Genomic DNA, 64236 nt, shown 5'->3' with positions numbered 1-64236 from the left:
TAGAATTAAAAATTGAGTTCTTCCAGAGCTCCCAGCTGGCTTGGTTGGTAGAGCATATGACTCTCGATCTTGGGGTTGTGAGTTCAAGCCCCTTTTTGGGTGTAGAGATTACTTTAAAAAAAAATTTTTTTTTGAGTTCTTCCATTGCCCTAGTTACATTTCAAGTGCTCACTGGCCACATGTGTCTAGTGGCTACCGTACGAGGCAATGAAGACAGATCAATTTCATCATCAGAGAAAGATCTACTGGGCAACACTGCTCTGGAAATATTTACAGAAGTGGACAAAGATATTCAATGCAGCATTGTTTATAAAGCAAAAAACGCAATACAGTAAAAAGAACAGTTAATATCACCTTTATAAGTCAAGTAGAATAAAAAAATGTGAGGCAGATCTATATGAACAAACAGAAAGAAGACTGCGACATGTCAAATTTAAACATGTATAGCAGGGCACCTGGCTGGCTCAGCTGGTTGGAGCATGTGACTCTTGATCTCAGGGTTGTAAGTTCAAGCCCCATGTTGGGTATAGAAGTGACTTAAAAATCTTTAAAAAAATAAAATAAAAATAAAAGTATATTGCATCCCACTGAATCTGATGGACCCTCCTTGATGACCTGAATGACAGAAGCAAAAAAAAAGTATATTGCAAAACAAGATGCGATTTTCACATTTTATAAAGATATTTATGTAATCTCTAAAGACACTGAAAAATATTTGCAAGGATATACATCAAACTGCTAGAGATAGTAGGAAGAGGGACTGGAGAAAGGAATGGGAATTTTCACTCTTTTTGTGTCTGAATTTGTTGCAACCAGCATATATTGTTCTTAGAAAAACATTTCAAAAAGAGTTCTATTTTTAAAAAGGAAGATATTTACCAGTAAGCCCTGAAGGTATTACAGCCTACTCATTTCTTTTCTAAGCCGAGATCTCCATTCTTTGGTTATCATTTCTCTAAATCCAGTACTGGAAAGCACTTTCCTGAGGCCCTGAGGGGAGCCACAGATGGGCCTCCTCCAGCGCTGGCCTCCTCCTACCAATCTCTTCCCCACAGCATTTCCCCAACCGTACTCTTCCATTCCCCTCCCCCCCCACTCTTTCCCAGCCACTCACACAACTACCAGTATGATCCTGCTCTACCACAGTGCAATAGGAAGCAAGCACCCCAAAAGATGCACCTCTGCCCAGTGGGACACAACTCAGGGTTTCACTCCTCGACCTGAGTGCAGAAGAGCAGTCAGAGTGATAAACAAGAGTGGAAGGGACAAGCAAGAGCACAGGTATGTCAGACATACCACTTCAGATACAAATCCCGCCCACCACTGAGGAGAGTATTTTTCAAAACAAAACCAATCACACCAAATATAAGAAAACCACCACTAGCAAGTCAGATGAACGATTATGTTCCAAATGTGATGGGTTTATTTTATTTTACTCGGATGCAAAACCAAAGATTCCACTACAGCACAGAGACCAATATATTAAAAGGTCATGAAAAAGTGGTGTGGGACATGCAGGACGTGATGTACAAACTGGAGGATCGGGTCATTTCCTTTGTAACGTGACACTACATTGTCGCTGAGGAACACATTTAAAATAACACTGCGGAACTCAACTGAAATGTGGCACAAACATGACAACTTCCAGGCATGCCTTCAAGTACCTCCCTTAGGATGGACTTGCAATCTCTAGACTTCAGTGTGGGGAGGATTACAATTCTTTGGAAGAATAAAAAGTTCACACTTTTGAAATTTCACAGAATTTTAAGGCCAAAACATAGTGGGTTCTCTTCACCTCCAGGGACAAATCGGATGCTTTACTCAAAACCACATTAAGCTTCTAGTTCAAATCCCAACCCAACCTTGTGACCTCCTGCATTGAAGTTCTTTCCGTCGATTAAAGCTGATAGGGTCAGTTTGACACCTAGGAAGAAGAAAACACCACAATCACTCATAACAAGTATTATAATCAGATCGTCATTTTATAGAAACAATGGATGGAGTCAAGGGCACAGATTACAGCTGGGTGTAAGAGTTACAAGTATTCAGGTACGACTAAGTCAACACAGGGTTATCTATAATCATCTGATCTGCAATGAGCAAAGCATAATCACAGCAAACTTCATCTGGAGTTCAGGGTTAAGAATAATAAGTGATCAACCAAACTCACAAGCCAGAGTGACCAAATTCTAGTAAGAAATATATAAATACTTTTTAAGCAAAAGCACTTGATCTGTTTTACTTTGTATGAACAACTGTGACAAAATGGTCTGAATTGACCTGCAGTTGGTTGTAGGTTTTTTGTTTATTTTTTTTTTTAAAGATTTTGTTTATTTATTTGACAGAGACACAGCGAGAGAGGGAACACAAGCAGAGGGAGTGGGAACACAAGCAGAGGGAGTGGGAGAGGGAGAAGCAGGCTTCCCGCGGAGCAGGGACCCCGATGTGGGGCTCGATCCCAGGACCCTGGGATCATGACCTGAGCCGAAGGCAGACGTTCAACAACTGAGCCACCCAGGCGCCACCTGGTTGTAGGTTTTTTTTTTTTTTTTTTTTTTTTTAAGATTTTATTTATTTGCGAGAGAGACAATGAGAGACAGAGAGAGCATGAGAGGGAGGAGGGTCAGAGGGAGAAGCAGACTCCCTGCCGAGCAGGGAGCCCGATGCGGGACCCGATCCCAGGACTCCAGGATCATGACCTGAGCCGAAGGCAGTCGCTTAACCAACTGAGCCACCCAGGTGCCCTGGTTGTAGGTTTTATAGGTTATTTTCATTATTCCTCCATTACCTCCTACCCACGCCCATTGTTATTAATTCCTTTACTCACCAGGTCGAAGGGTCTGAGTATAACCCAGTCCAATCAGGCTGGCATTATTTACTTTAGCCTAAGGTTAGGAGATGAAACAGAAACAGTTAGAAAACAATCAACTTCATAATATGTAAGTCCAGTACAACCACAATTTCATGCATCAGATTTCCAAAACTAAAGCAACTTCAGGCCAATCTAGAACTACAAAAACTGAAAATTTAATTGGTATGGATAGGAGGGTCCTCGAGAATGCATGCTTAAAGGGCTCAAGCAAAATTTTTAAAACACTGTGCATCCAAATACCCCTGGTGTACTGAATTTTTTGAGATGTCAGTTTACAACCTCTGACAGTGGTTAAAACATGAACTCTGGTGAGAGAAAATCTGGATTCCAAGACTTTGGGCAAGTTACCTGACCTCTCCAAGTCTCAGTTCCCTCATCTATAAAATGGGCATGAGGATACTACTCACCACATGGAGTAGTTGGGAGGATTAAATGAGATACTACACATTAAGCCCTTAGCACAGTACCTGAAATTTAAGAGCTCAATTAGTGTCATTATTAATAAGAATTATTAATAGCAACAGGAATAGTTATCAAATCCCATGAATTTACAGATAAGAAAATTTTGAGGCCAAAGAGATAAAATGACTCCAGAAGGTCAGACAACAGCCTATATTTAAATATAGGAGGAACTCGGACTAGAATCCATGTTCCAGGACTTGAAGTACAATACTCTTTTCACTACACAATGACCACCTCACTAAAGTTAATAAAGAACATGCACACAACCAAATCACAACATTCATTTACAACTTAGTTGAAACCCAATCTTGTAGCACATTCTTACAGATAGAGAAGTTCTACAATCCAGCTTGTATTTAGCAGCAATGCCAAAACGGGTATTGTTACTGCCAGCCGTCCAAGCAAGGTTTATTGACGTTTCAATCTTCTCGTTAACCTTCTGGTAGATAGACCCTCCAAATTCAGTGCCATCATTCCTATTTTCATGGTACAAGAAAAGTCATAAATACCTAGTTTGTACCACTCTTATGGAAACAAATTAAATACCTAGTTTGTACCACTCATGGAAACAAATTCTAAGACTGTTTAAACAAGGATCTCATTTTGCAACTATCTATTTCAGCAAACTTCTAGTATAAATGACTACCAAACAAAACAAGGAACTAAATCCAGTTATGTAATTTATAACTGGCTAATTAAAATGTAATTAACATTTGATTCATTTACTCAGCTCCCCACAATGTAAATTTCTTAGACATAATTCAGTTATGCACAAAGGCAGATACCTCAGGTAAATATGAACTATGTCTTTGAGATGTTCAAAGAATTTAGAACCCTAAAAGTAGAGTTCAATAAAGATTTCTGCAAAACAAAAAATATAGCAGTACAAGAAAAAAGCCAATCCTGGACTTCATTTGAAACGACCCTAGAGTCAGAAAGCACCACCCCCACAATACCTAGGGTGTACTGCTCTAGAGAAGTGCCTAAATTATTGCTTCAAAGCATCCCAGAACTTAAGAGTCCCTGAGTTTTCATGGTTTTCCTGATCATACTGTTTCATCGATTTTAATGCCACTGTCTAGGCCACTGCTTGACTTTATTTCAGGCATTACATTGAACTGGAATGTCTAGTGGAGAGCAATCTACAACACTTCGAAAACACAGAGTTCTTCCTTTGCCTTTTTTTTTTCCGGTATACTAACAGTGCCCAGTAGGCCAAGACATAAACTATAATTTAAAAGTTCAAATTCATTTAACCAATAAGATGCAGCCTACAGAACTGAATCCAGGATTGCTTTGAGGACTTCTGCTTCTTCTGAATGCAATAAGGGTGGCTGGGTTGTGACCAAGGGTACCCGAAAACCTCCGCAGAATCACTGGGGATGGTCCAGGATGCTCAGATCAATTAGGTGGTTGCTCTTCATGATCCAGACTGGCTTCCAGATACTGCTAAGCTGAGTAAGGCACCAGAGGAAGCAGAAATATTTCCAAAGAATTCCTTTTATCAGGAGGTAACCTATGCCCGGGCTCTCTCCATCCCAATGGTTCTTGTACAGATTCTAGACCTTCCTAAAGTTTGGGGTACAGACTGAGAGGCCAGTAACTACCAGTAGCCCAGCACAATGCACCAAGTGCATTTACCTCTGGCAATGTTTTGCTGACTCAGAAAATAGTACAGTGAGGCTGGATGTCCACCAAAGCATATTAAATGCAAGTACGATCATTTCTAACCTTCTCAACATGCTAATGGCTACCATCTTTTTGGGCGACTGCACCAGTGCTAAAGGCGGAATAAATTATAAACACTCACACATGAGTGTGCAGCTGGAAGTCTGCAGCCTTATAACCCAGGGCAAAATTATTCTGTGACAGTTTGGATTTGGCTGTGTCAAAACTCATCTGATAGCCAGCAAGCCAACCCTCAAAGGCTAACACAGCCCAGCCATAGATGGTTGGTCCAGAAAAATCTATATCAACATTACTGCCAAGACTGAAACAATCCCGTTTATAAGAGGCCTTCAATTTTCCACTCTTCTTTCTGTTAGAAATAAAAACAACACAATGAAAACAACATGAGTTTCTACTACTGTCCAGAAATCTTTAGAGTAAGATACCCTCTCTCCCCCAATGTAAATACAATTTTGGTAGATGGCATACATATAGTAAAGTTTCAAATGACTTAACTCTACAAATATAGTTTTGTTAGGATTAGAAATGCATATACTGGGGTGCCTGGGTGGCTCAGTCAGTAAAGTGTTTGCCTTCGGCTCAGGTCATGATCCTGGGGTCCTGGGATCAAGTGCCGCATCAGGCTCCCTGCTCAGCGGGGAGTCTGCTTTCCCTGCCACTGTACTCTCTCTCGTGCACTCTCTCTCTCAAATAAATAAAATCTTTAAAAAAAAAAAAGAAAAAAAGAAATGCATATACTATTTTTACCTTTTCTTCACTGTAAGTTCAAATGACAGGATATTTCATGATTAATATCATGCAGGGATGAACAAAAGTATAAAAAGGAATAAGCTATTTCAGTACCAAATTAATAACCTGAATATGTATTTATTCATGAGAACCCAAATTTCTTTAAATGTTTTTATAAATGCCCAAATGCTACAAAATGTAACACCCGACACACTTCACTTCTAAGTTATTAACCTATCATGAAGAGAAGTGTGTTTTGTTTTTTTTTTTTTAAAGGATACAGTCCTTTGGTAAACATATTTATTTTCCTTAGGGTCACTATTTTCTCCCTGGACAACATTAGATGGATGGAAGAGAAGTGTACACTTTTGAAAGACAGTACTGAAAACATGAAATTGGTCTTAATCATCCTTGTCCTATTTAATCAGGCTTCTGAGAATATTTGTCTGGAAGATAACTAAGTGTGTGGCAGGAATGACACACGTTGTTACAGCTAAGGAAAAATGACACTTTGACTTTTTCTAGCACCGACCCATGTGAGGCGGAATAGGAAACAACATGATCCCCATTTTTTAGACAAAGAAACTGAAGCGGAGAGGTTAGGAGATTTCTAAAGGCTAAGAAAGCACATCAGTAGCAGAACTACTGCTTATAGTGTTCCCCAGCCAGATTACACTGTTTTCTTAAGAAATTAACTTCTCAGGGGCACCTGGGTGGCTCAGAGTTGAGCGTCCGACTCTTGATTTCAGCTCAGGTCAGGATTCAGAGTCCTGGGATAAAGCCCCACTCCTGGCTCCGCACTTAGAGGGGAGTCTGCTTCTCCCTCTCCCTCTGTCCCTCCCCCTGCTCTCTCTCTCTCTCAAATATATCTTTAAAAAAAAAAAAAAAGAAAAGAAATTAACTTTTCAGCAAAATACCACATCCATGAATCTTTAGAATAGCTTAAGAATTATCTAGTCTTGGAATGCCTGGCTGGCTCAGTTGATAGAGCGTGCAATTCTTGGTCACTGGGTTGTGAGTCTGAGCCCTACACTGGGTGTGGAGATTACTTAAAAATAAAATCTTTAAAAAAAAAAAAAAGAAATATCTAGTCTCAAACCCTTCTAGCTCCTGAACTTTTCCTACACATGCCTCTTTGGACTAGCTTTGTATTTTTGTTCATCTGTTCAATTTTCAAATCAAAACTTTACCCTGCTTCAAAGGAATCCTCCTTTCTCTTTACTAGACATACAAGGTCTCTCTGGTGTTCCTAACAGCAACCTCCTAAGTTCTCCCTGCATCTAAACTTTTCATTGCAATTCCCTAGTCTAAAGCGCTCTCTCCCTACAGTCTACAAAAACATTTCAGAAAATAGGGTTTGGATAATTACCCTGTGTTCGGTACAAATATGGTATCAAGAGTCAGTTTCAACCCTTCAGCCAACTGAAAAACAAAGATTTAAAACAAACAATTAGTAATTTTCTATTTTTTCGACCCAAGAAACCAATTTAAAGTTTTCTCTAACTTCCTAACAACAACAACAAAAAGGAGTCATTAAAGTAAGCCAAATATTAAGTTACTTACTAAATTACATCTTTATCCTTCCCCTCCCTCCTTACCCCAGGTTTCATCAGATTCTCTCACCAAAAACCAGGTTTAAATGTGTGGGCCAAATTCTATCACAGCCAATAACATTAATTACAGTAAAAAAACAACAAAATTCCAATACAACCAGGTAATCTTGATACTCTCTTGAAATTACTGTAATGAGATAACCTGACATTTAACAAACCAACCTAAGGAATTTATTCAGCTACACATATATGTTAACTATCTATGGTAGTATGCATGTAGACAGACCTCAAAAAACAGTGCCCTGTACATAGCAAATACTTAACAAATATCTGCTGATAAATTTTTCTCTTTGAAGACATTACAGAATTTAAAAACATTTTTCTATGGAGCAATTTTGCAATGATTACAAAATAAAATCAAACTACCTCACTGTGAATAGTTTGGTTTACCCAGAGGAGGCTCAGTTACAATCAGAACTGGTCAGAACAAAGATGTAATGTGATAATTATGGACTCACAGTTTTACTTTCTAGAAATCTAAGACATATCAAAGAAGGTCACATGCACAGAAAAAATATGGCTACTATCTAGGTTATGGATAATAACATTTTATCTACAAGATAAATTTAACCTACAAATAACTTCTAATGCCTTCTCTTACCTTATTCTCTAAAGAGATTTCTGTTCCGAGAGTATTGTCTGTGTTCCATTTCTGGGTGAAGGTAAGTCCATAGTTACAGACCTTATATTTGGTCTCTAGGTTGCCTGACGCTTTCCCTGTATCAGTGTAAGCATGACCAGAAGTAGAAAATTCCTGATAACCAAGAAAAATAATTACTTTAAAATCAACTCATCAAACAGAAAATACTCATCTCAGAAAGTAGTGTTCAATGCATCAGAAACCAATAGTTTGTTACAATGTATTTCCTGCTTTCTCATTTCTAAAGTTTAACCAGTTTCAGACCTTTCCATTATTCCACCTCTCTTACTAATACTTCTTGTTCCATATACTCTCTTACTAAAATGGGAATCTTAAATTCTCTCCTTTAAAAGAGAAATATCTTTACTGAAAATAAATGCCTTTACTAAAAAGACAAAAATATTGAATCATAAACATTTTACTTTCATGACCTGAAAAAAGATTATTCATTCTCTATCATATCTTTCAAGCTATTAATTAATTTTAAAATCCTTAAAAATCCCCAAACACTAGAAAGGACTACCCTACCCTCTTTTTTGTTGTTGTTTTTTTTTTTTTAAAGATTTTATTTATTTATTTGAAAGGGGAGAGAGTACATGAGCATGCAAGAGCAGGGGGAGGGAGAAGCAGACTCCCCACTGAGCAGGGAGCCCCACATGGGGCTCAATCCAAGGACCCGGGGATCATGACCTGAGGCGAAGGCAGACGCTTACTTAACCAACTGAGCCACCCAGATGCCCCAGCCCTACCCTCTTTTAATAGAACTTCAGTGCATTAAAAAAATTTTTTTTTAATTTTTATTATGGTAAAATACACCTAACATAAAATTTACCATTTTTAAGTGTGCAGTTCAGTGGCATTAAGTACAGTACACGATCACGAAAACTTTATTGCTTTGGTCCACAAAACTATCGGTAAAATTTTTGATATAAACAATCTCAATATTTGAAAGTATGTACCCATTTTTCAAAACAAAATGGAAGGGTATAAATTATCTCTCTTTCTCCCTTCTCCCCATCTACCTTTTAAAGTGCTTTCTATCAAATAGTTACTATGAACACCTTAAAATATATCCTCCTCCCTAGGTAGGTGTCCTTTCAGTCACATTACAATGAGCAACAGGAAACAGATCTCCCTCTAAAAGGAAGCAAACAGTCAACACCTGTCACTGACAATCTATGAACTGTCAAGAAAAAAAACCCTTCTGATTGGCCCTGTTTTTAGAGAACATTTCTGAACTACTGCCAACAGTCATGAAATGCTGCCAGCCCTGAGCAGTTCTGTTTCCCTGCCCACAGTATGAATCCTCCCTTTACCAAACAGCCTGCTCCTTACCTCTAGCTCTACATGCTGATGAAACTGGGAAACTATGATCTGTTTATCAACACCATGCAGGAAGTTTTCAAGAGAGTATCATGCTGCACATTTTAGGGTAAGGCCTCAGTACAAAATGACAAACGCTAGTCATGTTTAATAGTCCACACAATTATTTAATGCGAGCACTGCTTTCTTTTAGTAGATCCAACTATCCAGTGTTTTACTTTTTACATATACCTCTCATAAACTTGAAAGTATAGCACAGATAAACCTCATTTTTAGTGTTAGGAATACTTCACACACAAAACTAAAGTAAAAGTGTATTTATTCTACATTTTTTCCTTGTTACCATCATTTCTTACTTTGAAGCTCTCTCAAAAGTCTAAAATATCAGAAGTACAAATCTTAAAGGCCAGAATTTTTCTAAGTTAAAAAGTTTAACTGGCTCACAATTGCTTTAGTTGTTCTCTAACTTCTTCATTAGATCAAACAGTGCAAAATACATTTATGACATGCATATAACATCTGTAGCTCTACAGTAAAGGCTAGTAAGCAACAAAACCACCATAAAAATGTTACTGTTAAACAGATGGCATATGATAAAAATATTAAGTGCAATCTAAGAACTGACTGGAGCAATGGATGAAATTTATCTTAAATCAATACCAGAGACCAAAAGCAGCCATAAAAACAAGCACACAAATATGCTCTATTTTTCTTACCATCTGAATGAATAGTCAGTCCCACACCACAGCAGCATGGAAGGGAGATAAAATTTTAGCCGATGATTTTTATAACATAAACCTAATTTGACCAAATTCTGAAACCCTATTCAAAGTTAGTATAATTTTCTATTTTAACAGAACCATATAACAATATGCCCAACCCAGTAGTAGCTGCATATATATTTATTTACCACTAGAAAAACCTAGGGAAAAAATGATAATGACAAACCAGGAGTATGAGACAAAGTATCATACAAATTCCACATTCTTTTAGCTCCTCTAATTAAATTATTATATCTGGAAATAAAATTAGCACTGGTTTAAATAGGTAAGTACCAAAAAGGTATGCTATCAATGAGCAGAAATCAGAGAATGAGGTGAATGTAAAGTTAATCTATTTACCAGATTTACTGAATAAAAGTTCCGGTTAATGACACTTTGAAAATATGTCTATAGCCTTTACTATATTCTTAACTTCCAGCAAAAAAGACTTCATGAACATCCAATAAAAACTGTAGATTAATCCTTTACATGCATTTTTAGTTCTACATTTGTTTTGATCAATCAGGAAGGGATAGACTAAAATTAATTTGTTTTTGTAAGAAGGCAATAAAACTTACATGAACCCAGTATAATGGAAGTAAAGTTTTTAGGACCCATATACATACTCATGAAAGTATAAACATATGATATGGGTCACAAAAATACAGATATTTTATATCTCCTGAGAGTAAGACTAAGCATATTCTTATTATGAGGGGGGAGAATTCTTATTCTTCTTCTTCTTATGAGAACCTTTGTTCTCCCCCAAAATTCAACCTGATTGTCTAGGGCTAAGGGGAAGATACTCACTGAAATCTGAGAGTATGACAAAACTGTAAGGAAGACAGCACAGTGCCAAATGTACAGACTCATGGAACTAGACTAAACAACTTTTTAATAGGTTCCTTTAAGTTAATTATGCTACATCTATTAAAATTATATTGGGTACTCACCACTCCACTACAGGACTTGGTTCTCAGATCTATTTTAACCATGCCAAATCCTAGACAAACAGAAAAACACAGTAATGTACAAAATGTGTTTTCACTCCACTTTTTACAACTTAGAGATTATGAAAACAGTCCATGTACCTTCCATATGGAAAATACACAGTATCCTCGTTAGGTGAGAGTTCCATTAAAAACTGACTTATAATGAAATAAGTATAATTTTTAAGCTCTCAAAAAACAAAAATTAGCAGAAAATATTATGCTTATGTAAGTATAAACTTAAATAATTACACTAGTTAATAAGAAAAATCAAATGTAGGGGCGCCTGGGTGGCTCAGTTGTTAAGCATCTGCCTTCGGCTCAGGTCATGATCCCAGGGTCCTGGGATAGAGCCCCGCATCGGGCTCCCTGCTCCGTGGGAAGCATGCTACTCCCTCTCCCACTCCCCCTGCTTGTGTTCCCTCCCTCTCTTTGTGTCTCTGTCAAATAAAATCTTAAAAAAAAAAAAAAAAAGAAAAATCAAATGTATATAGCACAAAAATTAAAAGATTAAGTTTTAAAAATCAAAAATAAATATCCATTGGGGATCAAGAATATGTTACTCCAAAGAAGTCAAAAGTTGTGTCTTCACGCATTGCCATTATTTGGAGGAGGAAAAGTGCACCCCCCACTTTAACTGTCGCTAGGGCTAGCCAGAGGAGACAGACGTATTACAGATTCCTATTACTTCATCTTACAGATAACATTAAATATGCAAATGTATATGCATGCATATATGTATATAATTGCTTTTAATGCTTGTAAGGCAGGCACTCTACCTCTAAAGAGTCAAGTCTAATAATCTGTTGACAGTTATCCCCTTAAATCTTGTGAAGTAGATTAATGTTAACCTCATTTTACTAGCACTGCATCTTGCATATAGTAATAAGCATTCAACACTAACCCTTACCCCAAATTGGAAATGTACAGTAGCATACTTACCATATCCTTTATTGAAGACATCCTTGGCGGCCTTTCCTAGGTCACAGTAAGTCGGTGTGTTACACATATCTTATAAAGAAAAATAAGGACAAAGGAATAAAAACAGCCATTTAGTATTTATTCACCCACAGTCCTCGTATTTTGTCCTGTGAGAAGAGGTATACAGTTTTCTCTTCCTTTGCATCATTAATGCTTATACCCTAATGCAAGCAAAGTTAGGAGAAGGCATTCTGCTTCTTTACAAAGAACTTTCCAGAATACTGGATAATAAAAGGGTTGTTTTCATGAGATTCACAGAGATCATCTTTCTGACTGCATTTCAAAGAAAAGAAATTTCTCACAGGCTGAAGGAGATGCTTTGTTAAATTGGGACTTTTTACTTAAAAAAAAAAAAATATATATATATATATATATATATGCAAACTTTACATTGGAAAAACATTTCTTGGGCTGTTATAAAGCCAAGGGCTACTAAAGTGATAAGGTAAAACTGTTTTTGAAGAACTGTAAGAATAGATGCATTAAAAATCTTCAGGGTTAACATTTTTGCCACTGTGAAATTCAGCTCTTAAAATAAGAATTACCATACTAATTGGAATGCATTCATCCAGAATATGTCCTCTCTCAAAGCTCTTTTAAAAATAAAATTATATAATCTTACCCATTAGCCACAAACAGGATAAATTCTACCTGCAGTAATTCTGTTTATCAAAAATTGGTGTATACTCTGAAGTTAAAGCCTTCAAAAACCAAAGGTGCCTTCACTTTTCACCTTACCTACTTGGTATTCACACAGCTTTTCTACTGCCGATATGGCTCTCACATTAAAGTTCTCAGAAGCTCTATCTACACAGATAAACATACCACCCTTCTGCCCTCTTTGTATAATGGGAAATCTCTTCCTGCAGCAGCCTCAACAGCCATGGCTAACCAATTGTAGAACCATCTCAAGCAGTCCCATTCGCCCAATACCAGAAAAATCCAGAGCACCAGCTATCCCATGCAATTACTATGCCTGAACTATCTACACAATCAAACTAATATTTACTTATATTTAGCCTGGCTCTTAATCTGCCCTTCTGCTAAGTTTCTGCCTATACCATCACACCTGAACACAACACACCTTACGATGCACTTTTTAATTGTGAATTCATTTAAAATTTGTTCCTTAACCTAAACCTGTCAAATATGACAGACATTATATATATATATATAGACAATATATATATATATTAAAAGAGCAGGGTATAACATAAAATACATATCTAAAGAGGAAAGAGTATAGTAAAGGTGAAAGAGTGAGTATAAATGTACTGACTCATACGATAATAAAACTTTGTCCTAAGCCAGGGTTTCAGAGTTCACTTCCAGGGCAATTCTTTTACAATTCAATTCCCTGCATTCAAATGATCCATTCTAGAATTGCCAACTGCAATTTGATATTACTCTTTATTATTTCAACCGATGCTGGTATCTGATGAAATTTGCCAGAAGTCTAAATTTGAGGAGGTCGGTACAGAAAGGCAGGCACTATATATTCAAATAAAAGTGTTAAGCCTTTACAGTCTGGATTTTCATCTACTGACAGGAGAAAAGATACACTTAACTGTTTAGAAACATCCATCTAATGACAGTCTTTTAGCATTTTGCTTTATTTTTTCAAAACCACTGCTAGACACTATGCAAAAGTGTAGCCCGTTTAGTTTACTAACTGATCTCAATTCTGCCTACTTCAAGCTTAGTTTTTTAGGCCCATGATTCTGATGGGTAATGCACTGCTGGTATGATCAAGCAAAAAACAGAGAAGACACACAGACTTCATGTCACTCGGGAGTAAAGCTATCATCACATATTTCTATCAGCTCTACAAAATGCACTTGTTCATTGGCATGCACAACGTACGAGGTTGCTTTAGATGCAGAGGGGGAAGGGTTAATTAGGTAATACTGCTTTACACAATTACTAACTTGTCCGTAAAGAGCCCCTTTTGTTCCTCGTCTCGCCTTTTTCAGTTGCACGTACAGCATCCTCCCCTTGGCGATAAGGAGTGCTACAGAGCTCCCCTGATACTGGACAATTCCAGAGAGGAAGCTGGGGGCGGAGGGGTGGGGGTGGGTTTGGGGTTCGAGGATCCAACTTCCCTAGAAACCAACCTCCTTTCTGGCCTGACGCCTAGAAAGAAAGTCCTGTGGGCCCACCAGGAAGGGAGAGGGTCAGGCTCGGCGCTCCGAGCGCCGCTCCCCACGCCGGCGTTGCGGCTCCATCACCTGAGGCGGCCAGGGGAGCAAGGTCCCTTCGGCCCTCTGCGGCCCGGCCGGGCCCGCGCCCCGTTAGGCTCCTCTCTCCCTTCCAAGCCCTACGTTAGGCCGGCCTCCCGTTGGGTCCCCTGCTCGGTGGCGTACCGCCACCCACTCCAGCCCGCCCGGGCCGCCAGCCGCCCGGCTCACGGTCTCGGGCCCCCTCACCTCCAACCAGAGGGCCTATCTCCGTTCCGCCAGGGCAATGCTGAAGGTCTTCTTCAAACCAACGCCGTCCGCGCCTGCGCGGCCTCACTCTCCCCGCGGCGCCTGCGCGCCCCTACCCGCCCCCCTGGGCACGGCGTTTGCGCCGTAGTGTCGCGCCGGAGTCGCGCGCCGCGGATCTGAGTGGCGAGAGGAACAGCTGGAGCGAACCCAACTGTCTGGCTCCGTGTGCGCGCGTGCGCGAGAGGGCCCGGCGAGCAGGTGTCAGGAGCGGGAGTTAATGTAGGCAAAGAGGCCTGAGGGATCACACCTCTGTCCCTGAAGGGGCTCGCTCTCGCGAGAACGCCCGGAGGTTACTAGTTACTGTTGCTATGGGAGGGGCTGTGGGCGAGGCGGGCGAGGCGGGCGGAGAGGATCTGGGACGCAGCTGATGTATGCTGTGGACTGGCACGTTTCGTTCAGATGCCGAGCAGATCTTTATGGGAATTTCGTCTCCGACTGACTAAAATTCAAGAATGTGACCCTTAGGTTATCTCATCTTAAGGATGAGTAAACGGGGCCCCCGGGGGTAAGTGACGTGACTTATTCAAGATCACACAGGTAGCGATTGATTATAATTCAAAGGAGAGAGGAGATGGAGGAGAGAAAGCTCTTCTTTAGAGAATACCAACTAATAAATATAGAAGAAATTATAGAAAAAGGAAATCACCACTCTGGATCCACCAGTTTCAGGCAAAAATTATCAATAGATGCTAGACATTTGAAGATAGTCATACAGTTCCAAAGTATCAGCCTACAGATTAGTTACTAAAGAGAAAAAGAGTACCTTCACATCAAAGAAGTCACCCTTAACCAAGTAATCAAACTTAACATCACCAGGGATGGTACAGAGGACACAAAGGTATTATTCTTGCTAAAGGTGTGTCTGTCTTCATGAGAAAACAATCAGACAAATCCAAATTGAGGGACATTCTGCAAAACAACCGCTGGGTCTCTTCTAAAATGTAAATTTCATGAAAGATTAAGAAAAAGGCTAATGAACTGTTCCAGATTAAAGGAGACAAAAGAAAGGTACGGCACTGCAAGCAATGTGATCCTAAATTGAAACCTGGATCAAAAAAACAAGAAACAGCTATTGAGAAACATATTGGCATAATTGAGAAAATTTGACTTTATTATGTTAGTATTGCAACAATGTATGGTTTTCTGATGTTTATATTCGTATCTTGGTTATGCAGAAATGGCCTTTTTTTTGAGATGTATGCTAAAATATTTAGGAGTGAGATAGCATGTATCTGCAACTAACTCAAATGGTTAAAAAAAAAAAGACAAAAACATAATGTATAAAACATTAACAATTGGTGATTCTAGGTGGAGGATATATGGGTGTTCACTGCATTATTCTTGAAACTTTCCTGTAAGTTTTATAGTTCTCAAAATAAAAAGTTGGGGAGAAAAACCCCACAAAGTTATTGATGTTCAGTCTGCAAGTTGCTGCTTGAGTCAGTAGGCAGATACCATGATTTGCCTGGTGTGTGTAAGGCATTTCAAGCTAATAGACAAGTAAGATAAATGCTTCCAAAGGACTCATAATGTAGGACTTGGACAGGCAGAATATGATCAATATAATAAGCAAAGCAGTATAACTTAGTAGGCTAAATAAAATGAGCTGTGGAGTCCAAAGAGGCTGAATTTGTATCCTAGATGGGCCAAGTCTTTGGTCTTAGGCAAGCAACTTAACTTCTCTATGCCTCAGTCTCTACCTCTGTGAAATAGAAATAAATAATATTTACTTCAAAGGATTGAGTGGATAGTAAATAAAGTATCTATAGCATGTAACAATCTACCTGGCATATGGAAAATGTTCATTAGTTAATAACAGATGAAAATGAATATGCTGTAAGAGTTTAAAAGTTATACAGAATTTTATGCACACACACACACACACATATACACATATATGCACACATACATATATTAGAGCCACACTTCAGCCTGTACTTTGGCACAGACCTGGCCTTTGTCAGATACAGCAGGCCATTCAAGGCTATTATAAAGAGCACTTGAATGAGAATTTGGCAACATTCCTTCCCTCAGCTTCTGTTATCCAAAGATCTCTCTTCTGAAAGGACCTGACAACACCAGTCCTAGGCCACGTGGAGAGACTTCCTCAGGAAGGTGATGAAAGAAAGTGTTAAGGAAAACACCTGCCACCGAGGAGATCCTTCCTTTGCTTCATATCCCTCTGGCCCTGTCAACTTAGCCGGATCCAGGTTCATGCTCGATGTCCATAGCAAGACCCTGGCCTTGACCACCTTGAAACTACAGCCAGTTCTCATTACCCCACTCATACTGGGATCTAAACCCTTGGGACCTCCCCAGTCCAAATCCTAGTAACATGGCATTCTTCTCCTATAAAGTCTCTAGAACCAGGATTTTAGAGCAGGGAAGGGATTTTAGACTCCTTCATGGGTGCGACATTTGTTAAGTACTTTCTATGGGTAGGGCACCATGCTCGGAGCTGATGTAGGAGGAAAGAGCACTACGTGTCAGTGCTGTCTGGGTCCAGAGGCCCATGTCACCTTGAGGGTGAGCAGTTTCCCAGTACAAGTCACCTGCTATAGTCAAGACAGCCTGCTGATCTGCCTCCATTACCTTTTTGAGAGAAAAATCTCAGAAGGTTAATACAGTTTTACCCTCAGAAATGAAAAACAACTGAAGAGCAGAGGCCCCACTATGAAGATTTGGTAGTTCAATTACACTAACTATAAAAAATAAGATTCTGAAGCCAGGGTATTATTTAATTCCATTTCTTTTCATTAAAGCAAAAGGGCTCACTTGTTTGTTTTCAAGGACTCCAAAATTCTGATGAGGGGTGAGGATCCCCTAGTTACTGAGCAGCTGAAGGCATCTTTGAAGAGGAGGAGGTGCAAACCGTGTCTTTTGGCCATCTACAGGGAGGCTGCAGGGCACAGAGGGACCCAGTGGTGAAAGCCCATCTGTGTACTGGGGGAAGGGACTGAAGGCTGCTCCCGAGGAAGTGATGTCTCAGAATGACTCAGGTGGACAACAGGGGAACAGCTTCCAGTGCAGGGGGGCAGAGTGATCAAAGATGTCAATACACCATACCCCGAAATTCCATCTCTAGGGGCTTGTCTCAAGGAAACAGTCATGGATGTGTGCAAAGATTTCTCTTAAATAGCTTGAATGATTTAGAATGGCAAAATTTTAAAAACAATCTAAATGGACAACATTTACAAGATTCACTAAATAAACTATAACATACCCATATTCGGGGTTATAGTACAGCCAAATGTTCTGATTAATATTTGATGATCTGAGGGAAGGTTCAGTGAAAAACAAAGAGGAGGAAGCAAAAGTAAATACGGTGTAACCTCAAGTTGTGTGTGTGTGTGTGTGTTGTAATTTTACTTTAAGAAGAAGCAGTGGAGGGGCACCTGGATAACAGTTAAGCGTCTGCTTTCGGCTCAGGTCATGATCCTGGGATGGAGCCCCACATCTGGCTCCCTGCTCAGCAGGGGAGTCTGCCTCTCCCTCTCTCTCTCTGCCCCTCCCCCTGTCAAATAAATATTTTTTATTTTTGTTTTTTTTTAAGATTGTATTTATTTATTTGTCAAAGAGAGCACAAGCAGAGGGAGCGGCAGTCTCCCCGCTGAGCAAGGAGCCCAATGCGGGACTCGATCCTAGGACCCAGTAAATAAAATCTTTAAAAGAAGAAACAACGGAATGATAACCCAAAACATCAGTGCTGGAGAGACAGACAGGGCAACGGGTTAGAGGAGGTTCACATGGGGAGGTGTAGGCATTAGTAATGGCTAGCTCTGGAGCTGGTGAAAGATTAATTATATTGTACATTAAATAAATAAATGCTATATGTATATGTGTATATGTACCTGCATAGAAAGAAATTGGGAGAATTTACCAAAATTTGACAGTGACTGTCTCCGCTGAGTCAGAGTATATGTGACTTTTATTTTCTTCTTTACACTTTTCTGTACTTCACAGAATTTTTAAATTTGGAGATACGTTTTTCAGTTATAACTAGAAAAGTTAAGGTCACTCTCATAAGGTGGGGAAGTACTGAGGTTTATGAGAAGGGAAGTACCGTTCCATGGGGAATTTCCACCAAAAATTGGGAACTGCCCCTGGAATGGAGTACCTGGAATTTCCATTGGGCCTTCTGAGTGCCCACTTCACTTGACCACAAGAGGGCGCAAGGAATCAAAGTAAAAGCAAAGCTAAACCTGTTAGCGCGCACTGGGCTTGGGTTTGTGCGTCAGGGTGAGGAGCCCTGCCCTCCTCTTGCTCCCCGGGGGCTTCATCCAAATTCTTCACAAGGTTTGAACACAGTTATGAATCCTACAAGATTGGATGGTGTGTCTAGGGGCTGCCCTACCAGAGTCAGGGTCTATGTTGAATGTCAAAAGGGCACCCTTAAATCTTTGCAAGTTGTCTTTATGAGGAAACCAGTTTCGTCAATGTACCACATATAGATTAGGGGACAGCCTGGTTGACACAACCTTCAAGTTATTTAATCTTAACCACTATAATCACATTTCCAGAAAGGATAATTTAGGGGAAAGATGACATAGTCCTACGGTTGTATGTAACCCAAATATGGCAACAGGCAGTGTTCCCTGTGATTTTATTTCTCAGTGGATATATAGCTATGTTTCAAGTGATTTGACGTTTGGGGACTTCAGGTAGCAAGCAGTGTAGTGTGGCGTAGAGGAAAAAATAAACTTTGGAACCAGAAAACTGATGTTCAAATTCTACATCTACCTGCAACTCACTAGCTGTGTGCCTGGGGCAAATTACTTGACCTCTCTGAACCTCGGTGTCTCCATTTTTAAAATGGGGACCTCCAGAAGTAAACTCCTGGTCAAATGGGGCCCACCCAGAGGGCTCCAGGCACAGATAGCTGTCTTTGATGGAAGTTGTGAGGAGGCTTGGACCACCTCCAGGGTACATCCAGGGTAGGAGCCTGGCCAGAGGAGGCTAGATCACGCCCTGTGAGTCAGATACATCACAACACCTGGGGACATGGAGTAACCACATGAAGACTTTCCCTGGAAGGGTGACTCTCATGGGGAGGGATACTAGAACTAGGCGGGCCCCCTGGAGAACACCCCAGGGAAATTCAAAGCAAGCAACTTCCCCCCTCCACAAGGGGATTCCAGAGCGCATGTATGCAGAGCTCATGGGGGGGCATTCTTTTTTTTTTCCTAGTGTCACTAAGATATAATTGACATATGACACTGTGTAGGTTTAAGGAGTACAATGTGATGATTTGATACACGTATATATGGCAAATGTTTACCACAGTCAGGTTAGTTAACACATCCTTTATCTCACAGATTACCATCTTGCTGTTGTTACGGTGAGGACATTAAAGCTCTCCAAGTACACAGCACAGTATTGTCAGCTACAGTCACGACAGCCACCCATTTTTAAAAATGTGCTTCTTCGGAATTGGGACTCCAGGCAGGTTTGGGGTCTCCTATTGCCGCGGGAGTCACCCCCTACTTTTGAGGGAGAAGAATCCGACCCAGTTTGGTCTGCATCTTAGGGTCTCAAGCAAAAGACGGCGGAACCTGGTTTGTCCAGGAAGAGGCCGCAGGCAACCAAAAGGCTGAAAGGGCCTCAAGCAGTCAGTTGTAAACTCCTCTAGAAACGTAAATATCAAAAATGTTTACGCATGCTCAGTAGACTGCCGCTGGGGAATACGGGGGCATGGATGGAAGGACACGCACCACAGGGCGGGAGCAGCCCTGCCACAGGTGGCCCAAGTACGCACACGTCCTCTTAGCTCACTGACTCCTTCACTGACCCAGGAAGGGCGCCGTTACCTTTTCCGACTAATATGTATTGAGACATGGTCAGCTTTTTCATTTTTCCTTGCCTTTTCATAGTAGCGTCTGCAGTCACACTCCCCTGCCCCCTCCCCCACCCCCATTTTGTGCAACATGATATGTCAGCGATGACAGGGCACAGAGGAAGAAGAGTATTGCTATGGTCTGACTGTGTCCTCTCCAAATTCCTCCGTAGAAATCCTAATGCCTGATGGGGTAGGTTTAGGAGGTGGGGCCTTGGGGAGGTGCTGGGTCGTGCGGGTGAAGCCCTCATGAATGGGATTTGTGTCCTCTCTTTTGAGACCCCAGAGAGCTTTCTCTCTCCTTCTACCTCATGAGACAGCCACTTAGGAGCCAGGAACCAGGCCTGAACCTGCCCATTTGGGCACCCTGATTTTGGACCTCCAGCCTCCAGGCCTGTGAGAAATCAATTTCTGTTGCTTATCAGCCCCCCTAGTCTGTGGTGTTTTTGTTGTAGCAGCCCGAACAGACTAAGACAAGTATGGAAAGTGCCTGGGGAACAAGGTAGGGTGGAGAGGCATTTGGCTTTATGAAGTCACACACAACCTCATCTAATTTTTTTAAGTAAAGGGAAGGCAGAGCCTATCCTTGAAGAGGGAAGCTTGTGGACGCCTGGAGCTGCTCCTGGCTAGATGCCTGGAGCCGAGTCAGAGCTCTGAGGCTGTTGCCCTCTAGAAAAAGGGAGGTCCCCAGCACCATGTGTGGGGCGGCTCCAAAGGGGGCAATTCACAGAGACTAGCGTCTGGACGGTGTCTCCTGGGGCTGAGCCACATGGTGGCCAGGGACCCCCCCTACACTCCCACGACACTGGCCTACAAGAGGCCCTCGAGAAGATGAGGACCTAAGCTGAGCGGCCACACTGTCAGGGACGAGGCCAGAACCGTCTCCCCGGCCTCTACCCCGTGGCCTCCGGGTGCTGCCCCCCACGCTTAGTTGCAAGACATCTGCCAGACTCCTCCTCGGCGGTTGCAAGCGGTTTGCTTTACCTCCTGACCTCACCTCACTAAACCCTAACGTTGACAGCCACTCTGTGATTATATCCTGCGATCTTTGTCTCCTCTCGACATGCCCCTCTCATCTTTTATTTTATCGAGCATTTCCTGTGAGATTCTGCCAAAGGCCTGCTTGTTTCAGCCACTTTGATTTTCTTTTAAGGAAAGCAAAATTTATGGAAATCAAACTGGTTTTGACACAGGAGCCCTAACAAATAGAAATTTCCATTCCTAAGTGCATATAAATCATGGGTTCTGACACTCTGCCTTCGACTTGACCCAGAGCACTGTCCCTCGGGAGGATGCAGGTGTTGGCTCTCACATAGCAGCCTGCGGGTGCTGCAGGGGTACTCGCAGGAGGGGGGGGGGGGCAGCAGACCCACAGAGCTGAGGCGGGGGCCCGCCGGAATCGCGCTGGGAATTTTCACTTCTTCTGAGCTCAGTCCATATTGCTCCATCGGAATGGTCCTTTGGCCCGGATGCTCAGTGTGGAACTAAGAGGATCAGCCTGAGACTTTCAGTTAACCCCTAATCCCTGCCAGGGGGCGTCCAGATGGCAGCATCTGGGCCAAAACTACAGGGGAGGGTTGCTTTGTTCTGCGGCGGACAGAGCTCCTAGGGTCTCCTGGAGAGGCAACCACGCGACCCGGGAGGCCCCGGGGGGCGCACGGAGTGCCCTCTGCAAGAACTCTGCGACGCAGTCTGCCTTTGTGAGCTTTGGTGCCCTGATGTAGAAGCAGAGGGAACGCCTTTGAAACAGACACGTTTGTAAAGCTGTCCCCTCCCTGCCATCCTCTTCTACTGCCCCATGATCTCTAATCCCCAAATAATTGAGAGGCAGCTTCACGGTAAATGCTGCCAAAGGGGCATCTCAGTTCTCATTTCGGTTGCTGGCATCCCAGCTGAGGAACGCCATGATTATTAATGAGCCAGCAGCCTTGGCAGATTTGAAAATGTACCAAAAGCCATTTTCCAAGGAGACCTCACATTCTTTTTTTTTTAAATTTATTTTATTTAAATTCAATTAACATGTAGTGTATTCATCAGGTCAGTGATTCATCAGTTGCATATAACACCCGGTGCTCATCACATCACCTGCCCTCCTTAATGCCCATCCCCCAGTGACCCCTTCCCCCACCCCCCGCCCCTCCAACAGCCCTGTTTGTTTCCTAGAGTTAAGAGTCTCTTTTGGGGGGCGCCTGGGTGGCTCAATCAGTTAAGCGTCTGCCTTCGGCTCAGGTCATGGTCTCAGGGTCCTGGGATCAAGTCCCACATCGGGCTCCCTGATCAGCAGGAAGCCTGCTTCTGCCTCTCCCACTCCCCCTGCTTGTGTTCCCTCTCTCGCTGTGTGTCTCGCTGTGTGTCTCGCTGTGTGTCTCGCTGTCAAATAAATAAATAAAATCTAAAAAAAAAAAAAAGAGTCTCTCGTGGTTTGTCTCCCTCTCCGATTTCATCTTATTTTATTTTTCCCTCCCCTCCCCTATGATCTTCTGTTTTGTTTCTTAAAATTCCACATAAGAATTCACATTCTTACTTTCCTCAAAACTGCTCCGGCTTTTTAGGAGACCTAGAAATAGTGGCCCTGTTGCCAAATAAGGCCTCAGGTTAGGGGAGAGTTATCCTTGGTGAGTTGGCTCGAACAAAGACCTGTGGAGAGCCTGCCATGGAAGGGCCATGTGTTATGCTGGTACTGAAGTTTATGTGACAATGGAAAGTTCTGGCCTAGAAAAGAGGTTAAAGACACTTGTTTAGAGTGTTACCAATGCCAGCCACTGTACCAGGTCCTACACATGTATTCCCACGTTGAACCCTCAAAATGTGGTCATTATGGAGGAGGTAGTGCCAGCTTCTGGTTGGGGGGGTTGCAGCTCCAAAAGCTGAAGTAACTTGCCCAACGCCCCGAAGTTACTATACATTTATTTGTGTATCCATCTATCACATAAAAATTGTATGGAGCTTCTACTGAGCCAGGCACTCGACGCATGAGGTTATCAAGATGAATCAGCTATGGCCCTGCCCTCACAGAGTTTATCATCTAGCTGGAGAGACAAATAAGCAGACAATCACAATAGAGCTTTGCAAGTACCGTGACTGGTAGGCGGACGGAATGCATGGGGGCGGTGGGTGTTGTGGGGACATAGGAGAAGTCAGTCTTGTGATCAAACCAGGCCAGCCCGACCCCAAATCCTATACTCTCCCAGCACAGAGAGAGACAGAGACAGAGACGTCTGCTTTTCCGTCTCATTCCGTGCCCTATTTGTGACCCCCTGGGGTCTAATGTCTGCATCCTCTCGTCCCCTCTGTCTGCGGGAGGCAAGATGGAGAGTGTCGCTCACGGAAAATATCTCAGTATTAGAGATCCAGCCCAAACTTGATGATCTGGACAGCTTTCCTCATGGCCACCTGTCACCCAGCCTCCCCTAACCTGCTCTTCATCCTGAATTCTCAGCTTTTGCGCCACGACAGTCTACCCAGGGTGTGAAATTAGAAACGACCACGTTCCCTCAGCCCCTCCGCCCCACTCACTCCCCACCTCCCACATCAACTGATTGGGGTTCCACTTCGAAATCCCACCCTTTGGTGGGTTCTCGTGGCCATTGCACCCCTGCCTGAAGTTGGACCTCCTCCTCCTCATCTGGGCAGTTACGTCTGAGTGACGGCCCAGCATCCACTTTCATCCACCACAACCCCAGTTCCACACTGCCACTGGCACCGCTTTCTGAAGAAGCAGTCTAGATCATGCCATTTTCAAGCTTCAATGTCCCTGATGACTTTATGCTGCACGTAGAATAAAATCTGGTTTTCTTGGCATGGTGTATCCGGTTCTTCATCGTCTAGCCTCATCTCATCTCTCCACCACCTGCCCCAGCCACACAGAATCTCTCCCTAGAGCTGAAGTGCATCTCTCTGCCCCTCCACATGCTTCACCCTCTGAGCCTGGGGTGAGACCATTCCCTACTTCTCAACCCAGGAAACTCCTACTCATCCCACAAAACCCAGCTCAAATAGTACCTCCTCTGTAGATGCACTTCTTTACTTCTCCAGAAGGTCTAGTCACGCCCTCCTCTGTGATCCTCCAGCCCCGCATTTACGCCTTTATCTTAGCGCTTGTTATAATATATTGGAATCATCCCTAGATATATTATGGTCCTCAGGGCCAAGGACTGTGTTTTATTTGTTATTCCCAACATCTAACCAGAGGTTCTGCTACATACGAAGTGTTCAGTGAATGCTTCTGCTGTGTCACGGGATTTCCCATCAGTCCTTTTGTCTGTGTTTATTGCCAGAGGCCTTTGGTGCCCTGATATTCTCTCTCTTCAGTTAGGTAACAGGAAGCAAAGATCCCCAGCAGAGAGGGAAACCTGGGGCTCTCTCCTTTATCCTTGGTCATAATTGTCCAACTTCAAAATAAATCCTGTAACACACCTAGTCGCCAGGCTTATCATACTCTCAAAGGGTGTTTGATGTTTTCAGTTGTAGCACAAAAAAAAGAGTACTTGCAGAAGAAGTAGCTCCCATGCACCATTTGAACGGTGGACAAGCAGCCCCAATCCAAGGGAAGGACGCCTCGGCTCACCCGCTATTAAATGGCACCAGCCATTACTCAGGACAGGGAATGTTCCTGTTGCACAGAGTGCTGAGATACATTTCAGTGGGCTGATGTTCTGGAGGAAGACCCAGCAATATCAAGAGTGCCATTTATGGCTTAGAAACTATGCATTTTTAGATTTTGTTGTTGTTAAAGATTTTATTTTTAAGTAATCTCTACATCCAACGTAGGACTCAAACCCACAGCTCCCAGATCAAGAGTCACATGCTCCACCAACTGAGCCAGCCAGGCATCCCTGCATTTTTAGATATTTATTTATTTATTATTTAAGTAATCTCTACACCCAACATGTGGCTTAACTCATTACCCCGAGATCAAGAGTCGCACACGCTTCCAATTGAGCCAGCCAGACATGCTGCCCACCACCGAGTATTACAGCAGCTCACACCTGAGATACCAGGATGAGTCTACGCTGAGAACAATGAAACCAAGAAGTGAGGGGAAAAAAAATGTTTTGACCCAGATCTAGATTGTTCTCCCACTAAAATACTTAGGCAGTGATAAGCACGGGTCTAAATGATTTGACTTTTCTAACAGTCTGGCTGAAAATCAAGGAGACAAAACGGGATAAAGCAGAAGCAGATGTTTTTCAAAATTCAAATTAGGAAAATTGAAAATGAATGAAATCCCACCTGAAATCAGCTAGAGACTTGGAGACCTGTTCCGCTCAAGCCCATTTAACACAATGCAATACAAATTAAATACACTGCACATAAAATGCATCTGACCCTTCCTATCGGATTGTATGAATCTGCATAAAATGGGCTTTCGGCCCGGTTGTCCCCACCATCAAGAAAAGGAGGGGGAGGATTGTTATAAATCTCATTATTTTCCTAATTAAATAACCCTGGCTTCAAATGGTTCAATTTGCAGTTTAGGAAGGATTATTTGCTAATTGACACTGAATCAGAACAGGTGCTATTGTGTTCACAGCTTTTAAGTTGTTGGGATTTTTACATCTGGATGTCAGAGCTAATCAGAAGGCATTTTCTCTCTTTTCTATCTGTCTTCACTATCTGAAGCAGAGTTTAAAGCTTCTCAGGATATTTTGTAACTCATTAGTTTTTGGCATCCTCTATAACCATATTGGCCAATATGATTCATTCTTTCTTTGAGCACAATTAGCTGTGAAAACAGATCTTAGAACAGACTCCCTCCACCCGCAAAGGATTACCGAAGGTAGGAAATGCAGGTGATTATCAGAGTTTGCCTTTGATACAGACATCCTGCTCTTCTGCTAACCCTTTGAACTAACTTTGATATGCAGTAATTAAGAGGGATTCAACCCCTGGAGGAGAAGCCGCTGTGGCCCTGCCCCTTCTCTCCTTCTATTGAATCCTTGTTTTGAACTATTGATCAAACAGATTTAAAGGGATTTGTTGAAGCCTGTGTGCGGTAAGGAGGAAGGAAATGAAGGAGGAGGGGGGTGGAGAGAGATGAGGGGGCACATCTGGTATAAATAGTTTCACACACCTTACTGGGACGAAGACTTGCTTCGCCTTCAGGAAAAGCAGTTCCAGACGACCTTGAAGGGTTTCTGTTTTGCTCTCTTGGGGGTGTAGAGCAGCCCAGTTTGGAGAACGCGGAGAGGCGATTAAAGGATGGCAGTGGTGGTCTTGCTGGGGCTCAGCTGGTTCTGCGCCCCCCTGGGAGCTCTGGTTCTGGACTTCAACAACATCAAGAGCTCTGCCGACGTGCACGGGGCTCGGAAGGTAAAGTGCCACTAAGGGAGCAGGGGGCAGTTCACAGGGGTAAGGCTCACCGACGGGCAAGTTGGCAAATGGACGTAGGGTTGATGTGACCCACTAGAGGAAAAACATCAAATAGGAATGGCACAAACACCAGCACTACATGTGGCTCAGCTTCTGGAGGTAGTAGATAGACATCAAAAATCTCATCATCATCTGTAAGACACACATGGGAAGGCATTTTCTTCCATTTTCACAAAGAGTACAAGAAAATGAAACCCTGAGTTTTAAAAGTAGGACAAGTAGCATCTCGAACACAACCTTTGCAGCACATAGGTTTCGTCAGTGGAGATTTGATCTCCCCTTTGTGGGAGAAAACCAATTATACTGAAAAATTAAGGTGCCACCGAGGGTCTTTCGCTGCATGCAAAGTGCCACTATGACTTGGCTTCCTCCACCTTCCACTTTGGATTAGAAGTCCTCTTACATCTTGTTGGGTTCCCCAGCCCCGTGACAAGTTTTTCCTTGCAGGGTTCACAGTGCCTGTCTGACAAGGACTGCAGTTCCAGAAAATTCTGCCTCAAACCCCAAGATGAGAAGCCATTCTGTGCTATGTGTCGTGGGTTACGAAGGAGGTGCCAACGTCAGGCCATGTGCTGCCCTGGGACACTCTGCGTGAACGGTAAGCTATCGTAAACCCTTGCAGCAGAGCGCGGCTCCAAGAACAGTGGTTTTCCACTGAAAACAGCATCTGAGTCTCATAGGCTAGGATATTCCAAGATAGGCACTCTCTGAAGGTCTCTTGGATTCATGCTTGAAGGTATTTATGCAACTGCCTTTTCTTAATGCAAAAAAATAGTTTATTTCCTGGCAATAATTTTTGTCAACTTAGAGATAATGATTTTAAAGGAAGGGTTCAAGATGGAATCTTTCAAATTCTTTCATTTTCACTTGGATTCCACTAATTACTTAACTACTTTCCTTGCCATATGTGCATGTAAATATTTAGTGCATATGTCCCAGAAATCATGAAAGTTATATATAAACTGAAGGCAGGGGTACTGCCAAACTACATAACAGTGTAATAATTAGCATGTCTGTGGTCGTAATCCTTGAAGTTAATAACTCTAACCACACCTGCTTGTCTCTCAGATGTTTGTACAACAATGGAAGATGCAGCGCCAATGTCGGAGAGGCAGATCGATGACCAAGATGATGTGCACACAAAAGGAACAACTGAGCATCCAATTCAGGAAAACAAACCCAAAAGGAAGCCAAATATTAAGAAATCACAAGGCAGTAAGGGTAAGAGAAGCATTATGAGCACTTTTGTTTTTTTTAAAGGAAGCTTTTCTTGGGGCGCCTGGTTGGCTCAGTGAGTTAAGCATCTGCCTACAGTTCAGGTCATGATCTCATGGGTCCTGGGATCGAGCCCCTGCTCATTGGGAAGCCTGCTTCTCCCTCTCCCTCTGACCCTCCCCCTGCTCGTGCTCTCTCTCAAATAAATAAAACCCTAAAAAAAAAAAAAAAGAAGAAGAAGAAGAAGATGTCCTCCTCCTAGGCTATTAAGGATAGGCTGAACCTGACTTGATTCCTCCCCACTTCAGAAACACAGAGGGATTCTGTCTTGTTTCTAATCTCTCTCCATCCACAGCTAGAAGATCATGTAGGGAGTAGCATAAGGCAGTCAGCCAGTCAAGAGGACAGGGGACTAGCCATAATTATGAACTGGTTAGCAAAAAAATCTTTAAGTGAATTTTACACATACATGTTTGTAATTTAACAAATGGAGGTTTCCCCTTCTTGGTCTTCAGGATACAAAATAAAAGAGAAATGAAAGTAGATGCATTAGCTTCTTATTCTCAGACAAAATACAAACTTCACTAAGATGAAGCTTTTTACAAAATTGTAGTCTCAAATTCCAATCTTGGACATAAAATAATTGGAATGTCTGAAGGCAGTGAATTGGCCAGTTTGTGTCTCCAGGTTAAGCAGCCCCTTTATAAGTCATGGTCTGTGTCAGTATAAATCCCATTTAATAAAACACTGATAAGGGATACTGATTTCATTCCTCAAGACTGGAAATCTCATCTTTCTTTGAAAATGTTTTAACTTTATAAAACAACAACAACAACAACAACAAAACCTTTATAAAACAAGTTCTATTAGGTAGGGCTAAAATTTCCATTTCATCTACTCTTGGCATAAGATCTAGCTCTGGGAGACCTGCATGCTGCTTTTATTTTTACTTTGTGGCCTTCAGTTCTAGATCCTACACCTTCACCCCAGCTTATAAGCCCCCTACATGCCACTTTCCCCTTTTATTGCAACAGCACATATGAATCTTGTTACAGGACAAGAGGGAGAAAGATGTCTTAGAACTTTTGACTGCGGAGCTGGACTTTGCTGTGCTCGTCATTTCTGGACTAAAATTTGTAAGCCAGTCCTCCTGGAGGGACAGGTGTGCTCTAGGAGAGGGCAGAAAGATACTGCTCAAGCTCCAGAAATCTTCCAGCGCTGTGACTGTGGTCCTGGACTATTATGTCGAAATCAAGTGACTGGCAACCGACAGCACGCGCGGTTAAGAGTATGCCAAAAAATCTAAAAAGCTGTGAAGATTTCAAAATAAAGACAACTCCTTATTGTATTCAAACAGAAATCTCAGACATTAATTTAAAAATCTTTCCATAATATCTCTGTAAATAAAATCTTGTAGCAACTGGGATAGAGTGACCTAGAGCACTGTGAGGTGCTGCCTTGTGATGAATGAAAACTGGCTTTGGCTTTTTGTCTATTTCTGCAAAGTAGTGTGATTCCACAGAAAAGTTTAATTTGATCTAGTGACTCAATTAGTTCAAATAAATCTTTACATAATTTCTGGTGAAATTCTGGTAACTGACAGTAGCTTGGGGGAAAAAAGTGATGGTCTGCAGTTAATTCTTATCTTACCAGTGAAAATTATCACAGTAAATTAAAGAAAAAAAATTTTCCTTAAAATCCCTCGTTTATTTTCTTTCATTTCTTATAGGGGAAATGTCTCTTCAGTACAAAATAATTTGGTTAATAAAGAAATAAAATTCAAAAGGTAGTATTTTACGTGCATTATTGTCCTCTGCAAGTTATAAAGCATTTGCACGTATTTTGTTTTCAACAGCTTTAATCATTTGATAACTTTTTACATTTTATATTTATATAATTAAAATTATATAAACATATTACATTTTATATTTTAAATTACATATAATTTACATAATATATAATTATGTATAATTTATATATTAAATATATTAATCTAGTTACGTTAATTATATAGATTATATAATTTCAAAGCTAGGGCCTTCAAGGAGTGTTTTTACTTTCAATAGCTTTACTTAACCATTTGATAACTTTTTATATTTTACATTTATATGATGTTAAAATTTATATTAAATACATAAATTTATATAAAATTTATATAGAAAACAAATTATATAGAATATATTAAGATATATTAATTATGTTAATTTAATTATATACATTATATAATTTCAGAGCTAGGGCTTTTTACCTTGGGGGAAAACTAGGGCAAATAAGTGAAATTTTTGTTTGAAGTTGAAGTGGCCATATTTTGTACATATGGGCGCATATTATAAGCGGTTTTGCTTAGGGAAGCTCTTTCTCACGAATCACAACCACTTTCAGATTTCATTTAAGAGATAAGCCACACAGCTATTCTTAGGTTTTAAGTATGTATGACAAAATTGAATATGGGGGCCAAGCCACCCAAAGAAAAAAATTAAATTTATGAAGGTCCCTAATTTCTAAAGAATATTGAATCATCCTCCAGTTCCCAGTCTCTGACTAATCTGTAATTAATAAATGGGAGGAAAGGTAAGTAGGGTAATGTGGTTTACAGCAGAAGGGCAGAAAATGAGAAAATAAATATTCCCACTGAACACTGCTAACATCTCATCTCTTCTCTCTAATAAACCCTTAGTAAAGTGTGATCATGAACATACATGATACGTTATTTGCTAATAAGAACAAGAACATCTGATAGTAGTATGAGAGGCTTTATTGACTACAATGCAAGCTAAAGCATGAAGAAGAAACAATCATTTAAAAACACCAAAGACCCTTACATAGCAAAGGTTAAGAAATAAATTAAGACTCCTGCTGAGCTAAGCTGGCCTGAAAAGAACGGGCCTTATTCACTCCGATCCTTGGGTTCTCGGTATTTCCACTGGATGTAGTCAAAGATGTCTTTCTCACTATCCACCGGCAGAGGTTCTCCAGCGACTCCTTCAAGTACAGAGAAAAAAGAAACTCACTTATAAACCAGTTTTGGAATTTAGTTATGAGGATTTAGGGATGACAGTTGTATGGGACTCACTTTCAGAAGGAAAAGACAATGGTAACCAAGTCACTAAAACATGATATTGACCTCCCCCTCGCCCATCCTCCCACATGAGCTTGTGTTTGAGCTTTGCACATATATTACCAGTGCTACAAAAGGAACCTGAGCATCCCAACTAGGGCCATTGAAGTGATCCTAATCCATGATTTTCCTCTCTGCTGAACCTCCACTGTAGCCACCGTGGATCATATGAAATACTCTAGTTACTTTCCTTTGCAACTCAAAATGTGGCCCCTGGACTAGCAGTATGGGCATCACCTGGAAACTTACTAGACATGCAGAACCTTGGGCCCCCCTCCAATTAGAATCTGCATTTAATGAGGTCCCCATGTGGCGCGTACACACACTTACATGTGAGAACCACTGCCCTCATCTACCAGGGAAGAAAGCCCTATTTTATCCTTTCTGGACAAAATTTTCATTTTCCTGGTAGAGAATAATAAACCACACAGTACACTGTGAAATGTTAACAAGCATAGATTAAGCAATTCTTACTCTTTAAACTTTTTTTATTTAAAAAAATTTTTTTAAGTAAGCTCTATGCTCATCGGGCTTCCTGCTCAGCGGGAAGCCTGCTTCTCCCTCCTTCACTCCCCCTGCTTGTGTTCCCTCTCTCGCTGTCTCTCTGTCAAATAAATAAAATCTTAAAAAAAAAAAAAGTAAGCTCTATGCTCAAAGTGGGGCTTGAATTCACGACTCCGAGATCAAGAGTCACATGCTCTACCAACTGAGCCATCCAGGCACACCAACTCTTTAAACTTTAGAAGGCATGTAGCCAAAGCTACCAGGTTTGTCCTGGCACTAAAAGCAATGCTACCGAGATTCTTCAGAAGTCTTGGAGATGCATGAAAAACAGACAAAAAACCCACTTTAGACCAATAAGATTTTTTTACTGACCATCATTAATTCGGTCTAATAGAGCTAGAAATAACTCTTGCTATCAAGGCCTCCAATTGAGGGCTTGAGAGCACATATGGATTTAAAGACCCTTTTATTGCCTGAGGGACTCACAATACAAAGAAACTACAATTAACTGGTATAATCACTTAAAGGCTTTTGAGAGAAACCAAAGCTGCTAACCCAAAGTAGCTTTGAAAATAACTTTCTCTCCAGATGACCACGATTATCTCTAATGCAGACACAAATACCCACCAGTGACTCCCAAGGGACGGATTGTGTACTCATTGATTGTGAAGCCCTTTTCTAGGGCATGAGCTCTCATATTCTTATTGAAAATATCACTCCCAGTGAAATAGAGAACACCACAGTAATACTGATCCTTGGGTATCAACCTAAAATAAATAGATAAATAAATAAATCTTTCACCACACATTTCAAATTTGGCAAAAATAGGACTCTTATAATCAATAAGGCACAAAACACCTAACATAAGTCTATGTGGTCTAATAACCTAAGGAGGAGACTATCAATAGGTAGACTGTTGAAATTACTCCCAGCTTTCAGTTAGTCTAGGTTTCAGTAAACTATGCTCTGCAAGAAGTGTGGAGAAACGAAAAGCAGTATCACGTATTACAACTAACTTTCCCCAGGCAGGAAACTACTTTTGAGCTGTGGAAGGCATCATGATGAGATGCAAATCTAGAGAAAACTGATGAGATTCTGTAGACAGTCATTATTATTTGCATATTTTCAGGCTAAGCAGTGTCCATAGCACGAACACATAGCATTTCAGAAAGAAAGGGAGTTCTAGACATTTATGTGAATTCCAAGATACACAGAGGACAAAGGAAGGAGAAAAGGGAAAAATTAATAGGTCAGCAACAAATTTTGAGTAATACCTTATATCAATTCTCCTGTGTGGATACTCCTTTTCATCATTTTTACTTGGAAGCTGGCAAACACCCTAAAATGGATATTTCAAAGAATGCTTAAAGACGTTTTTAACTTCAGGCTTAACTTTAATCGAATATTGTTAAATGTGAGGTTTTTGCTTTAAATGCAAGCAGTTTTAGAATCCTGGGCACTTTTAATTTAGTGGCTTTCCTATGCACTATATATTTTCGCCACCTTTCTCTTATACTTTGTGGTAATTAAAGAACTACAGGAAATAGCAGACAAGGATTCTAGGTATGAGGATTGGCCTTTGTGTGATTCTAAACAAGAGCTAATCAGGGAAAGCATCAAACATAAAAGACACAGACCAAAACAAACAGAAAAGCAATCTGCAAGAAACAATTATGATTGAGGGAGAACATCAGAAGAGCTATCAGTAATAGTTTAAGATATCAGAAAATATTCCATACATGAAGAAAGGGCAGAATACTACAGAAAAAGAACACTTAAGGAAAAGGCTTAAATCAAAATTAAAAGTGCAATAGCAGAAGTAGAAGAGTTTAAAACTGAGGAAATCTCCCAGAAATTAGAAAAGAGAGATGAAAAATAAGAAAAATTTAAAAGATAAAAAAATTAGAGGATCATTTTCTTTCTTTTCTACAGGTGAGTTTTCATTATACTTCTACAGTTTTCAAACAAAAGTTATCAAGGTCTATTTAGTAATCTTTTCCTTTTCTAGAAAAATGGGTTAAAATTCTGGACTGGGGAGCAACCCATAAATACATTAAAAAGAGCCACAAACATCAAAAGTTTCAAATTAAAAGTTTCAAATGCAACATTCAAAGAAAAGTACACATGTGACAGGCTTCTGGTCCTAAAGAACAGTTGACTGAGTACACATGTCACTAAAAGCTATACTTTTTCACTTAGCAACATAGAAAAATTAAAATCTAGAATCTAAAATGGGTATTTTCTTTATCTGTTGCTATGGCTGAAAGATTAAGTGAAACCTGTTTATCTTCAAAATATGAAACCTACCTTCTTAGGCATTAACAAGTTCCAACTCAACCTTCAAATGGATCAGAAATGCTTTCCATCTGGAATTACCATGAGGTATTACCTTGCGGATATGGATGTTTGAGTGCCACAGGCAATGATCTTGCCGTTTGTCACATTAGTAATAGGATTTTGTCTAATGGCTTTGTTCCTTTCCTAAAGGCTCATTTTATTTCCTGCACTTTTTCTGAAGTGTTAATATTAAAGAATTTCTCCGTATTATTGTAAATTCTTTATTAGATGAGTGGATTAGTTTTGTTTGGCATTTCAATTGGGTAGCTTCATGCTGAGCGTCTGAAATTAAAGCCTCTTTCATTGCCTCAGGGTAGTCAAGGGATCTTCTATTGTCCCTTGAATCCTTACTGTAGATATTTCACAGAAAATCATCCTGGGCCAAACTTGCACAAAATGCTAAAATCTGCAATATATAAGGCAAACAGGCATCTAAATGCAGAGGACATTTTTTTTTCCTTCCAAATGCTATTTTATTCACAGGAAGATAACTCAGTTACCTAAAAATCGTGGCTTTACAAGAAGATCTGGAACATTAACCCTGGCTTTCCTAAGGTTTGGTGACTATCAGTCTAAAGGAATTTATGTTTTGAAGAGTACTTGAAAAACACATGAACGGTCATATGTTTCAAACTGCAGTCAGTGGTTACAGCAACAAGAGGTTTTGAAATCAAGTGGATATGGAATCAGAATGGTTTATTCCACTCTGATGTTTTTGTTTTTTGTAATCTCTACACCCAACATGGGATTCGAACTCACAACCCCAAGATCAAGAGTCCCATGCTCCACAGACTGAGCCAGCCAGATGCCCAGGTTTATTCTACTTTGTAAGCTGAATTCATTTTGCAGCCAATTTCCTTTCAGAAACAGAGATCCCAACTTTTTTGGCTATCTCTGCTAAGGTCACACCCCATCACTGCTCCAACTCCCGCCATGCTCTCGGACTGGCTAACTCCCTGACCTCAAGTCCCTCCCCAAGGCTCCTCCCTTCAAACAGGCTGCTTCCTACCATCCTATTCAATGGGTTTCCTGCACGTCCATCTCCCCATACCCTGCTCTTCCTTTTTTAAAAATAGTACTTATTATCCTGATGCCTGGGTGGCTCAGTCGGCTAAGCATCTGCCTTGGGCTCTGGTCACGATTCCAGGTCCTAGGATAGAGTCCCATGTCAGGCTCCTTGCTCAGCGGGGAGCCTACTTTTCCCTCTGCCTGCCACTCCCCCTGCTTGTGCTCTCTCTCTCTCTGACAAATAAAATCTTTAAAAAAAAAAAAATAAAAATAGTACTTGTTATCTTAACCTAACACGCAATTTACCTATTTATTATGGTCATTTTTTTTTAAAGGTTTATTTATTCATTCGAGACACAGAGATACAGAGAGAGAGAGAGAATATGAGCAGGGGGAGAAGCAGGCTTCCCGCGGAGCAGGGACCCCGATGCGGGGCTCGATCCCAGGACCCTGGGATCATGACCCGAGCCGAAGGCAGACGCTTAACCAACTGAGCCACCCACGCGCCCCTATTATGGTCATTGTTAACTATCAGTCCCTTCTCACACCCCCCAAATATAAATTTGACTGAAATTTGCTGGTACATCCCAAGGTCCTAGAACAGTGCTGAGGACTTAAGAGATGCTTAATACACAGTTGTTGAACTGGCCGAACACACCTTCTCATCCTACTCGCGCTCATTCTCCCTGTCTTGTTCTTCCACATCACACTTCTCCCTCACTTTCTGTCCCTCTTTTGGTTTCCCAACTTACACCTTACCAGGTCACTTTCACAGATCTGTTTCCAAACAAATATTATATCTACATTATATCATATTAGTAGAGCACTGTGTAATCCTTTGAAGATCCAGTCATATGAAGATACATGTACAAACTCTTCAAAGTTTCCATGTATATTACTTAATTTGATCTGCACAATAGTCCTTTGACACAGGAGAAGTATATCATTTTATAGATGAAGATATTAAGGCCTTACAGAAGTAAAGCAACTTGCCTAATGTCATACGATGAATTAGTAATGGAGCCAGAATAAGATTTGATAGCTTCCGTATCCAAGTCTACTCCTCCACAATGCAACATAGCAACACACACCCTTTTCCTTTGCAACTAGATATAAATCACCTCTTACTGCCTCTACAATAAATTGATTTGAGAGCTAATTTGGACTGTTTCTCATCCTAACATATACTAATTATAAATGTCAAAACAGCAGGCTCAAACATGGCATTTTTTTAAGCTTCAGAGAATATATGAGCCACATGTACAGTATCTGAACTTTATACACAAACCATCCATCCACTAAGATGGATTCCTACATCACAACATAGAGGCCTTAGTTTCTTGCTCTAATTGTCAACTGGGTCTTCTCTACTTTAAAAACAAACAAAAACCTGCTTTCTTATTTTTTTAACCTGTTTTCTTCTGGAAATTGATGTGAGGGATTCTCTTTCTGGCAATAGCTGTCTATGTGCTGCTAGGAATAGACTGAGAGATTGGGAAGGTCAGATAGAGCAAAGGTTTCCACAAGTCCAGCCCTGTCCTAGGACTGATGAGTGGCCTTAGCCTTTCAAATATCACATACACAAGAAGGTCTGGACCAGCCTGGTTTGCAGCAGTCACTGGAATTTGGCTGCGAGACAAAGGTCTTCTCTGCTACAACTAAGCAGCTACTGGGTTAACCCAATTCCACCACTGCTAGCTATTCTCTATGTTCACATTCATGTGGCTACCCACCTCTCCTTTTCAGCTTTTACCCAGCCCACCAGCTTATAATGTGTCTTTGTATTTTTGCTAGCTGGATTACTAGCCTCTGCTGGTGTTTCCTCTGGATCTCTCTTTGAGCACAGCACAATACTACTCAAACTGCAAAAAAAAAAGTTTCTGCTACTACATCGCATAAATACCTTCCTGGTTGCTGACTCTGAAAAGAGATAGTGGGCTTCCCCAGTAGGAAGTCCTAGGGCCTTTCACAGAGATGACTGTTGGAAGTAGGCCAGAAGGGGTCCCCAGAATATGTCCAGGCATACCAGGACACTCTCCTAACAATGAAAAAAAAAATTTTTTTTCAACTTGTCTAGCACATGTTATTTTTAGGATTTCATCTGACTGAGTGTTCTTTAAATGTAAGATTTGCGCACATTCATTTTGAGTGCATTAAAATCAATCTCAATTTAAAAGGGATATTCCTATAACATATTTAAACCCTATTTTGAATAACATCTCATGTGTCTAGGGGTGCCTGGGTGACTCAGTCAGTTAAGCGTCTGCCTTCGGCTCAGGTCATGATCCCAGGGTCCTGGGATCAAGCCTGGCATGGCGCTCCCTGCTCAGCAAGCCTGCTTCTCCCTCTCCCTCTGACCGCCGCTCCCCCTGCTGTGCTCTCTCTCTCTCTCTCTGTCAAATAAATAAATAAATAAAATCTTATAATTAAAGAACAACAACAACAACAAAAAACATCTCATATGTCTATATTTCTGGGCATAGAGTAAAAGCTCCAAATCTGATAGATTTGGGAGAACAACTCATAGATTTGATTCCCAAAGACTGACTAGAATTTTTATTTTTACCTTTCCCATAGTTCTTTTGAAAACATTATAAAATGTGGCCAACTTTGGCAATCAATACAGTTTCATAGCCCATTAAAATCACCACATTGAAATTAATGACCTGATTTTTTGGGGTGTCTGATTAAATATACACAACATAAAGTTTGCCATTTTAACCATTTTTAAGTGTGCAGTTCTACAGCATTAAGTATATTCACATCATTGTGCAACTACCACCACCATCCACTTCCAGAACTTTTTCATCTTCCCCAACTGAAACTCTGTATCTGTTACACAGTAACTCCCTCTTCCCCTTCCCCATAGGACCCTGGCAGGCACCATTCTACTTTCTGAATGACACGATACTTCAATTAGCTCTATCTACCACCTTCTACTTTTAGCTAAAACCACTGTCAAATTTATACAGTAAGACTCTCGCTAATATTAGCATGTCCATTCCCCAAAAGCACAGTCTCTTTCCATTTCAGGCATATAACTTGGGAAAAAGGGAATTCAAAGTACAAATTTAAGTGAGCAGTAGAATAAAGGTAACTATTACCTTAGTCCTAGATTTCTATTTGCCTTCCTGTCGGTTTTTATGCAGGGACATTTATTAACCTCTTTTTAATTCATCTGACATTTGTTTTGAATCTTCAAAGTTTAATTCCCTAGGCATATTACAGGATTTTAACAGATCATCATACGGGTGTCACTCTGAAAATCTCTGCAAGCGTCCCCCTCTATTAACTCCTCTGCTTATCATGCCACAAAACTTGTTTGTATCACATACCCCAATTTCTTTTCTTTCTTTGGTGCTGTAACAGATTAATATTCTTCAGATAATTCTAATCTCACATACTGAAGAATTCTGAGTCAGAGAATATGAGAACATTTCCTATGTTAAGGAAAAACTTATGATGTGTCAAAGTCATTTACAGAAATTTTAAAAAAGAGTAGATTATGCATAATTATGTGTTCCAATGGCACAGATTATTTACAAGCGGGGGAATTTAAAACAAAATTCTTTACTAAAATATTCTGAGATTAGCATCCTGTTAATTCTTCTATATATTCTCATGGATATCCTATTTATTGACTGTAATACTGAGATGCAGTGAGGTCACATACTCAGAATGGGCACTGAACAGTTTCCAAGGTTTTTTTTCTGAAGTGTTAACTCAAACGAGTACTTACCATGAACTTTGTTTCACCTTTTGACAGAGTATCTGTAATAAAATGGACCTTCTGTAACTGCTCCACAACACGATGTAACAGCTTTGGCTATGGAAACATAAATAGGAAGTAAGAAAAAGAACAATTACTCTTTTATAGCAAGAATAAAAGAGTTTATGTTTTGCATAACCTATGTTTCCTGCAACATTTTTAACATGAGTTTTTTGATTATCTATGGACAAATGCCTAGTTTTCCTCTAAGTACTTTTTTCTTCAACACAAAATTCATTTATCAAATGAAACCTATTTTTAGGAACCATCATTCTTCACCAATATCAAGATACCCCCAAACAGACATCATCTGTTTATCTGTTTCATTAAATCAAAAAGTTAGCTGCTTCATCTTTAAAAGGTATATATTCCAAAGTCAAAAATGTTTTGCCTTCATGGGTTTTCTAATAGGAATAAAGTTTCTTAATATAATATTGTTTAATAGAAAAATATATCCTTAATGAAAACCTGAATATTATACTGGATATTTCTAAAATACCCATGAAAGGCAATAAACAATTCTGAAAATGTTTTACTAAATTTCATTTTTTTTTCAAAAATCAGACTATCCCCTCCATTCCTTGTAGAAGAACACACTGTGTATCCCTTTCAACCACTTACTTTGCCTTTCACAGAATTCAGTCAGTACAAAGCACTTAAACTGACTTTTCAGAAAGATTAAAAAAAAAATTCATTCTGAAATATCCAAGTATCATTTAGAAAATGATATTCACTGTTGTGTAACACTTAACACATTTGTTTATAAATTCTGTGGTACCTGTTTGGTTGATTCAGAGGTAAAGCTTGGATGGGTCAGAAGAACATCCATGTCACCACTGGACTCTGCACCTATGAAAATAAAAAATATGTATGGAATCCTACATATAAATCTATCAATTAGGCAAACAGAACCAAGGCGATGTCACATGGAGGAGCCTTATTTCTTATAGCCTAACTCTCTTTTTCACTGCACTTCATATTCAGAATTAGTTACAAGATTTCAATTTTCTGTCCAACTATTCAGGTATACTGATGTAAACAGAAGAATCTGGGATAACAACATTAGATACGCATTATATACAATTGGCTAAATGTATTAAAAATGCACCTAATTACTCAATAATGAATAAAAACATTTAAAAACAACATTCTTGCAAAGAAGATATTCAGATGGCCAAAAGATACATGAAAAGATGCTCATCGTCATGGAAATGCAAAGCAAAACCACAATGAGATACCACCTCACACCTGTCAGAATAGCTAACATCAACAACACTAGAAACAACAGGTGTTGGCAACAAGGATATGGAGAAAGGGGAACCCTCTTGCCCTGTTGGTGGGAATGCAAACTGGTGCAGCCACTCTGTAAAACAGTATGGAGGTTCCCCCCAAAATTAAAAACAGAACTACCATATGATCCAGGAATTCCACTATTAGGTATTTACCCAAAGAAAATAAAAACACTAATTCAAAAATATACATGCACTCCTATGTTTACTGCAACATTATTTATAATAGCCAAGATGACCAAGTGTCCACTGATAGACGAATGGATAAAGAAGATGTGGTGTGTGTGTGTATACACACACACACACACACACACACACACACACACACGCACAATGGAATACTACTCAGCCATAAAAAAAGAATGAATCTTGCCATTTGCAACAACATGGATGGATGAAGAGTGTATTATGCTAGGTGAAATAATTTGTCACAGAAGGACAAATACCATATGATTTCACTCTTATGTGGAATTTAAGAAACAAAACAGACAAAGAAAAAAAACAGACTCTTAAATATAGAGAACAAACTGGTGGTTGCCAGAGAGGACATGGGTAGGCAGGGATAGGTGAAATAAGTGAAGGGAATTAAGAGTACACTCATCATGATGAGCGCTGAGTAGTGTACAGAACTGCTGAATCATTATATTGTACACCTGAAAATAACTATATGTTAATTATACTTGAATTTTTTAAAAAGCTAAAAATATGAATTTAAAACAATTAAAAAGGGTAAACCCCCATCTAAAAAAAAGCTTTAAAATACACCTATGAACACTATATATCTGAAAACCTCAAATTAAACAGTATGTCCTAACCCTGTAAAGATTAATCAGAAAATCCATTTCAATTCTTATGACTGAATTCATTTAATGAATATTGGTAAAAATTACTATTATGGTATCATGGATAAGAATATAGCATTTGAGGGGTGCCTGGGTGGCTCAGTCAGTTAAGCATCTTTCGGCTCAGGTCATGATCTCAGGGTCCTGGAATGGAGCCCCACATCAGGCTCCCTGCTCAGCAGGAGTCTGCTCCTCCCTCTCCCTCTGCCCCTCCTCCCGCTCACGCTCTCTCTATCTCAAATAAATAAATACAATCTTAAAAAATATATATAGCATTTCATAATGACTTAAGATTTTTCTTTTGATCCCCACTCTACAACCACATAACTTTAGGAAGATTACATACAATTGTTTATACTTCCTTTTATTATAATACTATGGAGTTTTGTTTCCATTTAATTGGATTTTTTTCACTTAAAATTTTTTTTTCAATATTGCAAATAAGGACTGTATATTCCTTTAGACCTCAGTTTCTCTGTCTATAAACTACTAAAAACTACTCTATAGGCCATTGTGCAACTAAGAACATATGTAAAAGCATCTAGAATAGGGCCTGCCACACAGTTGGCATAAAATAATACTATTTCCTTTCTTTGTACTTTTATTAAGGACAATATATGTAAAACATATTTTTTTCTTCCAAGATTTTATTTAAATTCAAGTTAGTTAACATATAGTGTAGTTTTAGTTTCAGGAGTAGAACTTAGCGATTTGTCACTTACATATACATAAAACATATTCTTGGTCACCGAAGATATGGTAGTGTCTCTGGACCACCATTTTATACATCAATAATGTTTAACCAGATATTTAAACATAAAGAAGACTAGATTCAATGTGTGCTGATCCCAGGACATTCATGGAAGCTATTTTAAGAAAGAAAATTTTGTCTTCTTTTCATTTTTCTCTTAAAAGTTAAGTGTCTTTTATCACCTACCTACTACCAAAAATGTATTACTCTATTCATTTAATAAGACTCTTGAGTCACAGACCTGTACCCCTGAAACAAATAATACATTATATGTTAAAAGAAAAAAAAAAGAGAGAGAGAGAGTAGGAAGGGAAAAATGAAGGGGGGGAAATTGGAGGGGGAGATGAACCATGAGAGACTACGGACTCTGAAAAACAAACTGAGGGTTCTAGAGGGGAGGGGGGTGGGGGGATGGGTTAGCCTGGTGGTGGGTATTAAAGAGGGCACGTTCTGCATGGAGCACTGGGTGTTAGGCACAAACAATGAATCATGGAACGCTATAACAAAAACTAATGATGTAATGTATGGTGATTAACAAAATAAAATTAAAAATTAAAAAAAATTTTAAAAATAAAAAGTAAAACAATTTACTTTAGCAAAAAAAGGAAAACAATCCAAGAATCTATTAACAAAGGGACAGATAAAGTATGGAATATCCACATAACCAAATGTTATACAGCTATAAAAAAGAATAAGGATGCTCTCTATATACTGATGTGGAAAGATCTCCAAGATGTATTTTTAAGTGAAAGAAGTAAGGTACAGTACTGTGTATATATTATGTTATTTTTGTGAAAGAAAGGGGGAAGAGGACACCAAGAATGTATACTCACTGAATAAAGAAGATGTGTACAAATATACAATGGAAAATTACTCAGTCATAAAAAAGAATGAGATCTTGTCATTTGTGACAACATGGGGGGATCTAGAGGGTATTCTGCTAAGTGAAATAAGTCTGACTGAGAAACACAAATACCACATGATTCACTTATCTGTGGAACCTAAAAAACAAAATAAATACACGCAAAACAGAAACAGGCTTCCAAGTACAGAGAACTAGTAGTTGTCGGAGGTGGGGGGTAGGTGGGGAATGGATAAAATAGGTGAAGGGGATTAAGAAATACAAACTTCCAATCATAAAATAAGTAAGTCATGGGGATGAAAAGGACATCATAGTTAACACAGTCAATATCGTATGAACATTGTATGGTGATGGATGGTAACTACACTTATCATGGTGAGCACTGTACAGTGCACAGAACTGTTATCACTATGGTGTACACCTGAAACTAATGTAACACTGTATGTCAACTATACTTCAATAAAAACATTTTTTAAATAAATAAAAATAAAAAATAAAATGGGAAAAAACAATGTATATTCACATTTATTTATTTATATTTACATGTAAAACCACTGAAAGAACACACAAGAAAGTGGTCATTAATGGGACAGTGGTGGGATGTAGTGGAGAGGGTGAACCAGGACAGGGCAGAAGGCAGACTTCTTAGTGTATACTTTTTTTATATTAAAGCATGCAACCATATAACCTACTCAATAATAAAAGTAAAATAAAACAGAAATACTGAAATCCAGAAAGGTTGTCATCTTCAACTGAGCCTGCATTTGGCTTGCTGTGTACCCAAGTCTGTGTTTTGAAAAATTTAGATTCCAAGACCCCACCCTAAGAAGATTCTTATTTAGTAGGTTTGTAGCAGGGTACAACAATGTTTTTTGTTGTTGTTGTTGTTTTGTTTGTTTGTTTTAACTTTTTTAGGTATTTTCTGATGCACAGAAAGACTTGACAACTGGTTAACTTTAATCCTCTGATTTTGCAAATATGGAAAATAGGATGTGGAGAGATAGACAGACTTCAATCTACAGTGACAGTAGATTTGGTCTCAGGATCCAGTTCTTTAGGCCCCAACCCAATGTTCTTTCTACTTATCAGCAATTATGGATTTAGCACTTTCCTCTCCCTAACTCCTGATTCTTACAGCAGCTACCCCGAGAATTTGGGACAGCTCATCACCTACTGCCTAAGCAAAACTCCAAAGGTGGCCAGAGATTCAGTCAGATATCTATTCCAAAAGTTTTAAATCAAGTTTTTGTATTCCAATTTTTAAAGTTAATATTTTAAAATTTATGTTACCCTTCCAAACCTTGAGCCAGTAAGAAACCAGGATTCTCTTGGTTCTCACTTAGCTCGCATTCACATAGGAGAAGGAGATCTTCTGAAGGACCTGGTTGTTGTGAGAATTGGTTTGGAACTAGTGCTTCAGCGACATTATTTTTAGATTCATTATAGAAAACTTAGAAAATAAAAAAAGTTAAAAAAACAAAACACCCCACCACCTACCCATAGCTTCACTTCCATCTAGCCAAACAATCACTCTTAGGATTTTAATACACATAAAATTATTCTATAAAATTTATTAAAACTAGTCATTAAAATATCATCCTATAATAAAATCAGGATGAATTTCCTCTCATTTTTAATACATATTCCTATCTATAAACAAATAAGCTTAGCTAATGCTCTACTGGATCTTAGTAAATCTATTAAGTAACACAAATTACACCTCTTTAACCCATTTTTTTGGTATACATTAGGCAATTTTAACATCAAGGCATGAATAACCTAAGATTAAGAAGTATGTTACCTCTTCTGAAACTGCCACAGACTGTAGCAATGTATTCAGAATCCACTTTTTTAACTTCATTTAGTACAATATCCTAATAGAAAAAAAATTAAGTCAGTATTCTAAAATGGCTTTTCACCAAGTGACATTCTCAATTCTAATCAAAGAATACAATTCAGCACACTCTTACTTGCATTTGTAACATCTCTTCACGAGGAATTCTTTTCTCAAAGTCCTCAAAATATCTATAAAGACAGAATAAGTAGACAAAAGATTTTTGTGAAATTTAAATCTTCTTAAAAAGTTAACTGCCTACTATATCAAGTGTCCTTATACCAGCAGATCATTCAAAAATCAAGACTAAAGTTCAGTAAGAAGATAACAGTAAAGCTGGGGGTGGGGATAGGTTTATTTCTTAAGGGATAGGTTTATTTCTTAACTTAGACCAAAATTTTTAAGTGCCACCCTTTATTATATTCCAGATACTCCATCAAAACTTATCTTAAATAAACTTCATATTCATATACCAAGAGTAAATAACAGTTTTAGTATGTTTCCAAATTAGACTGCCCCCTACTGGCAAGTCAAGGGGTTACAGTTTATTGCTCTTTTATCCTGCAAAATTATCATATTTTAAAACATTATCCGGATAACATTATGAGTGAAAAAAAAGCCAGTCACAAAGACTACATATTGTATGATTTCATTTATATGAAGTGTCCAGAATAGGCAAATCTATATTGACAAAAAGTACATTAGTGGTTGTCAGAAACAGGCAGGGACGGAGGGGCAGCTGGGGAGAAATGGGGAGTGAAGGCCAACAGATATGGGTTATTTTTGGGATATAACAAAGATGTTCTAAAATCAACTGCAGTAATGGTTGTACAGCTTTATGAATATACTAAAAACCACTGAACTGTACACTTAAAGTGGGTGAATCATATGATATATGAATTATATTTCAATAAGGCTGTTATAAAAATATCTCAGTATGAAATAACATCTAAAAATGATAAAGCACCTGGTCAAAACCAAGTCTCACAACAACCAAGTTCTTCAGCAGATCTCTATTATGTAAATGCAAGGAGAGTGAGAATATCCTGGTCTCCTACTGGCTCAAAGTCTTGGAAGAGCAGTGTAAGTTTAAGGTCTTACGGTAAAGCATCAACAGCAAAGTTCAGGGGGTTATTAGGACTGAATTGCCAACAAGACTACGTAAGACAGGAGGAGATACATGTTTATGTACTATGCATTAGAAAAAATCAATTAGAAAAGGGGTTCCAGCACATGAAATAATTATGGATGCTGATATACAACATTCCTACTAGTTATTCCTACACCATTATTTAGGTGTTTGGGTTTTTTTCTTTTTCTGTTTTTAATTTAGCATTCCATGTTCATGTCCTAGCTTCTCAGGTAGACTCTAAACTACTTAAGGGCTTTACTGACCCTGTTTATATCCTTACCCCAGACCTAATGCAGTGCTTTCTACAATGTTTAAGAATAAAATAAGCACCCACTGACTGACTGATGTACTCAGTCCTATATGTTTTAAGACTCCACTAAAGTCAAGAGAATGAGGGAAATACTCAAAACAAGAAAACAGACTAAAAGGTAATAACAAAACGTGTGAAGACAGGCATATTCTCTACAAAAGTCTGCAACAAATCTTAGCATTCCTGAATAGAAAAATGCTTGTGTTTATTTAAATTTGAAGAACTATTATGGTGTATGGAAGAATAGCTATAAGAAATTTTATACTTTTATATCTCAAATGTCAAAAGAAAAGAAAATTTGCTATCTTACTTCAACCCAATTCGCTGATGATGGTTCAACTTATCTTCATTTTTTCTGAGATCTGTATAAAGGACATATAAAGTTGAGGTGCTAATTTAAAGATTTTTGGGAAAAAGTTGCTAAATTTACTGATCCTTTTTACAAAGAACTACTAGGAAAATACGCTAAAATGACTGAAAAGATAAGAAAAAAAGAAAAGAAAAAGGAAAGAAAAAATTCAGATATTAAGAACTAGATAAAAGGTTCTTCAAATCAATGTAGTAAAATCTAACAGTTGATTTCATGATCATTTTTACTTACTGAATCAAAATTTCAATTATAGTTACACAGAATAATAGATAAAACATACCAGGATCATACCACACTTCACTAACTATAGTAAAAGCCAGCCTTGTAAGAACCTACATTGCTAACTTATGGTAATAGCAGCAATCACAACTTCTGAATGTTTTAAGTATTTCTATTGCCCATCTGCTGTTCACTCACTCCTTCATTCAATTAGTATTTATTGAGTAATAACTTGTACAGGCACTGTGCTTAAAATTCCGTTGAAAGGAGAGGTATTATTTTCATTATTTAAATTAAAAAACGTCCTATCATAACATCGTATCTTAAATCTAAAAGTGACTTAAGGATGCCTGGGTGGCTCAGTTGGTTAAGCCTCCAATGCCTGATTTTGGCTCAGGTCATGATCTCAGGGTGGTGAGATCAAGCCCCACATGGGGCTCTGTGCTCAGCAGGAAGTCTGCTTCTCTCCCTCTCCATGTGTCCCTCCCCCGTTTGCGCGCACAGCTACCTCTCATTCTCTCTCAAATAAATAAATCTTTAAAAAATAAATAAACAAAAGTGACTTAATTCCACTTGGATGTTCCTTTACTGGACATGAGTACAGGAGTAAGCCTTATGAAAGGAAAAGCAAGATAAGTATGCTCCCAAAGCAATTCCTATAGTCACCCTTACATATTCACAAACAAATTCTCCCTGGAGATATACAATGGAGAGAATCTTTATGATACATGGAGCACTTAGTATTTCTCATAGCTGTGTGTACACAGTAAACACTGAAAATGCAATGGAAATAATGAGCTTGTTATATATAGGCACATAGATGTTGATAGTTATCATATTACGTATCTGTGAATTGTGAAATAATGTAAAAACCATTACAGCAGATCTCTGACACTCCCAAGGGATGCAACTTTTGTTTGAGAAACAAATTCTTGACCCCTTTCACCCATATTTCACTCAGATAAACCAAATATGCCATATGCAGAAAAGCACACACCCTCTCTGAGACACAGATACAGTAGAGTTTATTCTCTAGTTATAGGACTCACACAAATTCTTAACTTTGTAGTATTACTAAGTAATCATGCCTCTTAAGAGTCAGTTACTATTTTTAATTACTTATTAGGTACCAACCACTGTGTGCTAAGGGCTTTTCATATATTACTGCATTAAATCATATGAGGCAGAAATTATGATAGCATTTTGTAGCTAAGAACCCAAAACACCATAGTCATCCATTCTAATCAAGTGGTGGAGATTAGATTCAAACCCAGATCAGTCCCTAGAACCTGTCCACTTAACCATTTGGGTACAAAGAGTTGAATTCACAAATATTAAACCCCAAATGCTACAAATATACTGCAATAAATCTCTATTTCTATCTCCATCTATAGTATATACCCTTAAAAGTATGAAGAAATAAGTTACATTCAAAGGATTAAGCTATCCTAGGTTTAAGGAAAATGTTTTATAATTACTTGACTTAGACTCTATTTTTATCACTTCTTTGAAAGCAAAAATTCCTTCAATAAATATTGCAAGACTCTTACAGAATCTTTCTCAGTATATATATCACTTGGCCTTTAGGCTGAATGTGTAGGATTCTATTGTCCAAAATTTTACTAGAGAAACAAAGGCAATTTAAATCTAAAAGTCTGCAAATGAAATCATTTTAAACTAAGAAGCCACTTCTTGCTCTTCTTGATTTTCTTCTAAGTTACAAACCTAAACATGTTTAACACAGGAATAAAAACTACACTTTATACCTATTCTCTACTATAGAGCTAAAAAGAAAATCTTAGCATTCCCTTTTACTAGCTGAATAAAGGTTTCCCAAGTTCTAGTTTGCTAGAGCATTAACCATCCTTCAGGAGCATATTTGACTTGGAATTGATGACCTATTGTACATACTCACCTTCTAATGTTTTAATTCCTTCATCTACAAACTTCCTTGCAGCAGATGGACTACAACGAAAGAAAAGCATTATCTCACTATCAAGTGAAACTCAGTATATTGAATGAAACTCAATTATTATTATTGTCTTCTTTTGTAAAGAGTTACTATGGAGCTAAACAAGACCTGCTAAAATGTTGTGGTTATTTTGGTGATTTTATCCAAAGAGAAGAATTCTTGAAGCCTCAATCTAGGAAGACAACCATGAACCTGGACATGAAAAAGACATCTAAGCAGCTAGGTGTTATAATGTACATGTACTTCATAAAACATACATACAAACAGGAAAACAGTTCATCCATTCAAATGAGATTAACTGAGGTCCTGTTATGTGCCAGATAATCTTCTAGGTGCTGAAAATACAGCAGGAATAAGACAAATAAGTGCCTTGGTCTTCCCCACTTACATTTCAATGAGTAGAGAGAGAAAATAAGTAGGTATAAACAAACATTAAAAAATATCAGGCAAATGAATTAAAATAGGGTAATGTGACAGACTGGATGGGTCCTACTTTAGATTGGGTAGCAAGGGAAGGCCTGTGAAATGGTATTTAAACTGCAACTTTAATGACAAAGAGTCTTTGTACAGAAACTGTGTGATACAGAAACAGATATTCATAGCAGAAAGGCAATGTGACACATAAGAAGTAGAACTGAATTGGGAGTCAACAAACATGGATTCTGACTCTGCCAGTTATCCCACTTTCTGTATTCAGTGTTCTTGCCTGGAAAAAGAGGATAATAACACAGAGGCTCTCTAAAACAACTTCTAACATTTTAGAATGGCTTTAAGTCCCTAAGGAGTCATGCTTATTTTCAGTATACTAAGTTTAAGAATTTAATATATTTTAGAGTAACTTTCATCAAATGTTGCCATTTAAATGAACAATCATCACGTATCTAAAAGAATGCCTCATTCCATAAAGATGAGACTTAAGTAAAGCATTATAGCCTTAATGGCTTTTTTTTAAGATTTTATTTTTTAAGTAATCTCTACACCCAACATGGGGCTCAAACTCACAACCCCGAGATCAAGAGTCACATGCTCCACCGACTGAACCTGCCAGGTGCCCCACAGCCTTAATGTTTGAATGTTAATCTTTATGTTGTCAAGAAGTGTCCAAAAAGCCCCTTTTGGTGCTAACTCAAATTTTAAGATAAAGACTCCTTCAGGAAAAAATGCTTGGGTGCTTGTTCCAAATTTTTAAGGTATTATGTTAGGTGCTTTGAAAAAACAGTTTAAATGCTTAAGATAAATATGCTCAGAGAAGCAAAATCTGGAGGGAGTGAGAAGATGTACACAGAGCAAGTGTTAGTGGAGTTTAGAAGGAGATTAGAAGGAGATTATTTCTGGCCGGGGAATCAAACTGGTTTTATGAAGGAGGTAACATTTGCCTTGGATGGGCTTTTAAAGTAGAGGTAGCACCTGAAGGGCCAGCCTCAGACACGTAAGATATGGAAGAGTGAACTATATGGTCAAAGACACAGGGGTGAAAAGGTCCAGGTTTTGAAGAGAAATAGCATGTACTTATTTTGGCTCACGTAAAAAAATAAAACCAACCCTACTGCTGTGTCTGCTTAGAAAATACTTCTTACCCAATGCCACTAACTCGAGTCAGAAAATTGATAGATGAACTCGTGTCATCCTGCCGAATCTTTAAGAAAAAAAAAAGTCTAATAATGATTTAGCAATGCTTTGAGGACTCAAATTATCTTATTGGAAATGTACCAGTCTACTAAGAGACCTGAAGAGCCATTTACATCTGCCTGGATAAACCTCAGTGGTTTTAGATAAGTAACAAAGCAGAGAAGATGTCTCATCTCTTAACTTATCCCATACTTTAAAAAGGCTTATTCATAAAAGACCCTAAGTAGTATAATTACAATCAGGGTGAAATAAAACCATAAAAATGCTTCGGAGAGTTTAAGAATAGAAATTCTAAAATATAACAATGTTTTATCGAAGTTTATAATCTACCTTCTGAATGATACTGAATATAAGGAGCTAATTCTATCACAGATGCTAACAGTCTCTAAAATGTCACATAAAATAATTGAATATTTTACAGGAACAGTATTCAGAATTTTTAAAATAGAACACTTAAAGCCATAAACGCCACTCCTCTTTTCCTTCCTAGTCTCACCAGGTAAATAACATCAGTCACCCTGCAATGATGCTACATGATAGTTGCTATAAAGGCAGACACTATCATCAAATAAGCAAACAAGTTAAAATTTTACCTTTTCCAGCTTACGCAATTTTCCAGTCGCTAAAAATTCATCAATCTTTTCAGCAATTTTTGTTCCTACTCCAGGCTAACAGAAAATTAAAAATATAAAACTCATATAAACATAATGCTTACCAAATCACTCAAAGATAAAGTAAAAAATAGGAAATGAAAAAAAAATGATTGTCACATGACCAGTTTTAAAACAAAGGACACAGAAAATTGAGCCATGGCGAAAATACATATTCTCCCAACAAAATTCTTAAATGATGACAAAAGAGAAGCCCTAATAAAACAATTCTAAATGACTTACTTTTTTTAAAATTAATTTTTGTTGTAGAAAAATTAGAAGAAATAGAGTTGCATAAAGAAAAATATATAAATCACTTGTTAATTTCATTGCCCTGAAAATTAAAATAAACTGTAATCTCATCACCTAACATCTGCTACATTGACTTCTTTTAGGCTCACATACATAAGCAGAGTTATATGTGCATGTACATATATATCTGTATATGTATATACATATTTTCCTTACAAAAATAGAATCATTCTGCTTTGTACTTTTTTAACTTAAAAATACATCAGGAACAAATTTCCATATCAATATATAAATACAACTATCTTTAATGGCTGCGTGGTATATCACTGTATGACTATATCATAATTTACTTAACAAATACCCTACTATAGGAAACATTTAGATAGTTTACAAATTCTGATATAACAATGTCATGAACATCCTCCAGAGCAGAGGTTCTTAAGCTTTTGCATCGTCATCACCTTGGGGATGTGTTAAAACACAGAATGCCAAGTCCCACCCTAGAGTTTCTGACTTAATAGGTTGTATTTCTTTTTTTCCTTTTTTTTTTTTTAAGTAAACTCTATACCCAAGGTGGGACTCGAACGCATGACCCTGAAATCAAGAGTCATGTGCTCTACCGACGAGTCAGCCAGGTGCCCCAATAGGTTGCATTTCTAACAAGTTCCCAGGTGATGCTGCTGCTGGTCTAGATATAGCACTTTGAGAACCACTGCTCTAGAACGGCACAAACGTGATAGCCACCAGCCACATGTGACCTTTTAAGTTTACATTATTAAAATTTAAAAAATTCATTCCTCAGTCCCATTAACCACACTTCAAGAGCTCACCGGCCAAATGTTGCTCATGGTTACTTTAATGGACAGCACTGCTCTAGAATATAAGCCCTATGAGAGCAGATCCTGTTTTTACTGCTTTACCCCCAGCACCTGGATGAATACCTGGCATATAGGTGCTCAAAAATTATGAACTAATGAATCCTAGTATACATATATCTCCACTAGTTTCCTCAAGATAAACTCCTCAAAGTGGAATTGCTGGGACAAAGGATATATACATTTTGCCAACATTCTGCCAAATTATCCTTCAGAAAAGCTGGAAATAACCAGGATTTCCATCCTTAGTAACTGAATGTCTTTTTCCACATCTTTATCCACACTGTATATTATATTTGATGGTTTGATAGCACCATACAGCATCTTGTTTTAATTTGCAACTCTGATTATTAGTGAAGTTGAACTTTTTCATGTTCTGATCCTTTTTTACTTTTCTCCTTTAAATAAGGGCTTTTTTTGAGTAGTTACAGGTTCACAGCAAAACTGATCACAAAGTACACAGTTCCCATATACCCGCAGCCCCCATACATGCACAGCCCAGCCAATTATCAACATCCCCCACCAGAGTGCTACATTTGTTATAACTGATGAACGTACACTCAAATACCATCATCAAAGTTTACATTAGAGTTCATTCTTGGCGGTGTTGGTCCTCTTTAGTTAAATGTTCAAATGCATCAACATGTGTGCCAGTCATTCCCCACTGTCTCTTAGCCCTAACCTCACCCTTCGATATTCTTGATTTATTTAATGTTTAAGTTAAGTTAATGTTAAGTGTTCCAAGACTACTGAATATTCAAGTTCTGAAAATAGCAATTACCAGATAGAAATAAACAAGATTCAGGAAATGAATAGACTAGAAAATGGAAACTGCTCCAGTTTCTCATTTCCTATATCAGAAGATACATACTGGCCTAAAGCAATTTAAGCCCAGGCTATTTTCTATACTTAACATTAATGATTAAGAGGCAAACACTCATTCCGGAAATATCAGATTTCTAGAATTATTGAGAAGCACTCGCATGGGCCAAAGAGTAGGTCAGTGGTTTTTAATATAATAGTGGAAAGGAATAATGATGAGATTTTCATATAAGTCCAGTCTCATGCAAAAGGAATTTTGGATACTTTTGTGTTCTTTTTAGGGATAAACCATAAGCTCAGATTTGGGATAAAGTGCATCAGAGCTTGTCAAAAGTTTGAATCTAATAAGTGAGCAGGCTACATGCACTTAACATAAAAAAAGAAATTCAGTAGTGATAAAAGGGGAACAGAATGGAAGCAGAAGTGGCTTTGGAGGTTAACAATGCCTGCGTTCACCAAGAAACTCAGAATTAAAATCCAATGTATTTATAACTTCCTTGGCTAGTCTAGTTGGGGAGGATATACTGATGTTGAGAACTATCTATGGCACTAAGAATTTAAAACCTATATACCAGGGCATGATTAGCATTGAGTAATAAATTCAAGATAAAGATGTGACACATAATTAATATGGATAATCTGTCACTCGATCATAAAATGTGTAAGATTTATAATTCTATGACCCTGAAAGGTGAAAATACAAGGACAGTTAGGGTTCATATTTTGAAGGCTCTCATGAGAAAATTAAGGACAATCAAATATTGATACCTAAATTCTAGAGGGCTTTTGTGAACACAAATGGGTAAAGAAAAACAGAAGAAGGTGATAACTATCAGGACGACCTAGACTAATCAAAAACCACATCAGTTTGACATCTTTCACAAAAGACAAATAAGATATGGTCCACAATTTTGAGGAACTTAGAATCTTTTAGTGAGATTTAGATGAAAGAGAAAAATCTATCAACAGGTAGACTTTCCTAGGATATTCTTAGCAATATTAATGTAAATTACTAAGACATGTGATCCTCTAGAGACTGTGACACATACCGTGACACAGCATACAGGGCTTTAAGGAAATTACAGAGAAGAGGGCTAAATGCAGTAATATACAAAGGGGCTTAATTATGTGATTAGTAGGTCAGATTTCTTTGGGAACACCAACTCTCATTAACTCACATAAATTCCTATACCAGGGGATGAGAAAATGATAGCTGGAGACCAGATATGCCAATACCATTCTGTCACTATACAACACTGAAGCTGAAATTCAATGTGAGTACATGTATATATGGCAAGGTACAGAAAAAAATTGTAATTATATATATTTAAAGTGAAATTTCAATCCACACCCTTCCCAGTAAAAACAAGAGTGGTGAAATCTGCCTGTGTGGGTCAAGGCAGCTTCACAGAGGCAAATTTAGTTTTGAGGGAACCCACCAAATTTGTACATGTGTGAACTCTTCATTCAGCTTGCTCACTAAACTTACCAATTTCTTAGCTTCTGCTCCACTCTTTATTTTGTGTGGGTACTTTGCTATCACAGATGCTGCTTTTCTATAAAGAGCAAAAAAAAAGAAATTCAGTTAGAAATCTTTTTCTTAAACTGGAATACACACAAGCAAAGATGCAGCTTCAACTTTTATCACAATAACTAATTTCCCACATCTGTGTCGAAAACTCAGAGGAGCTGATAGACCACCTGCATAACTTTCAGAAGTATCTTGAAAATCCTCACATTTAAGGATAACATAATTTTACCTGTATATTTAAAACTAGGGAGATTCGGCAAACCAGCAGCCTTTCCTTTTTGGGATTAAGCTAGTTTTTAGAAATTGTTCATAACTCTCATAAAAATGTGCCACCTAGTGGTATTTGGACTACTAGATACCAAACTGGCTTAAGGATGGTTTTTGGGTTTTTTTAATATTTATTTCTTTATTTGGGGGGGCAGGGAGAGAGCGAGAGACAGAAAGAGAGCATGGAAGCATGTGGAGTGGGGAGGGGCAGTGGGCGAGAGAGAATCCCAGGCAGACTCCCTCCAAGCTCAGAGCCCTATCCAGGGCTTGATCCCATGACCCTGAGGCCAGGACCTGAAGAAACCAAGACTCAGACGCTCAACTGACCGCGCCATCCAGGTGCCCTTGGATGGCTATTTTTAAATTCATGGCTTAAAACTGCAACTGGATTCCCCTGTGTCCTTATACTTATGTTCTTTTTCTTCATTGCTCTCATTTCCATTCCACATAAAGCACTGACCTGTGATTCTTGCCCATCTCCACACACATCCAGCTCAGTAATCTGGTGACACACTGGGCACACCCTGGGAGCTCACTGATGGTCTCCTGTCTATAATTTCAATGCTAAATGTAGTTTAGTAGCGATGCTGATAAAAGCCAGAGTACATCTAAGTCCAAAGCATAAATATTGGGTAGTCTTTGCTGCCTTGATTTTTCATTCTATTCTAATACATATAAACCTTTAGATTTGGATTTCAACTTCTCTATTAGGATATTACTGATGATGAGTCTGGAAAAGTAGGTTGAGGGCAGTTTGTTGAGGGAATTGTTTCAGTAAAGACAAGTAGTTCCGGACAATGGTATTATGGGGCAAAGCGTGAAGGAAAGAAGAATTAAAGCATGAAAGGCTTTTTATATGCCACAATGCATTTGGGCTTTATCAAGGTAAAGAGGAAATATTTAATTATCTGATATGGAAGAATGACAGGATCAGGTAACTATTTTCAAAAGAGTACTTTGGCCACAATCAAGAGAAATGTATAATCAGGGTAGGGAAGAACATGCAGGCAACACCTGCTTTTCCAGACTTATTTCCCACTCAGACAAAGTGCATTACTGACTTCTGGGAAAATGTTATACTCCTTCAGGTCTCAACTCCTTGGCAGATTTTGTTTCCTTTCTCTAGACTGTTCTTCCTTTCATTTAACCCCTGACAGGCTCCTTCAAAACTAAACACCTCCTCTCTGAACTTAAACAGAATATAGGGTTGATTTTTAGATCATCAAATGTGTGGATGATAGTACAATTACTTTAAAGAGGCAGTCAAGAGAGATAAGGAAAGGAGCATAATCAGTTTTTAATTATGTTGAGCTCAATTTTGAAAGGATGAAGATAAAGGTAAAAGAGGCCTAAAAATCTTGAGAAAAGCTTGATTTGGAGTCAATGACATAACCAGTATCCAAAACCAAGAATGGTTAAGATTGCCAAGGAAATTATGAAAATGAGAAAAAAAGGACTAAGGGCAGACCTCCAGGAACTACCAGCATTGAAAGGAAGATAAAAGAACAGATAGGAGTGCCATCACGGAACTCAAGGGTAAGACTTGAATGGAATGAGCTAATGGTGAATGCCAATGAGAGTCCAATAAGGTGAGATGTAGGTGAGACATTTTCAGAGGAATGGCAGGACGGAAATTATACCACAATGACATAATGAATGACTAGGGCTAAGGAAGTGCAGGCAAGAAACACAGATTATTCAAGAAGTTTAACTGTAAAGTGGAGGAAAGAGACAGGAGCTAGCTAGAGGGCAGAAGGAAGTTAAGATTGCTTTGTTTTTGTTTTTAAGAGCTGAGGGACTTGGACATGTTTGTAGGCTAAGGGGCACAAGTAACTGGATGTGGGAATAATGACTACCATAAGGGCCCTGGTGAGATGGACAAGGACTGGATCCAAGGATCAGCCAAACACTAACCAGATGGAGATCTGATTCCTTGATGAATCACATCTATTTCACAGCACAGACCTCATCCACTGTCTGTCACTATGGCTTAAAATCAAACTGCATTTTCAGCAATTCATATTTGATGATGGGAAAAATACACATCAGCTACACCTATTTTCAATCAGAATTGGGAACTCATCAGAAATGATCCTACAGAGTTCTGCCCGAATTATCCCAGAAATATTGCAGTAAGGTACCACCACAGAGTCAATACCCTCAGTTCTTGCTTTTTTCTCCTCTTGCATATGGTCCAAATATCCACTGGCCCCTCAGCCCTGTTAACTGCCACACATCCCAGGACGCATGCTACCAGAGAATGCTGCACCGTCCCACCTGTAAGCATTGTACTTGTGGATTGCCTGGTTCACGTTCTTCTCAAAGTTTGCGAGTTCTGCAAAGGCAACAAGAGGTTGGGGTGAACAAGAACCGCCACTAAACAAACGAGAACTGAGTTTTTCAGAAGGGGATGTAACAGCTTCTTAAGGGACAGTGACCCCCCGCTTGTACACGGGCCAGGCCAAAGACAGCCCAAACGGTGACACGGGAATCCCCAGCAGGACTGACATTCAACCACCAGCAATGGGCGCCGAAAGAAGATCCGCACCGAAGACTACCTGCTGCAAGGGGCCGACCCCATCCACAGGGCTGTGGGGACGGGAGAGAAGCAAGGGAAGGCAATGAGGTGGGAAGAAAGGCGAAGAAAGCCAGCAGCGCCCGGCCCGGTGCTAACCTGTGAGCATGTCGGTGATTCCCCCGTTGAGCGTCTCCTGCGGCGCCTTGCGTTTGCTCATGGTGGCCTGCACCCGAGGACGGCAGAGTGCTCAGAGCCGGGGACTGGCCCCCTCTCCCAGCTTTAAGGAGGGGCCGGGACTTGGAGAGGGGGGCAGGACCAACCCAGCCCCGGCAAAGCCAGCACGACCCACTGAACAATGGCTGCCTCTGACAGGGGGCGCGGCACGGCGCGCGTGGTGACGTCACGCGCTCGGGGCGTGTCGGAGGCGGGGCTCGAGCGGAGCTCCCTGGGCGTGAGAGAGAAGGGAACGCGATGGCGAAGGAGACCTGGAGGGGGAGGCTGGGTTTGGCCAGAGCTCGGGTTTGGCAACGGGGTTTCTGTGGGAAGTCCTGGATTCTTAACCTAAGACATTATGTCTGTTTTCCCAATACGTTCCTCCGGATTTGTTTCCCCAGGAGAGGAAAAACAAGGAGTCCGACTTTGACTGTGAAGTCAACACTTGAGATGGTGGGGTGGGAGATAGCGATACCGAAGACGACTCTTGTGCAGGTATCATCTGTGCACAGTAATAGTGATTGAGTGCAGGACTTACTGCATGTGGTAAGAGGCGAACACCGGCATCGTACTTACTGTCCAAGCTTTCTGTAAGAATACAGTGCCCGTGCACAGTGCAGTGGAGTTCCCTCCCTCGGGTGCAAGCGGGAGAGGAGAAGGAAATATGCCAGTTACAGGAAAGGCTCCTATACTAAAATTTTTAGCAGATATGCCAACCAATGTCAAAGGTATTTTATTTTTTTATTCCCCTGCCTTTTGCGGTAGGAGCTAAAACGAAAAAAAAAAAAAAAAAAAAAAAACAGTAGGAAGGGGAGAAGTGTTAAACCTAGATAATGAACAATAAAACTGTCGTTAAAACATGATGGATGACGTGGGTGCCTAGCTGGCTCAGTCGGTGACTGTGAGCATAGCGCTCTTGATCTGGGGTTTTTAAGTTTTGGCCCCATGTTGGATGTAGAGATTACTTTAAAATTTAAAAAGATGGAAATGTGACATCAGCAATATTTTATTTTACAAGTGTATCTCCTGGGTTCATACTGAACTGCCAATTCCAGGCAATTGCTTTGTATGTAAATAAAATTAAAAGCTTATTACAAAATAATACATGGGTGTTGTAGAAATATTTGAAAAATGTAGAAATGGAGAAAAAATAAACGATTATCTCACCATCCAGCTTAATCACAATTTTTTTTTTGTGACTTATACTTCTAGTCTTGTAATCCAGTTCTTTAAAAATTACCAGTATTTTTCAATAATGGAATAATGCTTTAGATACAAGTAATTTCTTTGATTAGCAAGGTTGTGGTTGGTTGTTTTTTCATAATACCAGTGTACATCTTAAGTTATGCTTATTGGATACTTGTATTTCTTCTTTTGTGAATTTCCTATCTCTATATCTTTTGTTCATTTTAGTTGTTGGCTGTTAATTTGTTAGCTCTTTTATATATAAAAATACTAATCCTTTTTTGTATACTGTATCTGTACACTTTTTGTAAATATTTGTATTTTCTCAACTTGTACCTTGCCTTTTTTTTTTTTTTTAAGATTTTGTTTATTTGACAGAGAGACACAGCGAGAGAGAGAATGCAAGCAGGGGGAGTGGGAGAGGGAGAAGCAGGCTTCCCGCGGAGCAGGGAGCCCAATGCGGGGCTCGATTCCAAGACCCTGGGATCATGACCTGAGCCGAAGGCAGACGCTTGACAACTGAGCCACCCAGGCGCCACTGTACCTTGCCTTTTTAACACAGTTTCTTAACACCTTGATAACACCTTTGTCTAGATATATGAGTTGTCATAGTATTTTTCTCAGTTCAGCTTTTTTCCTTCCTAATCCTTATTCCAGGCTATATTCATATTATTTTGTTCTGAAGAATGATCATCCCTCATTAAATAAAAAAAGTTTTTATTCAGTAGCGCCTGGGTGACTCATTTGGTTGAACATGTGACTCTTGATTTCAGCTCAGGTCGTGATCTCAGGATCCTGGGATGGAGTCTCAAGTCAGGCTCTGCCCTGGGGGAGCGGGGAGGCTGCCTGGGATGCTCTCTCTAAAAAAAAAAAAGAAAAGAAAAAAAAAACCAGTTTTTATTAACCTTTGAAAAATGAAAGTTACAACTTTAGGGAACTGTGGGATCATTTTTTATATAGGTATTGTGAGTATTTTATATGAGTATTATGTCATTTTTATATGAGTACAAAATTTTTGTAAGTGGGTAGTGTATATGAGGATTATACTTTTTAAAAATCAGTGCCAAAGAATCCAAGGGAAGTGATCAATTCTCAGTCTTCATTTTCTTGGACCAACCAGTAACATTTGATCCACTTTAACCACTCTCTTCTTGAAATAATTTGTTTTTAATTGGCTTCTAAGATAGCACATGCTCTGAGTTTTCCTTCTTCCTTCATACCCACTCCTCAAGTTTTTGTTCTGCATGTTTGTTCTGCTGGTTCTCGGCTTCTCCTCCACTCCCCAGCCTTTCTTGGAAAGTGCTTTAGGCTTTGCTCCTCTAACCAGCTTTTCCACTCTGTCCAGTTTCACCTTTTAAAATGCCATGCCAGTTTGAAGGCTCCCAAATTTGTATTTCTAGCCCTGACCTCTCCCTTGAGTTCCACTCATATATCAAACTGCCTGCTGGCTGTCTCTAGTTGTCCATAGTAAGCATCTCACTAAAAAATGTCTTAAAGAACTCTTGATTTTTGCCCCACTAACTTCTCCTTAACTTTTTCCCAACTCAGTTATTGACATTTTAATCCACCCTGCCATCAGGTCAAAACCCTAGGAGCCATTCTTAATGGCTCTTTTCACACCCCACATCCAATCTGTCAAGTCTTGTCTGTTCTGTCTCCAGAATTCATGCTCTGAATTGGATGACCTCTCACCCCCTCTACCACCACTGCCCTAGTTCAGTCTACCATGATCTCACTCCCCAGTTGCTGTCATAGTCTCCTCAGTGGGCTTCCTGGTTCTTCTCTTGTCCCCTGCAGGCCATTCTCCAAGCAGGACAAAAGTAGTCTTTTAAAAATGTATGTCAGCATATCATTCATTTACTTAAATAAGCTTTCACTACACTTAGAATAAATTCCAAATTCCTTCCAATGGCCCACAAGGCCTGATGTGATCTATCTCTTTCCAACTCTCCTAGTTTAGTTCTCACCACGTTTCCCTTTCTTAGTGCACACGTATTGTTATGTAGCACACACATGTACCTGCTTCAGAGCTCTTTTCTCATTGTTCAGGGCTTTTTCATTGTTTAGGGCTTTGCCTGGCTGCCTTCCCATCATTCAAGTCTCAGCCAGGTGGTCACATCCTTGTCACATTCCTGAGCAGCACCCAGGCTTTTTACTGTGGAACTACTCCATTCCATGAAAATGATTTGAAACTTACTCAAGTGTTACTTGCCTATTATCTACTCCCCACTCTATTTTTCCTTCCCTAATGTGGATTTTAAGCTCCAACAGAGTAGGGACTTAATTTTTGTTTGCCACAGAGTAGGGGCTCAATAAATACGTAGTGAGTGAATATCCTAAATTGCAATTTTGCTGAAGTATCAGATACTTTAAGATTTTATATATTTATTTGACAGAGAGAGCAAGAGAGCACAAGCTAGGGGAACAGTAGGAGGGTGAGGGAGAAGCAGGCTCCCCGCCAAGCAGGGAGCCCGATGTGGGGCTCGATCCCAGGACCCTGGGATCATTACCTGAGCCAAAGGCAGATGCTTAACCACCTGAGCCACCCAGGCGCCCCGAAGTATCAAATACTTTAAATTACAGAGGATATTGACACATCATGATGTAGGGTGGCTAACTGTCCAGTTTGGCAGGGACTGGGTGGCTTCCTGGGATATAGAATTTTTAGGACTAAAACCAAGAAAGTTCAGGGCAAACTGAGACAAGTTGGTCCACCCTAAGATATGCACCCTTAGATATGTCACTAATAAAACCTAATTTGGAAAACAACACTGAGCACTGCTTAAGGGCTCCTAACTGGGTAAAATTTTTTCTATGTAAACAGTTATTGAATGAGATTGAGCATAGTAGGGGGAAAGGAGGAAGAGGGATTAAAAGATATATTAAGCAACACTACTTGTGAGAACTGAAAAGATTCACCATAATACAAAGGAATGAACCAAAGCTGATTGAGGATGATGGAGTAAATCAAATGATAACAGACCTCAAATTTCAACACACAAATAATGTTTTGGCTTTTACAAAAAAACTCAAAAAACCATTCTCTACTTTAGAACCTACAAGCCTGTGGACTCTGGGGAAAATGAGAAGTAAGAACTGCCTTGGTGATAATATTTTTGAAATATGAACTGTCAGTTTTCTTCTCCCTTCCACCTATCCCAAGCAAATAATTTTACTTGTTTCACTTCCTCAGCATAAAGAAGAGACAGAGCTAAACAAAAAAATAATAAAATAAAATAATAAAAAATAAAACACACACACACACACACACAAAAGAAGAGACAGAGCTGAAAGCCCATAGTCTCTCATTTCAGGATTCCAAAAGCCTAAACCCTTTGAAGAGATAGTGCTAGGTACTTCCGATAAAATATGTGTGAGCTAGAAAGTACTCATTCAATCAACAAACATTTATTGAACACCTACCAAGTGCCTGCCCTGCTCTGGGTGCTGTGTATATAGCAATGAACAGACTAAGTCTCATCTCGTGGAGCTTTTTAATGGATGTATAGAAGGACAAATAAATATATCAGGTAGTGACAGTAGCATAAAAACAAGTCAAGATAAAAGAGTTACAGGGGCAGCTTCCTGGGTGGTGGGGTAGGAGATGGGTACCAGTATAGAGGATGGCCTGGGAAGGCCTCTCTGATAAGGCTGCATATGAACAGAGGTGTAAACAGAGAGGAAAGGAGCCATGAGGCTCCCTGGGAGAGAGAGTGATGCAGGCAGAGGACAATGTAAGTGTAGACTCCAAGGCTGAAACTAAAAAGTTCTAGGCAAATTGGTACAAATTACATGACCATTTCAACAAATGGGGATACCAACAAAACCTAATTTGAAATGAAGTCTTTTTCTCTCATTAAAGATAAGCAAGGAAGATAGTGTGGGTGGTCCAGAGTGAGCAAGGATGAGAGTGGAAGATGATGGTACCAGGGAGCGCGCAGCATGCCCAGTGGACCGAGAGGGGGCCAGAGTGTGGTAGCAAAGTGAGAGCAGGGATGATGCTGAAGGAAATGGGAAGCATTCAGGTTCTGGATATATTCTGAAGGTTGAACCAACAGGATTCATCAGATAAACTGGATGTGGGGTGTGAAAAAAAGAGTAGTCAGGGTGAATCCATGGTTATTTAACTGAGTAACTGGAAGAACAGAGCTGTCATTTAAGGCATTAGGAAGACTATGAGGAACAAGTCTGGGAGGGAAAAATCAGGAGTTGACTTTTGGAATGTGCGATGTATATCTAGTTGACGGTGCTGAAGGGACAGTGGGATATATTATCCTAGGGTTCAGGAGAGAGGTCCGAGGTGGAGGCATAGCTTTTGTTTTTTTTTTTTAAGATTTTATTTATTTATTTGACAGAGAGAGCGAGCACAAGCAGGAGGAGTGGCAGGCAGAGGGAGAGGAAGAAGCAGGCTGATCGATGCAGGGCTTGATCCCAGGACCCTTAACCACTGAGCCACCCAGGCACCCTTGAAGGTATAATTTTGAAACAATCAGCATCTGTATGGTATTTAAAACCATGAGGCAGGAAGAAATTGCTTTGGGAGTAAGCCTAGATTAGAGAACTGTGTGTGTGTGTGTGTGTGTGTGTAGCTAGTTTAGAGGTCAGGGAGAGGTCACAGAATCAGCCCAGAAACAGGAGGAGCCACCGATGAGGATGAACAGGATGAGATTAGGTGAAGCATGTAAAAAAACACTTTTCACAGAGAAGAAACAGTATGGTGTCTATCAGGAAAATAGAGTATTGCACAGAAGTTGATGGAGTACGAGGTTAGAAATCAAGATGAGTGTCAGTGTCTGCCGGACTATGGAGACTAGACATTAGATTTGGTGCTGTAGAGTCACAGAGGGTTTCAAGCAGCCAAGTGACATTTTCCAATTTTCACTCTAACAGCACTGTAGAGGGTGAATTTTTTTAAGTGGGAGATGTTAGAACCAGGGAGACTATTTAAGAACCTAAGGCAGGAGAGCATGAGAGGAAAATGTTTTAAAATTAGGAGGGAAAAATAGGCAGGTCTTGGATGAGAGGGGTGAGGACGAGTCTAGCATGATCACTAATCTCTGCCTTATAGGACTTGGTGGAATGCAACGTCATTACCTGAGCTCACAAATATACAAATAACAGGTTTGGGGGATAGGGAGAGAATAAATTCAGTATTTTTGAGGTATTTAGGTATGTTTACCACAGAGGTAAATCTACATATTTGAAGTTTAGGGATATAAATGTAACCATCAACATAAACATGATGCATTAGCCATGGAAAAAGTCAACATTTCCCTTCAGTTTCATAGAATGCATGTTCTATTTCGAGTGCCCATGAGAAAAGTACAGGCCCATTGCAAATATAAAAATAAATGTAAACATCTAAAATAAAATATTAAGTAATTAAATTTTTTTATTTTTTATTTATTTATTTATTTATTTTTTTAAAGATTTTATTTATTTATTTGAGAGAGAGAGAATGAGAGACAGAGAGCATGAGAGGGAGGAGGGTCAGAGGGAGAAGCAGACTCCCTGCCGAGCAGGGAGCCCGATGCGGGACTCGATTCCGGGACTCCAGGATCATGACCTGAGCCGAAGGCAGTCGCTTAACCAACTGAGCCACCCAGGCGCCCATAAATTTTTTTTTTTAATTTTTTAATTTAATTTTATTTTAGAGCAAGAGAGCATGAGAGCAGGGAGAGGGGCAGAGGGAAAGGGAGAGAGAGAATCTTAAGCAGGCTCCATGCCCAGTGCGGAGCCCGACTCGGGGCTCGATCTCACAACCTGAGCTGAAATCAAGAGTTGGAAGCTTAACCGACTGAACAACCCAGGCACCTCTAAGTGACTGAATTTCAAAACAATTACAGAGCAGTGAAACTATTCTGTATGATACTAAAATGTCTTTATAAGTTTGTCCAAACCCATAGGATGTACAACACAAAGGTGAACTCTAATGTAAACTATGGACTCTGGATGATAATGATGTGTCAATGTAGGTTCATCAGTTGTAAATAATGTACCATTCTGGTGGGG

General features: G+C 39.5%; 3 protein-coding genes across 8 annotated transcripts; 1 reads left to right on the top strand and 2 right to left on the bottom strand.

Annotated features, from left to right (window-relative positions):
• Positions 1-1400: 1400 nt before the first annotated feature.
• Positions 1401-14592, bottom strand: VDAC3 (voltage dependent anion channel 3). 4 transcript variants are annotated; one of them, XM_044912307.1, is made up of 10 exons: positions 14486-14574; positions 12021-12089; positions 11043-11092; positions 10045-10047; positions 7967-8119; positions 7122-7174; positions 5145-5372; positions 3660-3810; positions 2828-2885; positions 1401-1924 (listed from the first exon to the last, which is right to left on the bottom strand). In XM_044912307.1, the coding sequence occupies exons 2-10, from the start codon at positions 12085-12087 to the stop codon at positions 1833-1835; spliced, it is 855 nt and encodes a 284-aa protein (XP_044768242.1). In that variant the 5' UTR covers positions 12088-12089; positions 14486-14574; the 3' UTR covers positions 1401-1832. The 4 variants fall into 4 exon arrangements, with proteins under 4 accessions (XP_044768242.1, XP_021537217.1, XP_044768252.1 ...); XM_021681542.1 differs by lacking the exon at positions 10045-10047 and having other exon boundaries at positions 14486-14592; XM_044912317.1 differs by lacking the exons at positions 10045-10047; positions 14486-14574 and adding an exon at positions 14174-14181.
• An 11987-nt stretch (positions 14593-26579) lies between these two features.
• DKK4 (dickkopf WNT signaling pathway inhibitor 4) lies at positions 26580-29271 on the top strand. Its single transcript, XM_021681541.1, has 4 exons — positions 26580-26690; positions 27198-27348; positions 27819-27971; positions 29021-29271. The coding sequence occupies exons 1-4, from the start codon at positions 26580-26582 to the stop codon at positions 29269-29271; spliced, it is 666 nt and encodes a 221-aa protein (XP_021537216.1).
• Positions 29272-30697: 1426 nt separating this feature from the next.
• Positions 30698-57311, bottom strand: POLB (DNA polymerase beta). 3 transcript variants are annotated; one of them, XM_021681539.1, is made up of 14 exons: positions 56983-57311; positions 56586-56643; positions 54000-54066; positions 50505-50579; positions 49860-49918; positions 48226-48275; positions 46032-46083; positions 44416-44470; positions 44247-44319; positions 39480-39550; positions 38672-38758; positions 32862-32926; positions 32215-32354; positions 30698-30947 (listed from the first exon to the last, which is right to left on the bottom strand). In XM_021681539.1, exons 1-14 carry the CDS (start codon positions 57041-57043, stop codon positions 30853-30855), a joined length of 1008 nt encoding a protein of 335 aa, XP_021537214.1. In that variant the 5' UTR covers positions 57044-57311; the 3' UTR covers positions 30698-30852. The 3 variants fall into 3 exon arrangements, with proteins under 3 accessions (XP_021537214.1, XP_044768225.1, XP_021537215.1); XM_044912290.1 differs by having other exon boundaries at positions 32215-32260; positions 56983-57206; XM_021681540.2 differs by lacking the exons at positions 44247-44319; positions 44416-44470; positions 46032-46083 and having other exon boundaries at positions 30781-30947; positions 56983-57199.
• Positions 57312-64236: the final 6925 nt, after the last annotated feature.

The sequence above is a fragment of the Neomonachus schauinslandi genome, chromosome 2 (assembly GCF_002201575.2).
Source record: "Neomonachus schauinslandi chromosome 2, ASM220157v2, whole genome shotgun sequence".
NCBI lineage: Eukaryota > Metazoa > Chordata > Mammalia > Carnivora > Phocidae > Neomonachus > Neomonachus schauinslandi.
The sequence above is the reverse complement of the archived record's forward strand: the minus strand, read 5'-3'. Positions and strand labels throughout refer to the sequence as shown.

What these genes read in the sequence shown, in the direction of transcription:
- VDAC3 (XM_044912307.1), bottom strand. Translation starts at nt 12,087, where the DNA reads ATGTGTAACACACCGACTTACTGTGACCTAGGAAAGGCCGCCAAGGAT. An exon ending in AAATCTCTTTAGAGAATAAG is followed by an intron (nt 7,175 to 7,966) that starts GTAAGAGAAGGC and finishes TTTGTTTTTCAG; the next exon opens with TTGGCTGAAGGGTTGAAACT. An exon ending in ATTGTAGAACTTCTCTATCT is followed by an intron (nt 2,886 to 3,659) that starts GTAAGAATGTGC and finishes TCCTAACCTTAG; the next exon opens with GCTAAAGTAAATAATGCCAG.
- DKK4 (XM_021681541.1), top strand. Translation starts at nt 26,580, where the DNA reads ATGGCAGTGGTGGTCTTGCTGGGGCTCAGCTGGTTCTGCGCCCCCCTG. An exon ending in ACGTGCACGGGGCTCGGAAG is followed by an intron (nt 26,691 to 27,197) that starts GTAAAGTGCCAC and finishes TTTTCCTTGCAG; the next exon opens with GGTTCACAGTGCCTGTCTGA. An exon ending in GAAATCACAAGGCAGTAAGG is followed by an intron (nt 27,972 to 29,020) that starts GTAAGAGAAGCA and finishes ATCTTGTTACAG; the next exon opens with GACAAGAGGGAGAAAGATGT.
- POLB (XM_021681539.1), bottom strand. Translation starts at nt 57,043, where the DNA reads ATGAGCAAACGCAAGGCGCCGCAGGAGACGCTCAACGGGGGAATCACC. An exon ending in GAGCAGAAGCTAAGAAATTG is followed by an intron (nt 50,580 to 53,999) that starts GTAAGTTTAGTG and finishes ATTTTCTGTTAG; the next exon opens with CCTGGAGTAGGAACAAAAAT. An exon ending in AAGAGATGTTACAAATGCAA is followed by an intron (nt 44,320 to 44,415) that starts GTAAGAGTGTGC and finishes TTTTTCTATTAG; the next exon opens with GATATTGTACTAAATGAAGT.